A 72,089-nucleotide genomic window follows, 5' to 3' on the forward strand; every position below is an offset into this window, starting at 1 on the left:
CTTCTATTCTTAATTTAAAAATTTTTAAATAAAATAATACATAACATGCTACTGAAACCTCCTGCAGACCATTTGTCTACTTGTCAATAACATTTTGCTTCCTCCCCTTCTCTCAGAAACAGCAATTCACTTGAATTCAATCATCAAACCTTAACATAATTCAAACTATTACTTTGCGTGTACTTATTCACAATGAATATATCACCTTGTGCGTTTTCACAATTTTGTCATCATTCTACATGTGTCATTTTGTAACCTGTTTGTGTCATTTTCATTTTTTCTCATTTCAAAAAGTTGTATCTGCATTTCATGGCTATTAGGTCTTTATGTTTGTGAATAGCTAACATTGTTATTTTTAAAGTTATCTGTTTTTTTAATAAAATATATAGTAAATTCATGTTCTGATTTTTATTCTGACAGCTGGCTTTCTTCATGAGCCTTCTAAGCTTTGCATGCTGATATATTTGATTGTATTTTGAGTCTTATCTCTCGCTTCCTTCCTTTCTCTACCTGCACGTCCTTCTCACTCCCTTTCTTCTCTTTTAATTGCACTTTTCCTTTGGAGGATTTAGAAAATTGTTATTACTTTTACCTGGATCTTTGCTTCAGACTAGAGCCTACTAGTGTCTCATAAGAATGTTTCAGTCCACCTATGACACTGCAATGGTGCATCAGTTATTATTGCTTTCGGTTCTGTCTCAGAGTCAGTGGTAGAGAAAACACCAGTGGATCATACCAGCTGTGATGGTTCCATCAAATAAAGGTCTTTTTCTTTTTTCTCACAAAGGATACAAGCTATCCAAGATATCATAGATGTATAAGCTTCTTCCAAATCTCAGTTTCCCCGTTTTTACCATGTGATTTTCATCTTCAAACACTCCAGAGGGCTCTTGTACCTACATGCATTTGTGATTTTGATGATGAAAGGGAAGTGAAAAAAGAAAACACCTGTGTAGCATGTCAGCTATAATTATACCTTCTAAAATTTATGGAAATTACATTAAGTACTTTGCTTTTACCTTCTTGGCCACTGATATGTATGTGATTGTTTGACCTCCAAGGGAGTCTGAGAAAACAAGTAATTTTATTTTATATTTAAATTTTTGTTTAATATTAAATTTTAGAAGGCAAATAGTTTTAATTGTATATTTTTTAGCCAAAGGAAAAGTGGGAACATCTTGAAAAAAGGGGAGAAAGGATGAGAGGATCAGGAAAAGGAGGAGAGGAGAGATGGGAAATTAGAAGTGATATGACAGAGATACTGTGATTATTGCAGATTAATCCTCCAGGACAGGGGCAACTTGGCTTAGTATCTGGTCAAATGGCTGCATCTCCATCCTCTCACCTCATCTATGCTGACAATTTCTTATAAAACAGGATCAGAAACTACTGCTGGTAGGTCACTTTCAGCTTTGCATGACCTTTGAGCTAAAAATATATTTTTATAGTTTTAAAGACTTGTTCAAAAACAGAAGACCCACAAAGCCTCAGATATTTACTCTGTGACTCTTTGTAAAAAAGTCTGTGACATCTTTTAAAGATTCAGACTCAAGTTCCAGCATGCTTTCCCCTCATCTTTTTGTTAACTCTGGCTACCAGATATTGTGGAACATTTTAATTTTCTTGTAGTCCTATGGGAATTATGTTTCCTACTCTCACTTTCTGCTTTAGTTTGGGTATCCAGAATCCCTGCAGCTTCAACGCACTCATTACTTTGTGTTTATGTCTCATTTATGAAACATTTTGCACATATATTTTATGACTACATATATATTTGCACATCTACATGTTCATGACTATATGTATATGTCTACAAATATATGTTAATAACAGTGACACTGGCCACACATTTTCATTTTATTCTTTTCATGTTTCCTCTGTTCCTGTTGCTTTATTTTTCAAAGTTTCTGTCATGTAAAATGTCTTAATATAATGTAAAAGTCTGTGGTTATAATAAGTAAATCTCACTCATCTCTCTTTATTTTTTTGTTATTTCCCCTCTTTTGTTTATTTTTTGACTGACAGTTGTATTTTAGGGCTTCCCTTGCGGCTCAGATGGTAAAGAATCCAACTGCGGGAGACCCTTCTGTTCTTAAATATTAGAAAAAGTTCTAACTCCATTATTTTAATCATTGCTCCATTTCCAGCACTCTAATTATTGAAATTAATTATTATCTATTTATTTAACACTGTCATTTTTTTCATTCTTCCTATTCCTTCTTTTTTAGTGTTGTCGTTTCCACATTTATTTTTCATATTCTCTCCTTGGAAGAAAAGTTATGATCAACCTAGACAGCATATTAAAAAGCAGAGGCATTACTTTGCCAACAAAGGTCCATTTGGTCAAAGCTATGGTTTTTCCAGTAGTCATGTATGGATGTGAGAATTGAAGTATAAAGAAAGCTGAGCACTGAAGAATTGATGCTTTTGAATTGCGGTATTGGAGAAGGTTCTTGAGAGTCCCTCAGACAATAAGGAGATCAAATCAGTCAATCCTAAAGGAAACCAGTCCTGACTATTCATTGGAAGGACTGATGCTGAAGCTGAAACTTCAATACTTTGACCACCTGATGTGAAGAACTAACTCATTTGAAAAGACCCTGATGCTGGGAAAGATTGAAGGAGGGAAGAGAAGGGGATGACAGAGGATGAGATGGTTGGATGGCATCACCACTTGATGGACACGAGTTTGAACAGGCGTCAGGAGCTGGTGATGGTCAGGGAGGCCTGTAGTGCTGCAGTCCATGGGATCACAAAGAGTTGGATATGACTGAGCAATTGAAGCAAAGCAATATTTATATCATATAGTTCACCCTTTTATTTTTTATGTTAATTGAAGTAAAATTTGTTGGTCAATGTTATACCTCACCATTTCGCTTTTCAATTAATTAGAATAAATCATCTACCCCTAACACAGTGAATGACTCACAGATCCCAGCTCTGAGCCAATCATGCTCTGAGTCAATCACACATGGCAGTTTTCTGGCTACAGAAATCAGTTTAAGAGGTTCAGAAGCATGCATTGAAGCCTTTGCATTGGAAGTGCTTTTACCAGCTGGATATCAATGAGAGAAGTATAAACCTCAGATGTTTCTTACAAGACATCCCATAATTAAAGAGTGAAATCAGTCTTAGAACAAAACTGACATTGTGATGGCAGTGTAGAGAAAGAGAATAATAGATATACAGAGAACAACAACAGGGTAAACCAATCATGAATTCTCTGACTCTGGATTCAAGAGAATTGATTATGTTCTTATTGCTTAAATTTTGCTACTCAAAAAGTGATTCATGGACCAGCAGCATTAATATTGCCTGGAAGCTTGTTAGAAATGAAGAATCTTAGGTTCCATCCAAGACCAACTAAATCACAAGCTACACAGAATTCTCAAGAGATTGATGTAAGACATCAAAATTTAAGAGGCATCATCCATAGCAGTGCTTCTCAACATGGGGCTCATGGATGTCTGGGAGTTTCCAAGAATTTCCCTGAAGTTGGTGAGGTCACACCTATTTTTATAGTTGTAGCAAGACATTCTTTTCCCTATCTACTGCACCTGGAACCACAACAGTTTTCATATTCTTAGTGAGGAATAATGCTGAAGGCAGAGCATAGATTCATATGATTTGGACGTTTTCTCTTTTCTTACTCTATAACAGACTTGTGTTGTTTTGATTTTCAGCATCTTTTTCTCTTTTTCTTATACTGCTGACTTGACTATATTTGGAAGAGCTCACTCTCAATCTGGTTCAGACGTGATTGACATCTTACCCCTACTACTCTTTTTCCAGGCACACAGATATAACCGAAGTCTGGCCCTTTAACCATTTTATTCTCTTGGCCAGAGTGATTGATTCAGAGTTGCATACGACCCATGTTAGTGCATTCAGAAGAAATACTGACACTTGTTTTTCCTGGAACATACCGAAAATGAGAATCTCTCTTTAAACTGCTTTCTTTTTAAAAAGATGATATAAACTAGCACTGCTGGGAACTGCCTTTCGGGATGGCTTCACTGTTATAGCTAGGTATAGAGTTTAGGTCTAAAATAATTTTTCTCAGAATCTTAAAGCATATGCCATGTGACTGCAGGGTAAGTCTATTTTGTGGAACAGAGACAAAATATAACATTAACTAAATATTGAAAAATACCAATTCACATTCATTTCCTTCCAGAAACTAATAGATAATCGTATATAATTTTGAACTGAAGGTTCTAGTGATTCTTTCTAATTCACCTTTCAATCTCAGTACCTAGTATACTGCCCACTTCATAGTCATTACTGAAATGAATAAGGACTTTTGAATATAGGCGTTGTAACATTAAACCTTTTCTTCACTACACAGAACTAAACTGCTTTTAATTTTGTAAGGAGTTGAAAATATTTTTTCAAGGTTGACATCATATTATCTTTCAAGGCTCCTCAGTTATAATTTGGCTTCTAAAGGTTCAATGAATATTATGAAAAACTTCATAGGAAAGATTTTCCTTTAATTTATAACTGCTGTGTACTTAATATGCTTGGACTTACACTGGTTGAATAAGACACAATCCACACTGTCTATACTCAGAGAGATCCTATCTAGCAGATAAGATGGACAGAAGTACACTTTTATCTGTGTTGTAAGAGCAGCAGATGTAAAACATGGAGGGAGTGGAGTGATTAACTTTATCTGTGAAGATCAGAAAAGTGTACTTGAAGGGTATACAAGTGCAGGTGAAGGATATCATAAGCAAAGGAAAGGAATGTTTAAATACACCAGCATTTGATGCACCAATATTTGGGGGGAACTGTAGACAGTGTTGGGGCTTGCCAGGTGATGCTAGTAGTAAAGAACTTGCCTGCCAATGCAGGAGACATAAGAGACCCGGGTTTGATCTCTGGGTCAGGAAGACCCCCTGGAGGAGGGAATGCAACCCATTCCAGTATTCTTGCCTGAGAATCCCATGGATAGAGGAGCCTGGCCGGGGGGGTGGGGGGGGTGGGCTTCAGTCCATAGGGTCACAAAGAGTTGGACAAGACTAAAGTGACTTGATATGCACTTAGCACATATGTAGACCATGCTGGGCTTCCCAGGTAATTCAGTGGGTAAAGAATCCACCTGCAATGCAGGAGATGTAGGAGATGTGGGTTCAATCCCTGGGTCTGGAAGATCCCCTGGAGAAGGGCATGGCAACTCAATCCAATATTCTTCCTGGAGAATTCCATGGATAGAGGAGCCTAGTAAGCTATAGTCCATAGAGTTACAAAGAGTCGGACAGCACTGAAGTGACTGAGCAGGCATGCATGCAGACAGTTAACTATCCATTTCCAATATGGATAACAAGAGAAAAGACTAAAGAGAAATGTTGAGGGCATATCAAGGAGGACTTTGGGTGCCATATCAAGAACTTTGACTTTAGTCAGCTGACCAGTGTCATTAATTCTTAAATAAAATCTACTTGAGAAACATACAAATCCCTCCCTAAAACAGTTTTGAGGCTATAGTAGCTTGCATATTTATCCTTCAGTGAAAACCATTTCTATAGACAAAGTGGATCCTTTAAAACACTTTTCAGAGTACAGAGAAGCATTCTGGAAACAATGGGGAGGTGGACTGGATGATAGACACGAAAGATAGACTTAAGGTAGTGGCTGTGTAAATGTGCAGGTGGACAGATTTGAGCAACTTGAGGGATGGTAGGTAGGACCAACAGGAGTTCTTATATAAATCAGAGCTCTGATCCAATTTATTTCTTTATATTTAAGTCAGAATAAGATATACTTTAAATATAATATTTAAAAATAATTATCCTTTAGGATGAAAGGGATATAATCAGTGGAATTTAGATTTCATAATGTATATGTTTCAACTTTACAAACATAGAGGCTATTTATAACCCTTTTAGAGAATGATTATTTATAAACATATTTTAAAAAGGGAAAGGGGACATTGCTTCATAAACTGAAATAATTAATTTATAGCTTGAGACTTCTGACAAAAGAAGCTACTTATTCCTTCACTTTAGATTTGATGGCATAATCATGTATAGTTTTGTATTTTCTGAAATAGTTTAATATCTGTTGGTTCCAATTTTATGCAGATAAGATTAAATTAGTTTTGGTGCTCTAAAAGACGTTTAGAACTTGACAGTAACTACTTCCTAATTTTCTTCTGCTCTTATGATTTGCTTTTTTTAATATTTTGTAATATTTGCATTTTTATTTTGTAAATTGGTTGGATAGAGTAATACTTCCCAATTTCTTTTACATCATAGTATACCTAGAATAGAGTAATACTTCCCAATGTCTTTTACATCATGGTATACCTAGAAAATGAAATACGTATACAATACAAAAAAGGAGATATATGAGGTTGTTTCCTTTAGGAGATCACAAGCCAGGTACTCTAACCTGTCATATCCTTATCAGACTACTGTAAAGCTGGAGGGAACTACGGTCACCTCCCACTCCCTCAGCACATTCACACTGGTTGGAATGCTCTGAGTTAGTTCAAGGTGATGGAATGGACATGTGCATTGTTTAGTGAGTACTCACTCTGATAGCATCTGACATATAACAAAATGCCAGTTGGCTCAAGAAACAGTTGCTAGTGGTCACAAAAGAATTTTGCAACAGGACAACCTATAAATATTATGAAAAACATATGAAAACATGTGTTTTATTGATGAGGACTCAGGATAGGATATTATAAATACCCAATTCTTTCATTTAAAAATGAAAACACTTAAGACTAAAAAAAATTATGTGTCTTGACTAGGAAGTAAATGAATAGAAGTTAAATGACTGTATTGTAAGTTTTATGAGTTTGGGGACATTTTGTTCATTGCTACATCCCATTCCTTGGTACAGTGCATAGCACATGGGAGAAACTTCCTAAGATTTTGTTGAGTCAGTGAATGAATGAATGAACTGGCTAAGGTCAAAAGGTAATGACAGAGCCAATAGGAGAATTACAATCTTCCATTTTCCAGTTCAGTGATTCCCTGTGTATAAGACTTATGTGTCACACTGTTATCAGTGTTCTATGAATAATTCATCACATTGGCACAAGGCACAAAAGGTCATGGACACATTCCAAAATGGAATATTTTAAGGATTTACCTTTTCTTCTGTTTTGTAGCAGTTCCTGTCGATCATCTTCATAAGTCAACAGGAAATATCTGGGTTGCCATAAAGCTGATATTTATCTCAATATATCTCTGTAAATATAGATATTTTAAAAAACAACAGAAGTGGTCTTAAATGAGCTCTCACAATTTTTTTCTCTTTGGTAATTATAATATTTTGTCATTTTTTAAAATAATATAATATATTCAGGTTTGTCTCTATTTCCACTAATTAAATGATGACAGATGAAAGTTTAAATAAGTAATTACTGATATGTCTTATATGCAAGCATGAAAATCAGAGATAGCACCATCACTGAAAGGTTATGTCGCTCAAGAATTCATTAAACATTCATTAGCCTCACCTCAGTTAAGGTGTCCTTGTTTACATATTGGCAGATTTGCATACTCATGCCCTGAACAAGATTTCAAAAATGTTTATGATCCTATGACCATCTTAATTATAAATCATCAAATAGATAAATAATAAATAAATAAATCTTAATGAATATGGTCTTTTTTTTTTTTAACCTGGCCCTTCATGCAGTTCCAAGTACAAGATGACATGAAGATAAATGAAGATCCAGTTTGGGTGCTTCCTTCTCCCTCCTGTGAATCCTGATCCAAATCCAGAATGGGTTTGGGGTAGGCTTCTTGGTCATGGGGAAAGCTGTAGTGGTTGGCATAGAAGATGGGGAAAGAGAAGGTTTCCATGTCTGAATGACATTCTTATTCCCCAACCATTAACCATTTTTGTGTGTGTCATTCACAGAGAAACCACAGACTGGAACATATTTAAATTCTTTGATAATATTTTCATTAATTTTCAGCAGTAATCCTCCATTGTGATCCTGGGTAAGGTAACATTGAACTGGGTATGTTTAACCTGGGAACTGGCCTTTGGGTTTGGTCTAAGTCTTTATAAATTTCAGATACTACCAGATCTTTTCCAAAAATTTATCAAAATCCCAGTGATGGGCAGAGGTGGGTACAGTGGGACTTCTTATAGATGATATACAATATCTCAGTGGAGATCTGATCAGTCTTATTTCACTAACACACAGTTACAGAGGATATAAATTGCTTCTTTCCACCTCTTCAGTGAAGTAATGCCCTGTGGTATTGCTATGGTCACGTCAGCATTACGAACTTTGTACTCAGCTAGAATGCTCTTCGGAGAAGGCAATGGCAACCGACTCCAGTACTCTTGCCTGGAAAATCCCATGGGCGGAGTAGCCTGGTAGGCTGCAGTCCAAGGGCTCGGGAAGAGTCGGACACGACTGAGCAACTTCACGTTCACTTTTCACTTTCATGCATTGGAGAAGGAAATGGCAACCCACTCCAATGTTCTTGCCTGGAGAATCCCAGGGACGGCGGACCCTGGTGGGCTGCCGTCTGTGGGGTCGCACAGAGTCGGACACGACTGAAGCGACTTAGCAGCAGCAGCAGAATGCTCTTTACAGTTTCAGCACCCGGCTCACTCTGGCAGCAAGTGGCCTTCAGAGTAATGCTTCCTTTATCCGTTTTCTGAAAGCCAATACAAAAGCGTTTGCTGTTTAAGCCAATACCAAAGGCATCCAGCTCGTTTTCAATTATATTCTTAGGTCTCCAAGGTTTCAGAGCACCCAGAACAAGCAGGATCAAGTGACACATTCGGGCCACTGCAATGACTTGACGGCTTCTCTACCTTTCCCATCCTTGACACTTTCCATGATATCTGAGGGATCCGGGAGCTGGATCTTGGTTCCTTTGTGTCTAATGACACAGCGGTCAGCAGAGTGAATCCCAGCGGCCACCTCAGATCAGAATATACTTCAGCCAAGTTACTGAACTGCGTGGACTTCCCCACAGTTAGAAAGCCCACTAACTCAACTGGAGCATCACCTCTCTTGGCCACACCAAAACCTTCTGGCTCACCAGCACCACCACCTTTTGGGGAAACAAGTTTTCTGTGCAGCTTAATGGAGAGTGCCTTAAGCAGCTCTAAGCAGTGGTTTTGTACTTTTAGTCCGAGCCATCTCGGCTTCGATCCCAGAGGTGTCGGCTAAGATGCTGCTTATGGTGGCGATTTCCCTGGGGTGCAGTGGCCTCCACACAGACTGCTTCTGTCACACATCTGTCAGCGGACCTGCCACCGCCGGCAGGAGCTACTGCTGTGCGCAGGCGCGATATTTCCTACTTCTCGCGAAAGTTCAGTGTGACACTAATTTAACTCTCCACGACAACAGAGTGCGCCAGGGTGTAGACAAGCCTTCCGTTCCCCGTTTTTTGAAGAAGGTTTTCTCTCATTTCTTTTTTAGGGCATGGGCTGTGTCATTCAGTACGGACTTCTGGCTCTTATGTGTGCACAGGTATGTAGTGTCCAAAACCAAATTCTGGACACTGAATAAACCAAAACCGAAAGATGAGTTTATTTTCAAGGCTTAAGGCCTGGAAAACCGGGAAACTCAAGGCGACCGGCAATGTTTCCTGTTGCTTATTGACTGCAGTTTTTTGTTTTGTTTTTTAATCACTACATAATTATTTTTTAATACATAACCAAAATACAGACCACCATAGTAAATTGATGCCAATAAAACATGATATTTCATTTGTATCGCATGACAAATGGTTAACGTCCTTCGTCATAAATGAGTTCTTAGAAACCAGTAACAAAGACATTGATATTCCAAAGGAAATTTTAAAAAAGCCAGAAGAAAATAAAAGAACACAAGTGACTAGTAAGAACTAAAGGATATTTATGGAGTGAATGCAGAAGTTATTTGTCTTTTTCTTGGTGGCTTCTTCCTTTTTTGGGTGAGGGTAGCTGAGTCAGGATCAACCAAGTCCAAGGCAGTGTGAACACACTTGGCATTTGTGGATTGGCTGGTGTACTCTGCTAATTTCTGAGAAGAGCTGTCAGTTTCCTGCAACTAATGTTAGGTAAAGTTAAATTTCATTTTTCTTTCTTTCTTTTTTTTCCATTTATTTTTATTAGTTGGAGGCGAATTACTTTACAGTATTATAGTGGTTTTTGCCATACATTGACATGAATCAGCCATGGATTTACATGTGTTCCCCATCCCGATCCCCCCTCCTGCCTCCCTCTCCATCCCATCCCTCTGGGCCTTCCCAGTGCACCAGCCCCGAGCACTTGTCTCATGCATCCAACCTGGGTTGGTGATCTGCTTTACATGTTTCGATGCTGTTCTCTCGAAACATCCCACCCTCGCCTTCTCCCACAGAGTCCAAAAGTCTGTTCTGTACGTCTGTGTCTGTTTTTCTGTTTTGCATATAGGGTTATCATTACCATCTTTCTAAATTCCATATATATGTGTTAGTATACTGTATTGGTGTTTATCTTTCTGGCTTACTTCACTCTGTATAATGGGCTCCAGTTTCATCCATCTCATTAGAACTGATTCAAATGAATTCTTTTTAATGGCTGAGTAATATTCCATGGTGTATATGTACCACAGCTTCCTGTATACTGTAGAACCAAAACAAAATGGAGTCACTTATATTGAAGACAATTGTCTTCAATATAAGTGACTCCATTTTGTTTTGGTTCTACAGTATATATATATGTATACACACATCCACACAAGGTCAAAAGTCTAGTGGGCTGTGAGATCAAGTGCTTTTACAGGAAGGAATTAGAGATTGATTCCAGAAGATGGATGTCTTCTGAGAGTGAGGCTGTACTCTGGTCAAGTCAGATATGTCCAAAAGTGAGGTTGCCGTTGACAGCACAAGGGGTGGGAAGAATTGGGCTAGGAAAGTAGCTTGAGTGGACAGAGCAGCATTCATACCTGCCTCACCACCTTCACCACACTGGTGGCAGGTCCAGCCTAGCCTCAGAAGCAGGTATCAGACCTCGTTGGTGAGGAGGGGCATGAAAATCTGAAGTGCTCTTTGGGACCATTCTTTGGCCTTCTCGATGCCACTGCTGTGTATGTCAGAGTCTATGACTCTTCATCTTTCATAATAATTTATAGTGATCAAATGTTCCAGGGACAAATGATATATTGAATTATCTATTAACGTTCAGTGTGGAGCATTTCATAAACTGTGGGTCAAGAATCACTAGCATTTTAGTGGATTGATGTGGATTATGCTGTTTCCCCTTTCACCATTTATCCATCTAAGCTGTGGAGTTTACAAAGCAGATACTAAAGTGGAGATTTAGTAATTGCCACATTGCCTGTGATTTTTCAGATATAGTGGAAAAGGGAAAAGTCATAGAATATAAAGTAAGGAAAAGCTGTGACAATTTGATTTGTTAAAAGTTTTGTTCTGAAAATCATGGGTCATTAAGTTTGTAGTTAATACTAGAAAAGAGTCTGGCTTTCATCATGAAAGAGATAATTTATTCACATATAGAACAAGGTTCATTGATTAGATGTAGTATGTAGTGAGTTAGAATAAACTTTGCTTCCAAAACTAAGTTCAGTATTTGGCAAAATTTGATTGGTACAGGAGAAACAATGTATTATGTTGTAACCTAATCACTTAACAGTTTTTTAAGGCAAAATTAAGATGTGCAGACAAGATGATTCTAAAGATGAGTAAAGTTTTAGCTTTTTGTATTAATACCAAAGTAACAGGAGACGCCTACATAGAAGTTGCATAAGTAATTGAGACATTTCTGTGAAATTTATTAATGACTTAAGATGCAGAGGCATACATATAAAACTGATCAACATTTATCTGGCAGTACAAAATTAATTGCTAATATGATCTGGAGTAGAATCAGGATTCATAAAAATCTTTAGAGTCGAAATAATAGGCAGAATTCACTAAGAAAGTGTTTATATGAGATATCCAAAAGTGGCAAATTCATAGAGACTGAAAGTAAATTAGTGGTTACCAGGGCCTGGGAGAAGCAGGGGATGGGAGTGACTATTAGCAAATGAAGCAAATGATTTCCTTTTGGAGTGACAAAATGTTTTGGAATTGGATAATGGTAATGGTTGCATAATTTTGTGACTATACTAAAGTCCAGGTTTCCCGGGTGGTGCTAGTGGTGAAGAATCCACCTGCAATACAGGAGATGTGGGTTCGATCCCTGGGTCAGAAAGAATCCCCTGGAGTAGGAAAAGGCAACCCTCTCCAGTATTCTTTCTTGGACAATTCACAGGTAGAGGAGCCTGGTGGGCCATAATCTATGGGGCAGAAAAGAGTCAGACACAACTGAGCGACTGAGTACATACTAAAATCCACTAAATTTTACACTTTAAAAGGATGAATTTAATGGCAAATGAATTATATCTCAAAAACTTTAAAAAGGTACTTATGTTTAATAAACTGGGAATAGAAGAAAAACTTATGAAAAAAAGAAGGAAATTGAACATAGTAAAGAATTTTTATCTTGCACATGTAACCAGGTGAAAGTTTAGCTGCATTCTCATTAACACATGCATGAAAAAAATGGAAAAAAATAGAAGTATATTATCTCTATTATTATGAAGCCTTGTTCTAGATATTATAACAAAGATGTATATTGTAAATATTCTGACATGATATAGATCATATTTAAATGCTGTGAAAGAGAAGGCCATATTATATTCAATGAAATGGTTTGATTGTCTCATGAAAGTGTTAGTCTCTCAGTCATGCCTGACTCTTTGTGACCCTATGGACTGTATAGCCTACCAGTCTCCTCCATCCATGGAATTCTCCAGGCAAGAATGCTGGAGTGGGTAGTCATTCCCCTCTTCAAGGGGTCTTCCCCAACCAGGGATTGAACCTGGGTTTCCTGCACTGCAGCAGATTCTTTACCATCTGAGCCACCAGGGAAGCCTATATAGAACACAAAAATTATATGAAACAAATAAATTTGAAAGAATTAAAAAAAATTCTGGATGAAAAGAATTGTTTAACAAAGTCAACAGCTTTCTTATATGTTATCAGCAAATAAATATAACAAAATGAAACGGAAAAGAGAACTCAATCAAAGTAGCAGTCTAAAAAATAAAAATACTTAAATTCATGTGATATTGGCAAAGATGAAGACACCTTATATGGATGTCAGAGATAGGTAATTGTAGGAAATTGAATGAAAACAATTTTGTGTATGCATGTATGTACATTTCTCTAAGTAGAGAATCTAAACAGTCCATCAAATTCTCAAAAGAACTTAAGAAACAAAAAAGTTTATATATCATTGCCCATAAAGTAGCAGTATATAGAATAGTGTAGTAAGAATTCATTGATAAATGGGTAGTATAGTTTGATAGACAAATTGGAAATGACAGATCAATGGAATCATAAGGAAAATTAAAAAAAATATATATTTGGTGTATGATAAATAATACATAAGTAATTCATGATTAATTTTTAAACAGTATTTGAGAAAAGAGACAGATATTTAGGAAAAAATGTAGTCTTCTTTCCATACACCAAAATTTCAGATTTATTAAGGATTTTATATAAAAATTAAATCTTAAAATATTAGTAGAAAATACAGGTTAATTTTTATGTAGGTGTAGGTCTTTAAGAGAAGCTTCCCTGGTGGCTAAGTGGTAAAGAATCCGCTTGCCAAAGAAGACTCAGGTTTGATCTCTGGGTCAGGAAGAGATCCCCTGGAGAAGGGAATGGCAACCCACTCTAGTATTCTTGCCTGGAGAATCCCATGGACAGAGGAGCCTGATGGGCTACAGTCCATGGTGTCGCTAAAGAGTCGGCTACAGTCCATGGTGTTGCTAAAGAGTCGGACACAATTTAGCAACTAAGCAGCAACAACATAATTACTTTACAATGCCGTCTTAGTTTCTGCTGAACAATGAAGTGAATCAGCTATATGTATATATATAGCTGTATATATGTGTGTATATATATATGTATATATGTATGTATATGTATATGTATGTATATGTATATATATGTATATGTATGTATACACATATATGTATATACATATACATACATATGTATATATACATATACGTATGTATGCATATGTATATGTATGTATATGTATATATATAGCTGTATATATATGTATATATATAGCTATATGTATACATATAGCTGAGTATTCTTTTGCAAACAGGAAAACACAAGAACTTTACTTAGAGTGTAATAGGTAAATAACAAATCAGGAAAAGCATTGCAATATATTTGACAAGGTTTAATGTTAATACATAAAATTCTCTAACAAAAACTTCAAAGAGAGAGATCAAAAGAAAAGTGATCAAAGGGCAAGAAAAAAGAAATTTCTAAGAAGAAATACAAATAACCAGTAGACATATAAAGTGTTCAAATGTACTCAGAGAAACTCAAATTTAAATAACAATAATATAGAACTGGCTAATATTATGAAATTTGATAATTCCCAGGGTTTAAGCTAGAGTTAAGAGATGGGCTTTTCCTTTAATACACTAATGATTGAGGTCTAAAGTGTCATTCATGTTCCTGAATCGCATTTTGCCAATATCTATCAAAAGCCTTACAAAATGTGCTTAAATTTTGTAAACACTGGTTTCGGAATATCTTAGGGATATAATTGTGTAAATACTCACAGATGTCTATTTGAGAATTGTTTTGCAGCAGTTTTTGTGTTGGTGAAATTTTAAATAGTGTTAAGTAGGTTAAATGAGTTATGGCTGTGGATATACTGATTTTCAAAGATAGTCACAACAGTATTTTCAGTCCCACATGTTCTTCCTTAACCTTGTCACTCCCCAGTTACAGTTTTCCCTTCCCTTGAACCTAGCCAATACTTTATGGCTCCTTCACTGAGTAACAGATGATGAAAGTGAAACTGGATGACTTTTAAAGGCAGAAGACTTTCCACCTGATTCTCCCCTTCGGGATTTTTCTCCCTTGAAACTCAGCTTGGGATGAAGCCCAGACATCATGGCAAGGTCACCTGTAGGTGTTTCAGCAGAAAGCCCCAGGTAAGATTGCTGCCAACAGCCAGCATCTACTAATCATCTAAGTGAGTGAGATTTCAGATGATTTTAGCCTCCAGCCTTTGAGTCACTACAGCTGATTCTAACTAGAGCAGACAAATTGTTGAATGCTTCCAAACTGCAGACTTGTGGACAAAATGCATACTGTTGTTTTAAGTCACTACAATTTGAAGTGGTTTGTTATTATACGTAGCCATAGTACCTGGAACAATGTTACCTCCAAAACTGAAATATTGTGAAGGCATTTTTAAAGAAAAACGTAGGTGGAAAATATGTATCTTAAAAATTTTACAGGCATTTACAAAGTACAATTGAGAAAAAGGGTAGATCATAAAAGTATATATTATTATATTTAGCATATACAGTGATACTATAATACTCTTATTGGAGAGGGACATGGCAACCCACTCTAGTGTTCTTGCCTGGGAAATTTCATGGACAGAGGAGCCTGGCAGGCTACAGTCCATGGGTCACTAAAGAATCGAACACGACTGAGTGACTGAACAATAATAATACTATATATCATATAGTATACAATATATATAATAATTATATTTTATGTGTGTATACAGAAATTCACATAAATATCCAACAGTCAGCATGTGTACATATAGAAAAGGCACTTGGGAAAGTACTTAAAAAATGTAGACAGCAGTTTTCTTCAAATGTTTGGAGTCAAGCGATGCTTTATACTTAATTTATGTTCTTGCTCATCTTGATGATTTTCTAATTTTTCAACAAGTGGACGTTGATCACTTGTTCAATAAAGATTAAACAAATTTGAACTTAAATTAATAAACAACTGGTAGAGTACCAAATACAGAGAAACTTGGCTCAATAGCTGTTCATAAGAAAAAGACAGGTGTTTTAGCTGATTGCAAGTTCAAAATCAGCAAATGGTGTGTTGTAACTATCAAAATGTTAATGCAAACTTAGGTAGCAATTACAAAATTCTAGAATCCAGAGGACTGGAGACACACTGAACAGATTCCCCTTCGAGGTACCACAGTTTTAAGAAAAACAGCAACTGATCTTTTTCAGAAGAGACTGACCCAGATGGTGTAAGGTCTGAAGCAGGATTATGTGAGGGACAGTAGAAACAGCAGGGAATCCTGTTGTGTTAGAAAAGAGAAAACAGATATATGTATAAGAAATGGGGTTAGACTGCATCTGGATAATTTCAGAGAGCAAGAATTAAGCAATAAATGAAAACCCTAAAGAGACAGATGTAGCTCAATTGAAGACACTATTTTCAATTAAATTGAGCTATTCAAAAATTGCAAGGATAGCCAAAGAATGTAATGAGACCAAAACCTTGGTCTCTGGTTTTGAGGTTCCCAGGTGTCACGATGTTTATAGAACTCTGCTCTTCATGGAAAGGTCTGGTCGGGTATCATTTGAACAAAGACCTGTCCCTTTCCACATCTACGAGTTTCTGTCATAGGATCAGAAACCCGACAATATACTCTGTGGCCAATAGTCTATAGTCACTCTTTAGCATACCTTTTTCTAACAGCCTGATTTTCTGAATTCCCAGTCTTTGCTAATTAGCACAGCTGAACTGAGTTTGGCAGTGATTTTTCTCAAAATTAAAGACTCATGTTTTCGGAAGATGATGTGTGTCTTAATTAAGTCTCCTCATTAAAACTCCCTAGCTTTGATTGTTAGTGTCTGTCTCCACACAGCACAAAACAGACATTTGGCCATTTCTTATGTAATTTGATTGGTATAACAACTCGTCGTCTTATTCAGCCCCACAAAGCAAAGTTTTAGCTTTTTTTTTTCCGTCTAGATGGTCTATGTAGATATGCTTCTTGTCTACTTTTAACTGGAGATCCTAACACACCTGAACACTCTGCTTACCTACAGATTAAAGATTTTATCAAGTTGTTTAAAGATTATTTCCTTCTTTTTCTACAGCAATTACGAGGAACTAATTTAAACTGAGCATTTTAAAAGAAAGATAATGTCCTCTTAAAAGTTCGTTAAGACCGTGTAGTTTTCCGTCACCTTGGCCCTGCCATCTCACTCTGATTTTGCAGCATTGATGTATTTCAGTTCTTTGTTTACGGTAAAACATCACCCTTCCTTACTTTGCTAAAACATAGGTACAGGTCTCTACACATCTGATATTTGGGTCAAATGCTCTTATACCTCCCTTCATGCCTCTTCTTTGTTCTTAAAAATAGGAGATTGGAGGGCTTATAAAATTGAGAATATACTCCCAGAAAATATATGGTTTTATTCTTTTATTCACATCTAGATACAGTCAAATAATTGAACCCAACATGCAGCTCTGAGTCATAGGGGAATTTTATGATATCTGCAAAACATTTAAATTTTGATTTGTTAAATTGTACCTAAAATGAATCCAGGCAGTTCTTAATAATTCTTAATAATGATAGCACAGAAAATAAAGATACAATGTCCAGGAGAAAATAAAGATATGTGATAGATAAATGTAATATTAAATACACCATTTGGGTTTCCCAGGTGGTGCTAGTGGTAAAGAACCCACCTGCCAATGCAAGTAGATATAACAGATGTGGTTTCAATCCTTGAGTTGGGAAAATCCCCAGAAAGAGGGCACGGCAACCCACTCCAGTATTCTTGTCTGGAGAACCCCATGGCATGCTGCAGACCATAGGATTGCACAGAGGCAGTTCATAGGATTGCCCAGAGTCAGACAGGACTGAAGCGACTTAGCACGCATGCACATTCCATTTATTGGAAACAGTGTCTCTATGGAATACGTCTAATAAGACAAAGTATTTGCTGTGCAAATTTTCACAAGACAGACTGCCACTTGGAAGGTATAATAACAGAAGCAAAAAAGTAGAGTTAAATGAATGTATGATATATTTTAAAGTCTTTACTAATGATTTGAAAAGCTTTTCAGCAAAAATTTACAGTGCAAGCTATGTTCAAATGATCTGCACTGACTGTTTATTGCTAGGTGAGACATAAATCACTTTCAAACAAAACTATTCCTAAGAATAATCTATATATGGCTAATTTTTACTTGAGTAGTTGTGAAAATTCATGCCCTACTTGGCAAATTGGTGAAATGTCCTTTTTCTTGTAGGAAGATACATTCATATAGTGGTATGTGTTAGCACATGACTTGCATTGCTTTCTGTTTGCCCGTTTGTATGGAACCCATTCAACTGGATTTAACAAATAATTTTTACCAATGACTTTTGTTCACTTGGTGGGCAGCCCTTGAATGCCATTATTTTTTATTGATTAAGCACAAAATAAATTTTCATCTCACTGACAGTTATGGATATGGTAAAAGAAACAATACTCCCCATCAAAAAGGGAAAAACCCCCACATTTTAGCTTAATAATATTCTCAAGTGCAAAGGACTAGAAGATGAGCATAACAATAGAACATAATGGTCTGTTAATTTTCCTCTGGGAGTAGTTTATATTTACCTGAATTGTGGATTGGGAGAAGCTCAAGTTTGGAAGCCAGATTTGTAGTTATTTCTGAGTGTATATTGAGAAATCATGACCTTGTTTTCAGCTTTCTTGTCACTTCTCTGCTTTTGCTCTCCTCCTTCATCTCACTGTGTGGCAGGTTGAAGTAATGGGTGAATTTGGGGGTTTTGAAATAGGATGACTTGGTTTCATCCCAGCTCTATCACCAGCTGTGTGACTTGGATAAGTTACTTAACAGTCTTACATTATGGATTCTTTATCTCTGAAGGAGGGATAGTATTCCTATCTCATGATTTTGTGAGGATTCAATAGGCTAATGCCAGCACAGTGCTTAGTGAGAGGCATTGTGGAGGCTGTAGTGTAGGACTCAGTGCCTATAGCATTACTACTATTATTACTTTAACAATGTTTGGTGTACACCAAAGGAAGAAATGGCAAACCTTTGCGCTGATTCTGTTCTCCATTAGTTTAGATGTGATTGAGCAGAATTTTCTTTTCTGTGTGCTCTGTGGTTGTTATCGTTCATTTTTATACATTTCAGTGTTCTTTTCAGGAGAATACTGTGCCAGTCTTGAAGATTCACTCCATAAAAGTGGCATCTGCCAGCCATATCCCTAAGAAACTATTCTAATTTATAGGAACCAGGTGTCTGAAATTGGAGATATATTGTGCTTAGGACGGATTTCTTAGTGATGCAAAATTTTTTTTTTTCTAGTCAAAGTATTTCACAGAAATTGAAATAATATTTTGTCTTGTCTTAGAAAATAATTTATACATTATGATTTCTTTAGTTCCAAGAAAACACAGATGAGTAAGAGTAAGTGAGAATCTAGGTTCAACTATAAATTTGTCCATAACATCAATGGTTCTCAAACCTGGCAGCCCATCAAGATATTCTAGGAAGCTTTTCAAAATGAAGACTTCTGGGGACTTCCCTGACAGTCCAGTGATTAAGACTCTGGGTTTCTAATGCGGAATCTAATGGTTTGATCCCTGGTTGGGGAACTAAGATCCCACATACCACACAGCATGGCTGAAAATAAATAAGTAAATAAAAATTTTTGTAAAATCTTGGTCCACTGGGAGTTGACTTGCAGTAGGAGGTGGGGATCTGGTTACACTGTGGGCTAGTGGCCATAGGCACAAGATATGAGTACACCAGAAGAGGAGTAAAGCTAACAACATGTCAGGTTGTGAGACCTGCACTTCCTTCCTGTTGCTCTTAAGTTTTACCAAGAGTCATTTGAATTTCCTTAAATGATATGGCAAAGCTACAGGCAATTAATTGTCCAGTTGCAGTCACTACTTTTTCAGCTACAATTGAAACGTCTGCTCAAGGGTGAGAATCCTTGAGCTGTAAGAGTATTTTGCTTCAGAGGCAGTTTGAGTGACCAGGAGACATAGGAGCAGGATGAATGGGCAAGTATCTTCTATGTTTGACCTGTATTTTCAGAGGAGATTATATCTGATTTAAGTCTCTACTTTAAAGATGTCTATTTCATTCTGAGAAAATGGATGGTTTATGGAGGGTTTAAAGGATTATCCTAACATAGAACATCCATCTTGTACAACGTCCCAAACTGTCAACTTAAGAGTTGACGAGTGTGCAAAATGGCCACAATGTTTTACAGTAACAGTCACCTAAAGGTGGAGTCTGGCTCCCCACCCATTAAACCTGGGGCTTGCCTTGTGGCCTGCTTTGACACGCTGAATGTAGGACAAATGATGAAGTACCAGTCATAATGGGTTATGAGCCTAGACCTCAAGAGGCCTTGTAGCTTCAGCCTTTGTTGCTTGTAGAACCCTGTTATTACCATGTGGGTGAGTCAACCTGGTGGATAAGTAGAGACCAGTGGCACATTTGTGTCCATACCCCGGATGAAAAACAGCCAGATATGTGAGTCAAGAGTGATCCAGAGGCCATCTTAGGTCACTGGGCCACCAACTAGCCTTCTTCATTCTGCCTGAATCCAGAGGGAGTAAGCTAAGCAGACCCAGATCACAGAATGAGTCTGATTATAGAATCATGAGCTAAGTAAATGTTTCTTATATCTAATGGGTATAATGCTATGTAGCAAAAACCAATTAATATACCTGGAACAGTCCTAGTTTAGATCGGTTGTTATGGTGTAATTATTAATAAGGCCTTCTTTCATTCTCAGAACTATCCTTGTTGAAGTATAGCTTGTACAATTAATTTAAGTCAACAGTACGGCTGTTGATTTGCCAAACAAATTTTATATTTAAAAATGTATTTTAAAATTAGTTATTTTCTGCTTTAAACTTCTTAAATGAATTTCTGTTATATTTAGAATAAAATTATAATTCCTTTCCTGATATATAAAGTCTTAATAATATGGCCCCATTCTCTTTTCTGTTGACTTCTCCCTCTGGTTCCACAGTCCAGAAAACTGGCCTCCTTTTCTGTTACATAAACAGGTGAAATTATTTCTTTGAATCTTTGACTTTGTTTTTCCTTCTGTTTCTAATGTCTTTTCTTTTGCTCTATACAAGCAGCTTCTTCTGATCATTAGAGCCCAGCTCAGTGCCACAACCTCTGAGAAGGCTTTCAGAGGTCCCCCACTGAAAGAGGCCTCATTTCAGTCTTAACCGCAGCTCACTCTTCATTTCCATCATCTATTTTATCACAAAATATAACTTTAAAAATGTTAGTTAACTTGATGTCATTAATCTTTCCCATTAACAATTAAACTGCTTCAGATAATTGAATCCTAAGGTTTTATCAGAGTACTTAGCAGGAAGGAGTGAGGTAAATATCTGGTGAATAAATGCTGAATGCTCAACTTAGAATTGACTTAGAATTGACAGTCCTGGATTTGAGTTTTTCCTCTTCTGTTTCTAGGGTGTTTTATTTTGAGTAAGTCACTTACCCTTGTGGCACCTGTTTAACCATTTTGAACATATAGAAACTGGGATATTAAATGTGACAATGAATGTAGAGTGCAGGGTTGGTTGGAATGTGTTATTAAATGTCAGCCGTCATTGCTAGCCATTCTCTCTTCAAATGATATGATCCTTTTTACAGCAAATAGGTACTTATTTAAAATGTATTTTTTGATAGAGATTAAGTGTTTTCCTTAAGGTTCAAGGTCTTTGCTTACCTGTATTTATCTCAAAAGTGAAGAAAGCTCTGCCATCCCCATCCCATTCTATCCTGTGTCCTGTGAATTATAATTTTTTTTGTTGACTGATTGAGCTGAAGGCAAAATAAGAGTAGTGGCTCATCCTACTATCAGTCTTTTCTGTCATTTATTTCTTGTCTTTCAGATTACAGCTTTTTTTTTAAAGCTCATTTTGAAACAGACAAATAGTCTAGTTCTCCTTACAAGTGTTTTTCCTGACAACTGAAACAATATTTTAGACCGATATCTCATCATACCACCTCACCATAGCTTTGAGAATTATGAGATTTGTTACTGATTTGAAATTGAATGATTACAAGACTGGAATTGTGGGACTAACAAAGCCAGTGCTGTTTTCAAAGAAATGCTTCTGCATCTCAGAACATGTAGCTTGTGAAATCATTCTATTAATAAATAAAGTTACTAATGCATGGATATATTACATATATTTCACAATAACCTTTTAAAATGAATTAAACATAAAACAATTCAAATAAGGATAAACAAGATGCATTTGTATTATATTTTTTCCCTAAAGATTTATTTTTATCATATATAAAATGCATATTTTTTGCATCTATAGAGTACCCTAAATACTTTCTGTGAAACAGGACAGACCATGAGAAAGACATTGACAATTTAGGCCTTGTCTTTCTTCCTTCATTTGACATCCCTTGCCAAATGGAGTGTAAATAACTCAAATTGAAGATATGTAGTATTTTCCCTCTTTTTATTTTTAAACTGAAAGTGTAAAATATGCACATGGCAAATCTTTCAGATTGTACAAATGTGTTTGTGGTAAAACATCAATTCTCCTCTCACTGTAGATCCTTATTCCTCCAGTGCCCCCTGAAAGTAACCTCTGCTGAGTTTCTTCTGCATGTCTGTTCTGTGCATACGATTTTACATACATGTAGATGATGTTTACCTTAAGCATCTAGAAGAATCTCTGCACTCCCAAATGGTCCTTTGCTTTGGACAACATCCTTAACCTTTGTTATCTCAGATGCATCACCAGTATAATTAACCCTCCTTCAGAGAGCTAATTTGGGATAAATGGGTTATTTTTGATGAAACCCTTGGAAGAGTATCTCGTACAAGGGAAGTATTCTGTGTTAGTTATTATTGTCTTCACATTTTTGCCCAAGATCTTGCATTACTGATTGACATAATTGCATTTAAAAAAAAGGTATGGTATTTAAATGTATTCCAAAGAGTTTCAACTGAAAACGATCCCATGGTACAGACTGTAAAAATCTCACACAGAAACATATTTTTACCAGATTCAAAGGAGAATTTAAAAATCCTGTAAGCATGAACTTAGAGCATACAGCTTATTTACTTCAGAGCACAGTCTGCCTTTCCTTAGATGCCTTTGCTCAAATGGTAAATGCTGGAAGAAAACGAAATAATAGAGATAGGGACTTTCTGTATTTCTTTGCATTACTCATTTGCTCATTTATTAATTTAAAATGTATTTATTTTGCACTTAATTCTATATCAGATACAAACTTAGGTAAAAAAGAAGCAAGTAAAATAATCACAGTCACTGTTATCATGGACTTCATAAGATGATGGAGAAAAATTTGTTAGTGATGTAATTATATGCCCGATATTAAAACAAAAGGTAAATTTATCTAAGAATTTTATTTCCTGTCAATTTGTCATGAAGTTCTGAAGGCAACCAAGAGTTACTTTCTGTTATTGAAAGCATCATAAAGTACACCATTCCTATATTCTAAAACACATTGTCGGATGGAGGATCCCAGTAGAGTCTCCTTCTCAATCTCTCCTTTTGCTGACAGATCCCTCATTATTCCTGTCCATACAGAAATCTGCAAAGTCAATTGGAATGCTTAGATAAATCTTTATTTACTTTATTTTGTTTCTTACTTTATAGGGCTTATATTAATTTGTGCTACTGTGCTTTTCATTTTAGGGTATATTAATAATCATTTAAATTTTATACATAATAAGATACATTATAGGTGTTAGGATGGTGGTATATCTATGAAAATAAAAGCTATCCTTATAGTCCTCATGCCATAATTTATTTGATGTGTCTTGTGTTGATGTATGGGCTTGACATATATTTTGATATTACAAGGGTAAGCTTTTGCTATGAGACAGTATGCTTATAAGACAAAATGTATGTACATCTGTATCATTTTTCTACCTGTGCAAGCATATCTGAAAAATATGTCATATGTTGGATTGTGGTGTCAAAGATCTCTGTAATTTTGATAGTTATTGCCAAATTTTTGTTCATAAGAATTGCACCAACATGTATTCCAGTCAGCGATATATGAAGATGTCTGTTTCCTCATAGTCTGTTATTTCAAATTTTCAGTTTTTGCAAATATGATAAGATCAGGTAACTTTTCAAGGTAAATTTATTTTTTACATTATAGATGAGTTTGAAATCTATTTACATGTTTAGCAGCTGCTTGCATTTTCTTTTCTTCTCACAACCTTTGCTATTTTTCATTTTTGTAATTTAGTTTTTGTAACATACATTCTAGCAAGAGTTGTTTTTCATCTGTTTTAGAATCACAGATATTTTCTTAGGTTGCCTTTTGAATTCATTTATGACATTTCTTGACATGCAGTTTTTTTTTTTTTTTTGGTAGTGAAAGTTATCAACCTTTTCTTTGAGAACCCTGGATTTTGAGTGATGGTATGAATATCCTTTCCAACTTTAAGTTTATATGCGGATTCTCCATAGTTTCCTCCATTGCTTCTATGGTTTCTTTAAATTGTAAAAAAAGAAAGTTGCAATTAAATTTTTGCTTATAATGATTACTTGTGAGGTATGTCAGGAAAGAAACCACTCTAATTTTATTCCATATTTCTGTGGGAGCAGAGCTGGAGTCTAAGGCCTGTGCAGGAAATTGAAGTCTGGTGGGTGCCAATGTCCTTGCAAAGGATTCTCAACAGGCTACAGCCTTAGAAGAAGGGATAATTGGAAATAGAAAGGCTGTCATAGAGACTGATGTCAGCTCTGGAACATTTTAGTTTCCAGGAGTGGATAAAGACAATCCCGTGTTTATATTGCCCCTCATTTCAGCTCAGTCACTCAGTTGTGTCCAACTCTTTGCGACCCCATGGCCTGCAGCACGCCAGGCTTCCCTGTCCATCACCAACTCTTGGAGCTTGCTCAAACTCCTGTCCACTGAGTTGGTGATGCCATCCAACCATCTCATCCTCTGTCATCCCCTTCTCCTCCCTAGCAGAAAGTAAAGATAAATCACCTCTGGCGAAACCTCACATCATTTTAAGCCTCAAATAAAATTATTTATACAATAAATTTTGCAAATACAATGTCTGGTAACATAAAAAATATTCAGGATATCATGGCACACGAGGAGAAGAGACAGGATAAAAAAAACCCAGCAGAGATGAGCAATGGAAAAGACCCATGGGTCTTCAGATAGTGAAGCCATCAGAGAGCACCCCCTGCCCCCGAATAAGTTAAAGGAAATAAAATAGTAAAAATTTTGTAGAGAACTGGACACCATAAGAAAGAAATTGTTTTAAGGCCAACAAATGTAATAACAAGATTTAGAAATTATCAGTAAAGATTTCTCAATATATTAGATATAGATGAGGACAGCATTTGTGAACTAATAGATAGGTCAGAAGAACATGTCCAGAAAGAACATGGACAAGTCAAAACTGAAAATAAGCAAGAGAATGTAAAGTACACAAGTGAGTCATTCTAATTTAAGTAGGATTGTTGAGAGAAGGATTAGATAGGGAATATAATATTTAAAAAGATGTAAGAAAATGCCAAGTGCAGCTGAATTAAAAAAAAAAAAGATTATCTTGAAAGCAACAGTGATCACTGGCAGGTAATTTCTTGCTAGAAAAAAGAATTGTGCTCTTAAAGGTAATGGAATAGCAACTTCAAAGTGCCAATCGGAAAACCTCTATTGAGTGAAAGAATTCACTGAGAATGAAAGTGAAATTATTAATAAATTTTTGGATGAACAAAAACTGTCAGTATCTGTCATTAGTAACATGGCACAAAGAAGATGCTAAAGGGTTTTATTCAGGCAGCAGGGAAACTTCCAGATGGAAACTCAAAGATGCAGGAGGAGATAAAGAGCAATGAAAATAGAAATTGTGTGGTCAAGTCACTTTAATCTCCATTTTTATTTTAGTCTCAATTCTATCAATATAATTAGTTGATCTCAGAAAAGCAATCTAACTTTTTGAAAAAGTGATTTCTCTTAACAGTTTTCTAAGTAGATCCTTAAGAATGTTCATGGAAATAATATTTCTATAATTATTGTACCTTTGTCTGTATAATAAACACTAGGCTTTTCTTTCTTTGATGGCATTTTGGATATTTTTTCACTCTATTCTGTTGTTATCTGTTGCTGCAGAGAAATTTGAAACTTGTTTTGTCCTCTCCCTTTCCCCACTTTCTCCTGCTTGTTTCTGTATTGTTAAGGTTTCATAACTTGACTGGGGTATAGCTTATTATTGGTCATTCTGACTCACTTCTACTGCTATGATACACTGCTAGTTTCAGAAAATGAGAGTTTTATGGAATTAAATATTTAAATATAGATTTTTGTCTTTTTTTCTCTTTGGAGACTCCAGTTGTTCTATATTGGCTTGGTTTGCCTGTTTTCTTTTTAAATATAGTCTCTGATTCTTCTCAATTTTTGTTAACTCCATTTCTTTTAAGTTTGACACAAATTTATATTCACTCTTTCAATCACTATATTTTCATCAGTTTCTGTTCTTTGTGTTCCTTCAGAACTTCTATCACTTTCTTTTATTTGTTTTCCTTTGTTTCTGTGATTGTTTTTATCCTTCCAACTTCTTTCCCAAGTTCTATCAGCTCACACATCATTTCCTCTTTTGTCTCACCATCTTTGTTCTGATTTCTAAAATTTCTGGTTTGTGACTTCCTTAACAGAAGAGATGGTTTTATTAGGTATATCTCAAATTGTGACAAAGTAACTTGTACAGCTTTTAACTTGCATATGGAATTACTTTCTACTGAATGTTCCTTCTTTGTAAGTTTTGCTGTTATTTCCAACTTTTTTTTTTTTTTTGTTAACCACTACTCCTCCCCAATTTCTGCTGCTTTTGTTGACTTGTTCTTGTTTTTTATAGTGCTGTCCAAAATTCATATATATGTCCTGAGTCCAAGCTTCACTATGTGAGTTTTTGTGTATGCTCTATTTTAGCTTAACTATTGTTTCCATCCAGGTATTTTCAGTGTTGTCATTGTGGTGTCAGGCTTTGCACTGAACTTTGGGGAAGTAACAGTGAAGAGTAAAGGCAGGTCTTCTGCTTTCATAGATCTTATGAGATTAGCACAGGGAGAAAAATAAGTGAATTCAATACAGTGCATGCTAAGTATGTTCTATGAGAGGAGAAATATAGTATACTATGGAAACATATTAAGAACATTAAACATTTAGATTCTTCTAAATGTTCTAGCATGGGCTTCCATGGTGGCTCAGATGTTAAAGAATATGCCTGCCATGTGGGAGACCCAGATTCAATCCATGGGATGGGAAGATCCCCCTAGGGAAGGAAATGGTAACCCACTCCAGTGTTCTTGCCTGGAGAAGTCCACGGGCAGAGGGGCTTGGTGGGCTACAGTTCATGGCGTCACAAAGAGTTGGACACGACTGAGTAAATAACATGTTCACTTTCAATGTGTCCTAGCACAAGTCCTATAGTTTGGGAAGTGTTAAGGATTCTGTCTAGTATTTGGAAGAATCATGAGAAGATTCCTAGAAGGAGGAACATCTAAATTGACATTCAGCTCAAACTAAGTGTGTTCTAATTCCAAACTGAAGTAACTGTTCATGATAGTATACACAGGCAAAAGAAAGTGCAAAAGAACATAGTATTGGTGGAGGAATGAGCTTTGTTGCTCTGTTACGGTTTTGTGAATCCATCAGCCGAGTGAATCTATGAAGCTATTCATTTTAGAAGCACTGTTTAGATTTTTGTTAACCCCTTGTAGAACTGACTTCAGAAGCAAGAAAAAGTGGGAAATGCCTTTAAAAATTATTCTCTCTGTGAAAAAGGGTGGATCAAATAGATCAAATTTAGAGTTAGAGGGTAAAATATAATACTTTGGCTGATGTTCCATCAGAATTTGGAAAATTGTTTCTTTGGAAAACCCTTTTTGGTTAATATTCCTGCTCTTATTCTTAGTAACTATCCTGCTGTGATCATTTCTGAACAGGATCCTTCCAGTCTTTGTCTTCCCAGCACCTGCCTCAGTTGAACTTTGTAAGTTTAAAATGACTCTAGGCTAATGTGAAAGCTGCTGCTGAGGCCCTTCAGTGTTATTCCTTTGAAAGCAGTATTTTAGGCCTTCTTTTGAAAATTCTTGCGGTTTCACAAGATAGGCTGCTCTTAATATTTCTTTTAACAGTTATCACTTCCATAAGACTATCTTAATTTTCCCAATATTTCTCCTTTGCATTAAAAAAATCCCATAAGGAAAGACAAAATTTTTGTCCAAGAGGTGCTAGCTAATTGCAACAATTATAGTATCCATGTGGCACGTTTCCAGCTTGTCAACTGCCATACAGCATTCAAGCCAGCTTGCTAGATTCTTTAATTTGTTTCTGTGTTTAAAGAAAGTACACAAACATTAACTAACCTATCATATTTATGCCACAAATGTCAAGTCTTGTTATAATTAAATCCTCTGAGTATTTCCTTTTATGTAAGAAAAGGAAAACATATTTGGGCAACTCTAAATGTGTGTTTTTATTTTTAGAGTAGAAACTACAGCTTGTTTACTTAATTGGTTTGGCAAGAAAAAAGCTGTTAGTAGGAAAGCAACAACTAAGGTCTCTTCTTTTTTATCCTGTGTTTCCAAATATGAGCATTTGATCCTTTGTGTAACAGAGGATACACACCTGCAGAGACTAGAAATTTGCAAATTATAATGAACTAAAAGAAATGGTGTGAATCCTTCTTACAGTAAAGTCAGAATAAGAGAATAATCTGAAAAATATGAGTTAAGCTGATTTTTTTTGAAACTGTGATGCTTTCTTTATTTTTTTAAGTATTTTAAGTGAATAAAGGAAAGTGAAAGAAGGTAATATTTTATTCCTGGAACTAGAAGTTCCAAACACCTCTAGGGTCAAACTAGGGAAAGACAGAAGGATTGGGGGGTGGGGGACACTGTCAAATAAATGTACTTACTTGATTCTGCCAGGTTAACTTTCTGTTTCTGAGCTGATAGGTATTTAAAGCTCTTTCTTTCATGTGCTCTTTCATAGGTTTCTGTGATGTAGAGGTGTAATTTTCTCTGGATTCAACCTTTCCTCTTACCACCTCCTAGTTTTCAGGAGATGTACTTTACCTAGACTTTTTTTTGTTTATGTTGCAAAGTGTGATGCTAAAGAAGGTCTTGAACTTGGCTGTCTGAGTTCAAATACTGGTTCTACCACTTACTAGTCATGTGACTTTGGGCAGTTTACTTAATATCTCTTGCTTCAGTTTTGTCATCTGGAAGAGGTATGATAATAAATAGAACCAACATCATAGAGCTCCTGAGAGGAAATTACATCTATATACCTACCTATTTGCCTGCCTATCTAGCCCTCTATTTATTCATCTACTAATCCCATGGTAAACCTAATATAGTGTTTTTATTATTGTTTTCAATGTGAGAAAATTTACAGTGGCTTAGTCTACTTTCTTTCACATGTTCCTCTGTTGATCCACGAAAAAAACTTATGCCTTCTTACCAGGAGCAAACTCTAGAGATGTAAGTGATGTCTAACATGATGGTAACTTCTACGATGCTCATTTTACTCATTTGACACAGCCCTCTGATCTCTCTGCCTTTTAGACTTTCTGGTCAACTATGCCACCTCTAACCTCAGGAGACACATACTGTTTTCTGGGTAGTCCTGTAGAAGACCCAATAACTAGGTTTAAGATTAGAAAATGGAAGCTAGTGGACAGTGCCATAAGTTGCAAATATTAGAAATGAAAAAGAGAAATATATTATTTGCAAATGGCATGCTTTTATACATAAAATCCAGAACAAAATGTTGAATTGGGAAGTATATTTACTATTTGTTGCCTTATTCTACTGCCTTATAGACCATCCAGTGCTACGTTGAATAGATATAATGATCATGAACACTCTTGTTCCATGTTATGTTTCCACCTAAGGCTTTTTTAAAAAAATTTTTAAATTATGAATTCATCTACTTTAACAGGTGGAAAGCCTATTAATATTTTAAAAGTTGAGTTTTGAAACAAATTCGTCCAGTTATTTCCTCTAAATTTTTTAATTTATTGACATAAAGTTGTTTTTTCTATTTTTTCAATGTTTATGGGGTACGTAATGTTGCCCGTTTTCTTTTCTTTTTTTTTTTTTTTGAAAATCTACATTTTATTTACTGACTTTTTTTTTTTTTTTTTTTTTTTAACATGAATCAGCCATAGAGTTACACGTATTCCCCATCCCGATCCCCCCTCCCACCTCCCTCTCCACCCGACTCCTCTGGGTCCTCCCAGTGCACCAGGCCCGAGCACTTGTCTCATCATCCCACCTGGGCTGGTGATGTGTTTCACCATAGATAATATACATGCTGTTCTTTCGAAATATCCCACCCTCACCTTCTCCCACAGAGTTCAAAATTCTGTTCTGTACTTCTGTGTCTCTTTTTCTGTTTTGCCTATAGGGTTATGGTTACCATCTTTCTAAATTCCATATGTATGTGTTAGTATGCTGTAATGTTCTTTATCTTTCTGGCTTACTTCACTCTGTATAATGGGCTCCAACTTTATCCATCTCATTAGAACCGATTCAAATGAATTCTTTTTAACAGCTGAGTAATATTCCATGGTGTATATGTACCACAGCTTCCTTATCCATTCATCTGCTGATGGGCATCTAGGTTGTTTCCATGTCCTGGCTATTATAAACTGGAGAGGGTGTGGAGAAAAGGGAACCCTCTTACACTGTTGGTGGGAATGCAAACTAGTACAGCCACTATGGAAAACAGTGTGGCGATTTCTTAAAAAACTGGAAATAGAACTGCCATATGACCCAGCAATACCACTTCTGGGTATACACACTGAGGAAACCAGATCTGAAAGAGACACGTGCACCCCAATGTTGCCCGTTTTCTTTTGCGATGTTGTTGTTCTGTGTATTCCTTGTTTTTTTTTCCCCTTGAGTAGTGTTTCTGAAGGTTCATCATTTTGTTAGTCTTTTTAAAGAACAGTTTTAATGTTCTTGACTTACTGTGTTATGTGTTTATTTTCTATTTAATTGATTTCTTTTTCAGTTTTATTTAGTTTTTATTGGCAAATTTTAGTATGTCATTCCTTTCCTTGGTACTTGATGTAAACTAGAAAAGTACTACTATTCAATTCAGCCTTTCTTCTTTTCTAATACTTAAAAGTAAGGCTACATAATTCCTCCTAAGCACTGCCTTCTGTATTTCCCACATGTTTTGGTATTCCATGTTTAAAATACTTTCTAATTACCGTTCTGACTAATTCTCTGGTTTTGCAGGTGTTTAGAAATGTGGTACTTAAGTATCTGAAATTTGGTAATTTTTGTTATATATTTTTTTGATCATTTCTGACTAACTCCACTGTAATCAAAGAACATATTCTGTATGTTATATGGTAAGTCCCCTACCAATGAACCTTTAGGTTGGGAAACTTTTAAAGATGTAAACGTGCAGTACATGTCCAATCACATAAGTTGGTTCATGTATCTGGCATACATTGTCTTGTCCATGCATTCTCTATAGTTGTGATTTTGTGTACTTTACTTTACAATACTGTATAGTACAGTTGTACAGTATATTTATTTCAAGCCCCAAATGTCCAGAAGCAAGTGTGAGAGTAGTGGCCTTGAAGCTGGTACTGCTAAGAAGCACCAGGTGATAATGATGAAAGCAAGAGTAAAAATGATTGAGTCGAGTGATGGGAATAGCTGGTAGATGTCACGCATAAAATGAGTTGTTCAACCATCAGCATGATTCTAAAGAACAAGACAAAATCATTGAACGTGTAAAGTGTGCTGTGCCAGTGATGTCCACAATAATATAGAAGGAGCATGGGAAAATGATGGAGAAGATAGAGAAGTTTCTCAGTGTGTGGACGCAGAATCAGCATCAGTGTTGAGTCCTGCTCAACTTAATGCTGACTTAAGAGAAGGATAAAAGCCTGTGTGAAGACTTGAAAAAGAAACACAGTGAAGAATCAGAGGGTACATCTTTTAATGTCAGCCATGACTGGTTTCATTAGTTCAAAGCTAGAGTCAAACTTACAGCATAAAAGTAAGTAGTGAGACAGTGAGTGCAGATATGGTAGACGCCTGGGAATTTCCTGAAAGTCTTTGAGAAAGTATTGATGAAGGCATGTATTTACCCGAACAGCTTTTTAATGTGGACTATGCTGGAAGAGGATGCCAGACCAAAGTTATATCAGTGAGGAGGAAAAGTTGATGACAGACTATAAGGCAGCAAAGGATAAGCTAACTCTGTTGTTTGGTGGCAGAGCTTCCAGCAATATGAAGCTGAAGCCTCTGTTAGCTTATCACTTAGAGAACCCAAGAACATAGAAAAGGGCTCACTTCCTATTATGTGGAAGAGTAACCCCAAATCCTGGGTCACACAGGTCATTTTCCGAGACTTGTTTTTCCACCACTTTATCTCAGAGGTAGAGAAACATTGCTTGGAGGAGGGCATCCCATTCAACATTCTTTTGCTGCTTGTCAGTGCTCCAGGCCAACCCCCATCTATGGACAGCTTTCATCCCATCGTCAGAGTAGTTCATCTTCCACCATATACTGCATCACTCATCAAACCTACAGACCAGGAAGTTATAACAACTTTCAAGAAATATTATTTGCATCACACTTTTCATCAGGCAGTAAAGGTGAGTGACAAATCAGGAAGAACCTTGTTGCAATTTTGGAAGGACTATAATAGCGAGAAGGCCATAAAAGCCATTGACCTTGCTTAGCATGAGGTTCCAGCCATTACCCTGAAAAAAAGTCTTCAGTAACTTTGTGACCCTCAGCGAGAAACTGGAGCTAGAACTGCAAGAAGATGGCTTCACTGAACTCCTTGCTGTGCAACAGGAAGAGCTTACCAATGCAGACCTGATGGAGTTGAGAAAGAGAAAGAATGAAGAGAGACAAGAGGAAGAAGAAGTAATGGAAGAGCCAAAGGGATTCAGGATGCAGGAAATGGCAAGAGGAATTTTTTTTTTTATCTGAGGAGGCAATGTTAGTTTTTGAGGAACAGGACCTGAACGCAGAATGGTACACAAAGGTTGCAACAACACTTCAGAAGGCAATCCAGTGCTACCATATCATCCATGATGAGAAGAAAAACAACAACAACAGCAACAACAACAACAACAAAGAGCTACTATCCAGACATCTCTGGATCGCTTTTCCAAAGGGTAGATAGAATTGAATCCAGCAAGTAACCAGAACCTGTGCCATCAGTGTCAGGCATGAGTGAAATTGCAGATTGGCCTCCTTCTCCTATTGCTGATGATTCTTCAGTTCTACCATTTCCCACCTTCTCTCCTTCCCTCTGGACTTCTCTGGTGGCTCAGACAGTAAAGCATCTGCCTACAATGCAGGAGACCTGGGTTGGGAAGATCTCCTGGAGAAGGAAATGGCAACCCACTCCAGTATTCTTGCCTGGAAAATCCCATGGACAGAGGAGCCTGGTGGGCTACAGTCCGTGGGGTCGCAAAGAGTCAGACCCGACCGGGCAGCTTCCCCTTCCTTTCTTTCTTTTCTCCCTCCTGCAGTCAGTAACTCTCCTTGCCTGTTCACTCGATGCAGCGTCCGTATGCCCGCAGTTGTACTGTACTACTGTGCTTTTCAAGGTGCTATACTGTAAGACTAAAAATGTTTTCTTTATTTTGTGTGTTTGCTTTTTATGTTTTTTGATGTGAAAAATACTATAAAACCTATTACAGTATCGTACTATATAGCCAATTGTGTTAGTCGGGTGCCTAGCCTAACTTTGTTGGACTTACAGACACATTGGACCTATGAATGTGCTCTTAGAACGGAATTTGTTCATATGTAGGGGACTGACTTGTGTGTTAGTTTCATCATTATAAATCTGTAGAGACTGGTTTTGTGACCCATAGATGGCCTTTTATATAAAATATTTCTAGTAGGTAGAAATAGAGTGTACTGTTTTATTGTTAGGGACAGTGTTCCACATCTGTTAGTTATGTTTTTTGTCAATTATGTTTTTGTGTTGGTTGTTTGATTTTCTTCTCTATTAATTGCAAGAAGAATTTATGTTAATGTTTTTCAGTATTTTTGAAATTTGTCTATTTTTCTTTTCAATTCTGTAAGACTTTTCTTCATCTCTTTTGGTGCTGTAGTGTTAAGTCCATATAAATTTAAGATTGCTATATATTTCAATTAAATTTACCTTTTTTTTGTTGTTGTGATAATTAATTTTACATATTAACCTAACTAGGCGATGGGTACCCAGTTATTTGGTCCAATAATCTGGGTGTGTCTGTGAGAATGTCTTTGGATGAGATTAACATTTGAATTGGTAGACTGAGTAAAGCAGATTGCTCTCCTCAGTGTGGGTGAATCTCAGCCGATTGGCTAAAGGTCTCAATGGAACGGAAAGTCTGACTCTTCCCAGAGTAATAGAGAACTCCTTCTGCCTAGTCGCCTTGCAGGTGTAGGGATTTATTATCCTCAGTAATTGCATGAACCAAGTCTCTTTCTATTTCTGTGGTGGTGGTGGTTTAGTCACTAAGTTGTGTCTGACTCTTGTGACCCCATGAACTGTAGCCTGCCAGGCTCCTCTGTTCTTGGGATTCTCCAAGCAAGAATGGTGGAGTAAGTTGCCATTTCCTTCTCCGGGGGATCTTCCTGACCCAGCGATTGAACCCAAGTCTTCTGCATTGCAGGCAGATTCTTTACCCACTGAGCTATGACGAAGCTCTATTTCTGTATATCTCTATATCATCTCCTGTTGGTTGTTTCTCTGGAGAACCCGAATACAATTATTACAAGATATTTCTCTCTATGTATAGTTTTTCATGGCATGTTTCTTCATCCCTTTTCTTTCAAACTTCCTGTCTTTAATATTTAAGGCATATCCATTGTAAGCAGAGTATCATTTGATTTTTTTGTATTCAGTCTGACAATTTTTAAAAAATTTGGAGTAGTTAATCCATTTAAATTTCATATAATAAATATAGGTAATGATACATGTGGAGTTTAAATTTATTATCTTTATATTTTCAGTTTTTTTGTTTTTGTTTATTTTCCCCCTCCACTCTTATTTTCTTTTAGAATAATTGTGTAATTTTAAAGTATTTTCTGTATTCTCTTAGCTTTTTAATTGTATACATGTATTTATTATTTAAGTGATATCCATAGAGCAGGGATCCCCAGCCTTTGGGATCTGATACCTGGTGATCTCAAGTGGAGCTGATACAATAATAACAGAAATAAAGTACATGATGAATGTAATATGCTTGAATCATCCTAAAATCATTCCCTTCTCTCCAGTTCATGGAAAAATTGTCTTCAGAAAACTGGTCCCTGGTGGCAAAAATGTTGGGGATTGCTGTACCAGAGGTTTCAACAGCCTACTTTTTATTAATATTTTTATCAATTCCTGGACTTTACACATTTTAAGTTCATTTGCCTACCTCCTAAACTTTTCTGTTGTTATATATATTAATGATATATATAAACAAGTACAGATACATATATGTGTGTTTGTATACATATATGCATACAAGTACATATATGTGTATACACACACACATACACACACATTTCAAACTCCACTAGATATTATTATTTAGAACAGTCAATATTCATTGGGATTTACCCTCAGGTCAATACTTTCAAAACCTACCCATCCTTTGCTTTACTATGCTTCTGCTTTGTGAAGTTCTGCTTCCTAAAGAACAATTTTGTTATATATTTTAGTGCAGTTGCCCTTGAAATGACTTTTCTCATATGTTATTTATCAGAGAATTTCTTCATCTCACCACCTTTCTAAGGATGTATTCACTGATGGAAGGCGTCTAGGTTGGCATTTATTTTTTTCAGTACTTTAAACTGTCATTTCATTGTCTTCTGACTTGCAGCATGTCTGCTCAGTAAGCTGTCAGTCTTATTGTCTGTCACTCCTTTGAAGGTAAGGTGTCCTTTTCTGCCCTCTATCTTCTTTTAAGTTGTTTTTTTCCTTTCCCTTTTCAGTGACTATACAGCTCTGGTGCCTATCCTCTTTGATCTCAGAGCTTTTTGATATATTTTATGCTTGATGTTTCCAGCTAGATTTTATCCATTTTGGAATATTCTCTGTCCAATATATGTGCAAATATTCTTTCATTCCATTGATTCTTGTACTCCAATTTCAGGCATGTTAGATAATTTTAGTATTCCCATATGACTTTCCTTCTCTTTTATATATTTTCAATTCTTTTTCTAACTTTATTTTTCTGTTCCTCTGTTTTCTAGTTAATAATCTTCTTTTCTGCAGTATCTTATCATCCTGTAAGCTTATCTATTAAATTCATAATTTAACTTATTGTAAGTTTATTTTTATAGAATTTCCACTTAACTATTTTTAATGGGTTTCATTTTCCTAGTAAATTTTTTTTATCTTATTTGTTTTCTTGGATACATTAATGATTGTTACTTTAAAGTCCCTGTTTGATTGCTATAATGTATAAATGGTCTACCTGTGGATATTTTTCTGTCATATGGATTTTGGTCTTGCTGTTTTGGTCATTTAGTGAATACCACAGATCCGTACGAAAAGTTATAGAGAAAAGTTATAGAGTTATAGAAGGACTATATGATATTTCTTTCTCCAGAGAGAATTTAATATCCTTTTGTTAGCAAAGAAACCACCTTTAGCCATGCATGTATTTAAACTGTTTCCAAATTTTTGAATCCTGTTCTATTTCCAGTTTGCCTTTACACTACTGTGAAGACCTTTGGGAACCTCAGCAGAAAGCCTTAAGTATTTTTCCTATCCCTCCTCTTTGAAGGAGCTTACCTGAGAGCTGCATAATCACACTTTTAATAGAAACAATGTCATAAAAGCCTGTTCAAATTGCATTTTAGGTTCAATGCTCTACATAGTTTAGAGTGAAGCTTTTCCACTCTGGAATGGATATAGTTCAAAAGTCTAGAAAGTTTACACAAAGTTGAGTCACATGATTTAAGAACTGATTTAAATTTATGACCCAATAAATACTATTGATATGTGACCACTTGAGAACAAAATATTTGAAAAGTGATCAACATCACAAATTTATTAAAAAATTTTTTTTAAAGCTGCTCTTACCTTCTCTAATGTAATGATGGATTTATTAGGTAAGAGAATACTAGAGATCAATGTGTTATATATTATGGATTCAGTGTGTTTTTGATGAAATGCCATTTATCATAGTTCTGAAAACATCAATTTTAGAATACTAGGATTTATATGGTATTTATTTAAAAGGCAAGCAAGTTTAGAAGAAAGAGTGTTTAGATGTAAAAGTTACTCTACATTGTTAGGCAGATATTACTCCCATCTTCTGTGCTTTTTGTCACATTACATGCACCTTTATTATGATATCAGTATAGTGAATTATAGTTATTTGTCACTTTGCCTCTTTCACTAGACTGCAGGATCTGTCATGTCAGAGAGCCATATATTTTCATTTCTAGATCCTCAGGGTCTAACAAAATACCTGACATACATTAGGAATTCTTTCTCCTATTGGTTAGAAGTGGTATTTTTCATAATTAGTAAAATATTTTAAATTTTAAACTGAGTCAAAAGTCCTTAAAATTTTCCAAGGTGTGTAAGTTCCCAAGTGTGAAAGGTGGGAAACATTTTTTTTCATCTGAGGAAATAAACATTGTGTATGAAAAGATCTGGTTTCAAAAAATGTTTTTCCTCAGCTAAAGGGAATTAATAGAACAGAAGTCACTGTGGACAAGAAGGGGTCTTCACTTTCCTCATTTGTAAAATAGGTGATGGTCAAGTCAGTGCTTCTAAAGTGTTTTATTTTGCTTTGAAAATACTTCCTTAAGATTGCCTTTCCCTGCTGTGGAGTTTTAGGTAGGACTCAGGAACCAGGGGTGTAGAGCTGGAGTCCTCACCAATCTGTCTGCCCTGCTCATTTTGAGGGCTCTTTGCTAAGATTAGAAGATTGGAAAGGTAAGGGCTTACCTAGGAGTTGTGCCATTGTAAATCTAACCATAGGAAATGTCTGATTACTTGCTTAAAAGAAAAATATTCATTTGAAACAAGATATCATTGGCTTCTTAGTATAGGAATTCTTAAAGTTAAAAGTTCTGTTATACAGCAATTAATTGAGCCAGAGGATTTATATTGAATAATTTACATAATAAGACCTGTCAATGTAATTTGGTTTTAATTGCCAAGTTACTTCAAATATTATAGCTTCAGTTTTGTAACTAACTTGACTGCCAGCTGATAACTAGTGTGTATTTTAGAAAATAGTAGCACCCCTTCTGAGAATATAAATATGAAGAAAGTAGAGCAGGAAGCATTAGCTAAGGTGAAAGTGAATGAAGTCGCTCAGTTGTGTCTGACTCTTTGCGACCCTGTGGACTGTAGCCCACCAGGATCATCCCTCCATGGGATTCTCCAGGCAAGAATACTGGAGTGGGTTGCCATTTCCTTCTCCAGGGGATCTTCCCAACCCAGGGATCAAACCCAGGTCTCCTGCATTACAGGCAGACGCTTTAACCTCTGAGCCACCAGGGAAGCCCTATCTAAGGTGAATGTATAATAAAACCTTGTTATGGGAGAATCCTATAAAGAACTAATATAAAGAAAACTTTTTCTAAAAGTAAATATGTTGTGCTGAGAAATTAATCACACAAAAACAGCTGTAGGGATGTTACTAGTCATTATGCATCAGAAAAGTGAATTTGAGGCGTTCCAATATTTTGTTGACTTGTTAAAATGGTTTCCTAAAACTAATTATTAAAGTTCTGCCTGTCTTGAAACAGTAAAGATAAAACAGAAAGTACAGGTGTTGCTTCTTTTCAGTTTTTTATAACTATGTATTTTCACTGATCAGTACTGATTTTTTTTCTACCTTCTTAGTACAAACTAGGAAGATGCACAAAATAGCAGTTAAAATATGGAAAAATAAAGTGTGGCTATTTATTTATCAAATTAAAAGTTGTCCAAAACCAACATAAGAAGTCACAATAAAAATTCAGTGTGAAATTGAGATTAAATATTTGCAGATACGTTTCCAGTATGGTGGAGGGGGAGAGAGATCCTTATCAAACTACTGCTTGAGGATTGTCACCAAAAAGCTACTAACTTGTACCTAGGATCCTGGTTACTATAGAAGAATCAAAGTGGAAACTTTAGAAAAATTAATTCGGGGACCAGAAATAACAAACAAGAATTTTTGTTCGTCTCAGTTAATTTTACACAGGCACTGACACTTGTCTAGAATTTCGCAAAACATTGAATCAAAGTTAGCTGTTTTAAATCGGAATAGGAAAACTTAGGTGAGTGACAGTTTTAAGAGAAGCATATTTTGGTTTTTCCCATTACAGAGATGAGAATGAAACAGCCATTGGAGTCTCTTTTCTGCATCTTTGATTTTCATCCAAAGATTGAGGTGAAGGGCCAAAGGAATTAGAAAGGCTTCTTCTAAGCGCTAGTTAACAAAGCCACAACTATACAAGAATAGGGACTCTGAAGCTGAGTTAGGAAGTAAAAGTGAGAAAAGTGGGAGGGAAAGATGAACAAATTGTTACAAAGTGTAAGTATTAATTAAGAGTATTTTGAAACATGTGTATGTTAATAAGTAGCTTTATGCCCATTTGAGAAATATAAAATACTTATGATTAAATTATTAAATTGTGTTTGTTACTAAATATATCTTAGATGTCCCCCGAAGTGTCCCCTGGGAAGGAAGTGGCAGTCCACTCCAGTATTATTGCCTGGAGAATTCCATGGACAGAGGAGCTTGCGGGGCTACACTTCACAGGGTCGCAAAAAGTTGGACACAGCTGAGCTACTACCCTTATTACTTACTTAGGTGTCCCCCAGAATTTTAGGATATTTATTTTCTTTTCAACCTCAGCCACCACTGCTGTGTCTTCTCTCACCCACTGCTAGAGTTCCAAATGTCACAACGTAGGGCATCCTTAAAGAAATCAACACACTTGACTGTTTACAAAGCATGTGTCTGTGGGAGGCTAATGTATACTGGTACCCATTAAATACCAGATACTTACGTTATTTTAATTCTTACGTTTTGCAGCTAAAGAAATCAAGTCTGAAAAGGTAATCCAAGTTCAACTCCAACTCTGAGGTTTATGATATTTCTATTGCTGTCTATTCTGATGTTTACTTAATAGCTAATTATAAATGGATAATATTTAAAGACAAGAAATAAAAAGCAGTCATTTGAAATTTTGCTCAGGTGGTTGATAAAGTAAAGGGTACAATAATAGGAGAGGATAAACAGAGGATGCTTCAGGTTATACAAGAAGTGATGATTGGATATTCTTGAAACAGGATTGGCAATGATGGTTGTATTGAGCTGAATGTAGAAGTGTTCTTAGAAGCACTCTACAAATGATAATAGGACACAGTTATGGTGTATTTACCTGTTTAAACAGTTCCTGATCTTGGCCTCAGTTGGACATTCTAAGAATCAAAGAACATTGTGCCTCTTCCAGTTTTGCCTTTACATTGTAGAAAATAAAGTAATATTAAGTAATAGTTATTAAATCAGTATTTTCTTAATTAAACTCATAACTGTAGCAACTGTATTCCTCTGAATATAATGATTCTGCATATTCTAATTCTGCAATAACAAAGAACTATTTAAATATGGTGTCTCAAACCCTTTTAACGAATTAACTAGTAATTTCAGTAATCTTTTTTAAAATGAATGAAGCAGGTGATGTTAGTTTGAATTCCATCTTAGTTTACTTTCTTCATGTTCAGAGGTTCTACATTATTTTGTCAAACATAAAAAGTGAATTTTTCACATTTTAACATCTCTGAAATCACGATGTAACTTTAAGTTGATATGATAAAAAATCATTATCACTGTCATGATTAACTGGCATTTTTTCAGTAGTACATAGAAAATTGGTGCATTTTCCAATTAATGGTGTCTTAGATTTACTGAAATTAGATATAAGGTGTAACACTCATAAAGACAGTGTCTACCTATAAAATGTCTAAATGTTCAATAATATTTTAGGTGAAAATCTTTAGACATTATTCCTCTTAGGGGAACACATATATTTAATAAGTTTCTAAAATGAAACAACAGCAAAAAAATCAAATCAAGTAAAATAACTTAAGAACTCCAAATAATGATTTTCTGAAAGTAGACTTTCAATCACAGTGGTAGGTAGTGGCAGATGCAGTTATGGTCAGGCTCTGTTTCTGACACTATTGATATCTGTTCTGCTTGTTCTCGTCTAAAATGTTATACTCACTAGTTATGTAACCAAAACCGAAGATTTTAGTCTCAGTTTCTTCATTGTGAAGTGGAGATATATAATCCACCTCATGAAACTATAGAGGGAACCACATGAGTTGGAAAACAGAAGTAGCACAGTTCCTCGGGCATAAATGTTAATTATTCCTTAGTTCAGTTCAGTTCAGTTCAGTCCCTCAGTCGTGTTCAACTCTTTGCGACCACATGGACTGCAGCATGCCAGGCTTCCTTTCCCATCACCATCTCCCAGGGCTTGCTCAAACTCATGTCCATCGAGTCAGTGAAGCCATCCAACTATCTCATCCTCTGTCATCCCCTTCTCCTTCTGCCTTCAATCTTTCCCAGAATCAGGGTCTTTTCCAATGACACAGTTCTTTTCATCAGGCGGTCAAAGTATTTAAATTTCAGCTTCAGCATCAGTCCCTCCAATGAATATTCAGGACTGATTTCCTTTAGGATGGACTGGTTGGATCTCCTTGCAGAACAAGGGACTCTCAAGAGTCTTCTCCAAACACCACAGTTCAAAAGCATCAATTTTCGATGCTCAGCTTTCTTTACAGTCCAACTCTCACATCTATACATGACTACTGGAAAAACCATAGCTTTGACTAGATGGACCTTTGTCAGCAAAGTAATGACTCTGCTTTTTAATATGCTGTACAGGTTGGTTGTAGCTTTTTTTCCAAGGAGCAAGCGTCTTTAATTTCATGGCTGCAGTCACCATCTGCAGTGATTTTGGAGCCCCCCGAAATAAAGTCTCTCACGGTTTCCATTGTTTCTCAATCTATTTGTCATGAAGTGATGGAACTGGATGCCATGATCTTAGTTTTCTGAATGTTGAGCTTTAAGCCAACTTTTTCACTCTCCTCTTTCACTTTCATCATGAGGTTCTTTAGTTCTTCACTTTCTGCCATAAGGGTGGTGTCAACTGTATATCTGAGGTTATTGATATTTCTCCTGGCAGTCTTGATTCCAGCTTGTGCTTCATCCAGCCCAGCATTTCACATGATGTATTCTGCATATAAGTTAAATAAGCAGGGTGACAACATACAGCCTTGACGTACTCCTTTCCCCATTTGGAACCAGTCTGTTGTTCCTTGTCCAGCTCTAACTGTTGCTTCTTGACCTGCATACAGATTTTTCAGCAGGGAGGTAAGGTGGTCTGGCATTCCCATCTCTTTAAAAATTTTCCACAGTTTGTTTGTGATCCATACAGTCAAAGGCTATGGCATAGTTAAATAATGCAGAAGTAGATGTTTTTCTGGAACTCTATTGCTTTGTCGATGATCCAACAGATGTTTGCAATTTGATCTCTGGTTCCTCTGCCTTTTCTAAATCCAGCTTGAACATCTGGAAGTTCACGAACTGCTGAAGCCTAACTTGGGGAATTTTAAGCATTACTTTGCTAGCATGTGAGATGAGTACAATTGTGTGGTAGTTTGAACATTCTTTGGCATTGTCTTTCTTTGGGATTGGAATGAAACACCTTTTCCAGTCCTGTGGCCACTGCTGTTTTTCAAATTTGCTGGCATATTGAGTGCAGCACTTTCATAGCATCATCTTTTAGGATTTGAAAGAGCTCAAATGGAATTCCATCACCTCCACTAGCTTTGTTCATAGTGATGCTTCCTAAGCCCACTTGCCTTCGAATTCCAGGATGTTGGCTCTAGGTGAGTGATCACGCCTTCATGGTTATTTGAGTCATGAAGATCTTTTTTATATAGTTCTTCTGTGTATTCTTGCCACCTCTTCTTAATATCTTCTGCTTCTGTTGGATCCATACCATTTCTGTCCTTTCTTGTGCACATCTTTGCATGAAATATTCCCTTGGTATCTCTAATTTTCTTGAAGAGATCTCTAGTTCTTCTCATTCTATTGTTTTTGTCTATTTCTTTGCATTGATCAGTGAGGGAGGCTTTCTTATCTCTCCTTGGTATTCTTTGGAACTCTGCATTCAAATAGGTATATCTTTCCTTTTCTCCTTTGCCTTTAGCTTCTCTATTCCTTAGAGAGTGGTCTTAAATTAACTGCATTTAGAACACTGAAATTTGTCGCATATAATAGAAAGTATTCCTGATTATTGGTTTACCCTGACAGCAGACTAGATTGATGAAGTGCATTTGAAATAGAGGCTGTTAAAACTGATACTTGAGGATGGATGTCCTCTGCTCATTTTAGTACATGATTAGGAGGACACAGCAGGATGAAGGATGGAAAAAAAAAAAAAAAACAACTCCTTTAATGAAATGATGACATTCATCAATCAAAGGCCCATGCCTAAGTCTCCAAAACGGAAGGTATGGGTGTCATATTGGGAGCACCTCACCATGAGATGGACAATACAGTTAAATACCAAAATGCTTTCACAACATTTGACACCAGGGGACTGCAGTATCATCCCTGCATAGGCATACAGGTAACTGCTTACAAATTCAATCCCATCATTTCCTCAAGCTGTTTGTCTCAGAGTTTGAAATACCGACCATTAAACTCACTTAAGTTTAAACACATGGTCTCTAAAAGGACACTGCACAAATGCACAACTGTCACTCAGAAGGGGGCAGATATTTTATTGATTCATTAGCATATATTAGTGTGTCATAATAATAATCAGATCTGATAATATTAACCAGATAAAAATATTTACTTCCTTGTTGGGTAGACAAGGAAGTAAAGATTGAGCCAAATAAGTTGATTGGAGATGAGTGAAGCTTAGATTTTCTCAGGAGAAGGGCAGACTCTAACAGCAGGAAAACAAAGAAATAATCTGTCCAGATGGAGGGCTCTAGGAGCTTTGTTATTGTGAAAAGAATAATATACAATTACAGTTCTGAAAAACAAGGAGTATGCTGATATTTCATTGCTGTGCCTCCAGTTACTCACAGAATGTTGTACAGAATAAGCCCTTGATAAATATTTCTTGAGTGAAAAAATGAATGAACAAGACATTTTAAAATGAAAATTTTTTTAATGTCTATATATTGTTGAAATGCCATAGACTGTAAAGTGAATTTCATCTTTACATGCTCATGTAAGGCAAGAGCATTGCTGAACTCTGATGAATCATGTTGTATCAGACTTTGGTTAGTATTCAAGAAATGTAAGCTGATCTATAATGCATCTAAAGCTATGCAGTAAAGGAAAGACTTAAGATGTCAGGCTTCTAAGTGTGTGGACTGTGCCTCTTTGCATCTTGGTAGTTCCAGTGGTTATAGTGCATGAAATATGATAGGTGTTCAATGAATGTTGGCTAAATTAATAGGATTCTATTATACACAGTTAATCATCCAAAAGCTTTTGTGCATATTTTGTCTAATAATCCAGAAAATTGACTGTATAGTTACCATGCAGACAGAGTCAATGGCACCCCTCTCTCATCTATTGATGGGGTGTAATTTGGCCCACTTAATTGTGTTTATGTTTTACTGTGTTGTATTTTCTTTGTGAGAATATTTGTTCTTCTGCCAAATTTTTGTTTAGCCACATTTACATGTGTACTGAAAAATTAATATATTTCAGTGGCCTTATGTTTCTGTTGAACAGCCATGAGATGTTTTATTTGCAGCATCTGTGTATTTTAAAACATCATTCTGCCTAAGAGATGCCAATTTTTCATGTAAATGAAGATGTAATATGATATTAAAACATTGGTAAAATAGAAGTGAAATTGTAGTTTTCTCAAAATAGGGACTCCAGTCCCTTTCTGAAAATTCTTACTTGGTTTTACAGTGAGAGAGGACCTGATAGGTAAGTTAGAATGCGTTAGCTTCCCTTGTGGCTCAGCTGGTAAAGAATCCACCTGCAATGCAGGAGACCTGGATTCGATCCCTGGGTTGGGAAGATCCCCTGGAGAAGGGAATGGCTACCCACTCCACTATTATGGCCTGGAGATTTCCATGGACTGTATAGTCCATGGGGTCGCAAAGAGTCAGACATGACTGGGCAACTTTAACTTTCAGATGATTGCAGTCTTTGAACTTACACATACATTACGTTACTTCCACTTCTGCTTTGAGACTGTGACTCCTACGAGGGTGGGGCTAACTGAAATTGGGCAAAAGTACTCACGCTTCAGAAAAACTCCCCAGCACCACACCACATTGCTTTAACCTGTGAACTTCCACTTACCTGTCAGAGTTTTTGCAGAAATTCCTGGGTGATTGTGATGATCCTCTTGTGGGTGAGCAGAAGAGGGAAGATGTGTGTATGATGATGTATTATTCCAGTTTTCCCAAATTACAAATGCACCACCCACAACCCTGTTCTGATTGTAAAGATATCATTCTGAAAGAATGCTTCTCTAAAAGTTAATTTTTATTGGACTATATTTACTTTACAGTGTTGTGTGTGATTCTTGCTGCACAGCAGAGTGAATCAGCTGTACGTATATATATATATCTCCACTCTTTTTTAGATCTCCTTCCTTCCCATGTAGTTCACCACAGAACATTGAGTAGAGTTCTCTGTGCTGTTGAGTAGATTCTCTTTAGTTATCTGTTATACATAGCAGTTGTATATGTCAGTCCCAAGTGAAAAGATGTTTTAGAAAGGAAAAAAAAAAAATCCTGTTGGTTCAGAAATAACACTGCTCATTTCCTGCTCCATCTGGGGACTACTGCTCAAATATTGTTCCTAGTTTGTAAGACTTCAGGAAGATTCTCTGTAGGTGATTTAGCATGTGATAATTTGGGGATATGTCTCCATTACTTAAATGTTGAGAAAGACTCTAACCAGTTAGTGTGATGATTTTCTAGCTCGTATTCAGATAAACAGAAAAAACAAAAGCAAGTTTATGACTCTTGGGAAGGAAATAACATGAAATGATTTCATCCTAAATTGTATAAACATCTTGGGTATAGTATGTATAACAGATATAATCTTAATTACCATGGGATGTGACAATAAATCAATGAGAGGTTTTATTGTTTGGTTTTCAGAGGTTTATTTATTTATTTATTTTCTTCTTTATGCTATCTCTGTTGCTCTGGATACTTAGGGGTATGAAATAACTTTACCCTGTCCTTAAGAGTTTTCAATGCATGCATATCTGAGAAATCTTACAGAAACACCACTTTCACTTTACGGATGAGGAAACTGAGGCTCAGAGCTCTTTCATGCTCTAATTCCCATTTCAAGTTGTTTATACTAGAGTCTGACATTGTCTATCATTTTCACTTTGCACTTAATGTGCCCAGGCATGAATAGCTATATCTTTAATAAAACAGAGTGATTTGGCTCCTTTTTTCTTTACTTGCCACATTTAAATTTTCAGTTCAGCTCAGTCTCTCAGTCATGTCTGACTCTTTGCAGCTCCACGGACTGTCCCACCAGGTTCCTCTGTCCATGAGATTTCCCACCCAAGAGTACTGGAGTGGGTTGCCATGTCCTTCTCTAGGGGATCTTCATGGCCCAGGGGTCAAGCCTGCATCTCCTGCATTGGCAGGCAAATTCTTTACCTCTGAGCTACCAGGAAGGCCCCATTTGCTAAGTAGGTCAACCAGTTATGAGCAAATTAATGATTTGATGCCATAAGTTTCCATCTTGTTTACTTTTATGATAGTCTTAAGATAAAATATATAGATGTTGCAGAATTTTTAATTTACAGATACTTCCTTGTCACTGAAACTATTTAACTATGCAAATGCTCTTTCATTTAACACGTATTTCCTAAGTGTTCATTCCATCCTTAACCTCAGACCAGGTATTGCTAGATTAACAAGGACAGCCTGTGAAGCCTGTTATTTTCTTCACTGCCTCCAAGTGAAATCTATAATAAAGCCAAAGCCATACTTGAGTTATTTCAGAGAAAAAACTTTCAGAAAGACAGTCCCATATTTTTAGGCAACTTAGCAGGTCAGATGCCTTTGGGTTCTTTGCATGACTGAGTTAAAGCCCTAGAATGTATATAAAAGCTTAGTGAATTGTGTTTGCAATTTCAGTGAACAGCCACAGGTAAAACCAGACTTTGTTCAGGTTTCAAGTGTAACCACTGAAGTGGTCGCTTTGTGATGAAATTGCAACTCTGTTGAAATGTATCATTGAAGATGAGGAGTTGCTGGTATGGCATTTGCAGGTTACAGTTTGGTTGTGATGTTTGTCCACATGAAGACTGTCCCTGTATGTATATTGCACTCAAATGGAAAATTAATCTAGGAAATAAGATTGAATTGTTTTGAAGCAGAAACTAACCGCCAATAAACAAAACTTCTATGATAAAACAAATCCCAAGCCATTCTTTATTGTTAGAAAATTTCCCTTAAAAAACCAAAGCTTATAAGTGTATTATACTGATAACTAACTCTGTTTAAAAGGTCAATAAGAAACTTTTAAAAAAATTAGCCACTGAAAAGTATTAAATGTCAATAAAAGTGAAAAAAATTTAAGGCATAAATTCCTTAATTACTGCTGAAATCCAAATTAATATGAAATTATTTAAGTCTGAGTAACATTTGCTGATGTATCATCTGGGACACATTTTCCCCTGGCCATTTTTCCTACTACTACTAGATGAATAGTCAATGATTATTATTCAGTATCACACATTTCATAGAAAGTGTCAGAACATGCAATTAGTCAGGAATGATAAAATGGCAGTAAAAGAGTTAGGAATAATGAATTGGCAATATACGTCATCACTGTGTGACACATACATTTCTTAAAATGTATCATAGCCTGCTGGTTATTACATGTAATCATGACTGAGCAGATGACTTCTGATTTAGGGACCAAAATGTTTAACTTTTCCCTTGAAAGTGAACCACATTTCTTTGATAATCGTGGCCTACACTGTACCATAAACCACTATAGAATTCTCTGTTAGGAAATCTGTTCTAGATCTGGGACCATTGTCTGAAGGCATTTATTACAGAAAGTTGTACAAATGCTTCAGCTCTAATATGATTTTGCAGTGTGAATCCCATGAACAGTAAGTCTCCAGAGAAGAAGTAAAATGTTTTCAGCAGCTGAGCTCTAAGGTTAGAGTTTAAGACACAATTGATTACAAAACTTTAACTTTTGATATAACTTTTAACCTTTCAGCACACAATTTAAGTGGTCAAAGAATGCTAAATATAAAACCTTATTTTTTTAGTTTCTTCAAATAAACAGGAGTAGCAACAAAAAGATGACCTTAAATATCCCTGTTATCACCAGCATACCTTTTCATATTTTTCCATTTTGTGAAGTCATGCATGTATAGATATATAGCTGTAATTTAGACTATGCTTCTCCTAAAAATAGCTCACTCCAATTCTTATTTTGAAAAATGCTCAAGCTTATCAGGCATAGCAATTTAAATCATTAATTAGTTAGAAGTGATGATCTGCTATGCTCCATTTCGCCTCTGAATATTGAAATCACACTTGAGAGGTAACTACAATATAGTGATGGATGAAGTATTTGGGAAATTTCTGTGATCCAGAGCTTCTGGGGTGCAAAAGAATATTTTATAGGTGTGTAGCCAAAGAAGAGTGGTTTAACATATCTCAAGCTATAGTTCATATTACATTGACTAGAGGAGGAGAATTGCTCATTTATAAATTTTTGAAGATGCTGACATCTGACGTAGATCTGAAATGGGAGACTGAATTTAATATCCATAATTGAGTGTCAACATTCATGCTTCTTTCTTGTGCTTAGCAATATTGTACTGACATTACAGAAGAGTGGCACAGAACTTGCTGTTATGTGGTAGATTTTTAAATGAGCATATTTCAAAGCTCCCTATGAAATAATAAATTAGAAATTGGCTTTGGATTTGACTTGGTTGGCAGCTATTATTTGGCACATAGATCTCATGAGACAGTAGAATGCTGTTAGACAAGGGCTGCTCAGAATTCTTTGTCGTATTACATGGTCATATTAAAGATAATTCTTAGGTTTTCCATCTGAATCAAAATTTTTTTGAGGGTTTGCTTTCACATTTAAGATATAAGGCCAGAGCCTCACAGTACTGCTGTGGAGAATGTAGAATTTAGTATAAAGTAGATGTGTTTTTGACCCTATCTGAGGGGATTTATTACTGGAAATACCAAAAGGATCTCACTGTACCAAGGCTTCATTTATAATAGAGTCCCATGGCAGGCATCCTGTGGATAACATTACAGTATAGTTCTGGATCTCTAGGACAAAGAAAAGCAATTATGCATAAAAGAAAAACACCTTTTTAAAACACAGATGCTTGATTATTTGTAGTAACATCATAGGAATGTTGATAGAGTTAAGATATCCTAAGCATTGTATTTGATAAATATCTGTCACATTTTAACAACTTTGATTCTGTTACACATTCAAAATTCTGTTTCTGAGAGAGACAGGGCAGTGGTGTTATAAAGCTTCCCAATTATTTGCCATGCTTCGATCTCAAAGGGTTAGCCTTCTGCTCCAAAAATCTTCATGATATATATTCAATATTCACTGCACAGCTGTAGTCATGAATTCGAGTTCTCCTTGAATTTTTATTCACTTATATTTAATTTTAGTTTTAGACTCTGATACCTCTCATCTTCATCCACTGGGGTATGAGTGATAATTTCTTTTATATCACCTGGCACTATTTCATTCACTCATTATGGGATAATCCTCAAATTCTTTGAGCCCGAGTTTCTTTATTTGAAATATCAGAATAATAATAACCAGTTTTGTTCTCAAAATAGAATGCATTATGGCAAATACAATTTCTTAGTACATAGTAGGTGCTGTTTTGTTCCAGAATCAGTTACCTCGGTATCATTCTCATTCTTTTATAGAATTCAGTTATGTTCCCTTTCAAATTTACTTTTTATGTGATCATTGATTCCCACTTCATTATATGAAAATTTTCACATATTCTTGATTTTAACTACCTTCTTCTGCTCTCTTCAAAGTTTATATTGTCTTTCTTCAGGCACGGCACCAGAACTCTACCCAAGAGTTCAGACTTTTGATAAACTCTTGTAATTAGCTTCCATGTTTAAGTATCCCAGAGGGAAAGTGAAATCTTGTTGAAATTGGAAGGGATGAAGAGTTACTCATTAGTTGCTTATGGCTCCTCTTGCCATGTAAGTCTTGGAGTCTGGTGAGAACAATGTCTGTGAGAGTTCATGAATATTACCTTCTTAATCATTAGCCCGGTGTTGTGGCAAGATAAGCAGAAAGGGGTGACAAAAGGTGCATTGGACCAAATAACTCAGTGGACTTAGGCAGGCATTCTTCATGAACTTAGTGTCAGTTTGATTTAACAACACAGTATTAGCATTATTTTTATTAATGTGATAAAAATTTTATTTAAAAACATGGTGCATATTTTTAAATTCCTTTATAGTGCTTCTTGAATCGTTCCTTTCCCCCCATCTCCATTGCTATTACCTTATGGCATTATACCTGAATTATAAAAATATTTTTTTAACTAGCTTCCATTTCTTTATTCTTACCCTTCTTTACTGATTCTGTATACACTAGGGCTTCCCTTGTGCCTCAGCTGGTAAAGAATCCACCTGCAATGCAAGAGACCTGGGTTTGATCCCTGGGTTGGGAAGATCCCCTGGAGAAGGGAAAGGTTACCCACTCCAGTATTATGGCCTGGAGAATTCCATGGACTTTATTAGACAATGGGGTCACAAAGAGTCAGACACAACTGAGCGGCTTTCACTTTCACTTTTCACACTAATATTTATATAATATATGCTATTTCATTATTCTGTCCTTATGCTCAAACTTCCTTGAGTTGCAGCAGAGTTCTCAAGAATTTCTGCCCAAATGGTAGATGGGAGAAGACTGGAAGAACCTGGGGGCAAAAATTTAATCAATTCTCCTCCAATCTTGCCTTGTAGTTTTAATATGCAAATTAATTTTTCATTCTTAATCACATACTATTGATACCAACCAGAGTTCTTGGCCTTCCCCAAGTAATAGGAATTGACTAGAGGCCAGACAAGAATTTCAGGCAAGGCTTTATTGGGGCTCCTGTGCTGGCTGCAGGAGGGAGTGAAAACCAGCAACTTGTTCCTTTGCTCACAGCTCCCCCTACACCCTCCTGTTCCATTCTGTGTATGAAGTGAGGGCAGAGCAGGGGTACATCCTGGGGTGGGGCAGAGGAGTGGCTTGGGTGGTTTGCCCACCCCTCTGCGGTGTTGGAAGCAGGCAGGCTTGCACAGTACTCTGCTTTTGCCACCCGCTTTTCTCTTGTTATTGGCGCTGCAGAAATGGCAGTTGAGTTTTTTGGTGTTGCTGCCTTTGTGTCTTTTGGTCCAGAATTTGCCCAGCTGTGCACGTGCACAGTTACTTTTAGTCCCATGGTTCCTTTGTAGTTCGTTGCTCTAGGAGAGGTATGCCTAGGTGCAAGTTTTGCAGCACTGCTTCAAAGGGTCCCAGGTCCCAGGCCCGTCTCACTATCAACATTTGTTTTAATGCTATTAAAAATACTTCCTGGTTAAATAGCCTAGTATTTCATCCCAAATCTTGAGGTAATTGTGATGTCCAGGAAGATTTGCCACATGGCTCCAAGTTTCCCTGACTGTACCACATTTTCATGGAGGTAGGAGTACTCTGATTTGAAAAGTCAGACTGAGTTCAGGCGCTTTTGCTAGAATTTCATGATACTCCACGTATAGCTTTAATAGACTTTTATAAACTATCTTCCATTAATTCTCTATGTAAATCCTACATTCCATCCGGACTGCTGAACTTATTCTCATACAGGCTCATCTCTCTTTTCCAGCTTTCTTGTCTTTGTTCATGACTTAGCAGTGGCTTCCTTCCTGCTTTCATGTCTACCTGTAAAATGCTGATTAATTTTCAATATCAAATTTATACTCATCTTTTCTTTAAGTATCTTTAAGCTGGAGTTATTTCCCATGACTGATTTCTTAAAAGCCTTTAGTGAGTCGCACTATGATATTTAAATTCTTATCCTTTGTTTTGCGCAGAACTCTGTTCTCATACCTTTCTTCCTCTTTCAAAAATTTGATTTTAGTGGTAACAAAGACTCTCTCCTTGACCAAACTTTAGTCAGGGTCCTCAGAGCCCACTTTTTGACTAGTCCTTGTCCTTGGGCGCTGTGTGTAGCCTGCCTAGTTCAGTTGTAGCAAGAATCCTGCTAAGTCTGCTTATTAAGAGTCTTTCCACCCTTGATATCTGACCACCCTGGCCTGCCTTCATCAAGTACCCTGTTAAGGGAGTTTAACAAGAATTCCCCACCCTTGATGTCTTCTCTTTGTAACTTTCATCCAATAACCACTCATTCTGCTCATCAACTATACATTTCCAGTTGTCTTTTCTGTATTAGGAGTTTCGGCTTATCTCTCTTATTATGATAGTCTTGATGTTGTTATTGTTTAGTCACTAAGTCATGTCTGACTCTTTGTGACACCATGAACTGTAGCCTGCCAGGCCTGTCTGTCCATGGATTTCTCAGGCAAGAAAACTGGAGTGGGTTGCCATTTCCTTCTCCAGGGGATCCTCCTGACCCAGGGATAGAACCTGGGTCTCCTGCTTTGGCAGGCAGATTCTTTTGGCAGGCTGAGCCATCAGGGACCCTAGATAGTCTTGATATCTTGATATTTATCACAATAGTCCCAAAAGAAAAGTCTAATTTACTATTTTAGCAAGTGTCAAATATTATTTTTTAGCAGTGGAGAGCACCAATCATGTTAACTTATACCCTGGGCTGTAGGGTGTGGGTACAACACGAGCTCAAATAGTCAAAATTTTTCAACTGTAGTCTTTTTAATTGGAGTTATGTGGGTATGAGTCCTAAGTTGCTCTGGACCATCCCCTGCTTCCACCATATGGAAAACCTGACATTAGAAAATGAAGATGTCACATGGACAGAAACAGAGCCCAGATCTGTCAGCTTCTACATCCTTCTTTTCAGTCATCTTTAAGATCAGCTTCACTTTTGCTCCGCCCAGTTGTGTAAGCAAATAATTTTCCCCCACCCCTGCCCATATTTTTTTGTTTGTTTTTCGTTTAAGCATATTCAACAAGGTTGCATTCAGTTTCTTGAAGTCTTAAAGTCAAAATATCCTGACTGATGTATTCACTCATACAGTACTTTTCATCTACCCTGCTATGTTACTGATTTGTAACTTAGTTCCACAGTTGTACTATGTACACTTTATACTTAGTGTAACTACACAAAATACAGGTTCCTAACAACTGTTTATTGACTTATGGCATTTTATATGTGCTTGAAAATTAAAGAATTTTAGCAATTATAATTTTAAAATGTTCTGTTGTTCTAAATAAGTTACTATTTAGAATACAGAAAATAGGGATTAATATAAAGATAAATATACATGTAATTTTAATATCCAGAGATGACCTGTAACTGATGTACGCCATTCAATGTTTTCCATGAATCATATACATATTACTTTGTTCATTTTATTTATTTTTTTTTCTAAGCAATATGTTGTGAACATCAGTCAATAGTATCTTTCTATCATGTAAAGGCATTGCAGTTAATATAAATAATCCTCTTAACATGTCTAGTTTGTTTCTAAATATTCCCAGTGTATAACACAAACAAACAAAATGAAACTAAATATTTTTGTGTGTGTGTTTTTGTTTTGACTGCTCTGCACACAAGAATGAGCTTAGTTCCCTGATCAGGGATTGAACCATTGGCCCCTGCAAGGGAAGCATGGAGTCCTCACCACTGGACTGACAGGAAATTCCCAAAACTAAAAGTTTTGAATTTTCTTTTTAACATGTTTCTCACACATTTGCTTATTTTCCAAGGTTATATACATTAAAATGAACTTCTGGTGCATATTGACAAATAACTTCAGAAATATGGTATGCATTTATACTCCTAAAATTATGAATTTGCAGTTTTAATTTTTTATCAAATTTTAGTTAGTTAAAAACATTTTTTAGCTTACAATTCATTGTATATGAGGATAAAATATTTTTTGGTTTATTTATTAAGCTTATTCTTTGTTGAGTTTCTATTTCCTCACTTATAAAATTTTATTAATCTCATTTTTCTGTGTTGTCACTGCCTTTTTAAAAGTTTCTCATTGTAATTATAACATTTTAAGGAGGTTAACATTTGTCATTGATAATAATTAAAATGATTATATTTTAGAGTTATTGGCCCTTTTTATTTCATACATGCTAAGAGTTTTGTTCAATTTTATGTTTGTATTTAAACTTTTAATTTTTGTTAAGGTATATTTAGACAAGCAGTCCATTTTTGATGCATTGCATTTCTATTAATGCGCTGGATCCTATGTTTTGGATCTCATATGTGTAGAATTGTGTGTGTGTATATGTATATGCATTTATTATATTCCATTGTGCAGTAGAATACATAATTCTAATTTTAGATTATCCAAGTACATTTTGATTTTTATAGTACATATAAAATAAATTTATAAAGTTACACGTTATGTATAAAAGACACTCATATATAACTTCATCTTACAGTTTGTATTGATTTTATGCCATGTATAGCAATTTGACAATAACTTTAAACTTCTTGGAAAAGGTTAAAAGTCAAGGTTAACAAGTAGCAAGTAAGTATAACACTAAAATGTTAAGAAAGCCCTAGTAGAATGCAATTCTAGACATTTGTTACAATGGATCAATTTTTCATTAAATTCTTTAAATGATTTCAATACTATTTTGGTGTGAAACCAACTACCTTTATAATACTTACCAGAAGATGGCGCTATATCAATAAACAAATCTTTTGTGATTTTATGGAATGTAGATAAATATCCAAGTATTTAAAAACAATTCCTAGGGTTTGGCAAATAACTCTCTAATGATATGCTCACCTTATCTTTAATGCCTATATAGTAAAATAAGTTTGCTATGCATCTGGGTGGGAAAGGCTTAAAAATGTTTTACACAGTACAACATTTTTTTTTTCTTGCTTTCTCTCTTCTTGCTTTTCACATTATAAAAGCATCTTGAGTATGAAACTTCTAATTAGTGGATTTTTAAACTAAATATATATAACATATCTTGAATCATTTGAAAATTATGTGCTGACAACACACACACGCGCACACACACACACACACACACACACACACACACACACTCTAGTGTGCTGAGACTGAAAAAACAGAATTAAAAAAACCAAAGGCAAAGTTTAAAACTGTGATAATTGCCTGAGACTAACCACAAAATAATAGCTTCTGTGCTTAAATTACGTACATTTAGCAGGAGTCCAGTAAAATTCAAGTTGGGGCCATGTTTATGTTGCATTTTATTTATAGCAAGGCAAAATCGTTCATCAGACGTTTTAACAGAGCAAGGATCCGTTCAACCACTGCTTTCATTTAATGTCATTAAATATGGGTGTATTTTTAAAAGGTAGCTAATGTAGTATAAACTGAAATGCTGCAATGTGTGCTAGTAGCAGAAATTTTATTCAGCATAAAAAATGAACCTTAATAAACCCCTTTCTTTTGTATTGCTCCTGGCTCCAGAATTTTCTAATGAGTAGCAACAGGAGCTCAGCAACCACTAAGAGGTTTCTTAACCTGACAATAATTTTGTCTAATAAGTAGAGAGACCAGAGTTTTCAGCAAAAGTTGCATTGAGATATCCAGAATTACCTTATTAATTCTTACTAATGACTGGGAAACAAATTGTATGCCTTGGAACTGTCCACAAGGCACTGGTGCAGGAGAAAGAACCTTGGAGATTATATAAAACTTTACTAATGAGCAGAAATAGTATTGGTACATGTTTTGTTTTTGGTATGATTCCTGTAGTGCCTTCTGAGTCCATATAAAAACATGATTCGCGACATCTCACTCTTTTGTTTGGAATGTGTAGCTCAATAGTTATCTACCTTGTTTAATGAGTTCCTTCTTTGGGCAGAGAGAGGGTCTTCACAGTATTCAGGAATGAAGGGTACATTAAAGAAATAGAAAGCCATGCTTTTTGGAAATAGTTGTTTAATTAGGGGGATGAAATAAACATACACTTGCAGAAAAATAGCAGCAAGGTAACTTTATGCATTAAGTCATATAGTATAAAATGATGTTAGGTTTGCTTCGTGCTTATTTGATTCTGTATCAGTGCTTTTAGTGGAATGTGGGTAAAAAAGCCTGAATACGTTGTTTAACATTCATCACAGTCTTACCATGGAGATATTATTATCTTCTCTTTTTGATGAATGAGGAAACTAAGTTTTGCAGAGGTTGACTAATTTAGCCACTCACTCAGCTAATAGGCCATGGGACAGGATGTGGTCTCATCTGTTCTATCTCAAAGACTGAACTCTTTCTAACATGCCAGGCAGAGCTCTGAAACCTTTTCTGTGCACACCTGGACCAGTTTAGGCTCACACTCATTTTGTCTGCCTCCTAATGTTAATCTTAGGTTGCCTGTCTTTAAACTCTTTTCAAATAAAAATCCCTGCAGAAGATTTTTCATAGTCAGAGTTGAGATTGACTTCTGTGATTCATTTGTCACTGTGAAAAGAGATTATAGCTGAAAGAAAAGTGACTCATGTGATGGCTCATGTTCACTGCTGAATGACAGGCAGCTTCTAGAACATAAAAGCTGGTTGGTTTTTCCTTTCCTTTGAGGACTAAGCAGCGTGAGGCCATTTCACTCAGTAAAACTGATGACACTTTTTCTTTAAGTTGGATACCCGAATTCTTCCAGGTTCAGTCTACAGTGATATATCCATGTTCATAAAATTTCAAAATCATTTCTTCCAAAGGGGAGTGCATTTTCTTTTTTCAACAATTTACATTGTTTGTGTCTCTTCTAATGATTTCCACAAAATCATCTTATGCGTGGGAGACCCGGGTTCAATCCCTGGGTCAGGAAGATCTCCTGGAGAAGGAAATGGCAACCCACTCCAGTATTCTTGCCTGGAAAATCCCATGGATGGAGGAATCTGGTAGGCTACAGTCCATGTGGTTGCAAAGAGTCGGACATGACTGAGCGACTTTGCTTATTTACTTTCATTTATATTTTAGACCTTTAGAAAAGAGAAGTTTCTCTCTGAAAACAGAGAAATTAAATATTCCTTCACTTGATTTGTCCTAGTCTGTGTAAATCTATTGACTAGATTAGTTCTTAGTTATCCACAGATTGTATATGTGCTTTGAATTTCTTTAGAATTTATTATTTTGCTAACTATAGAAAGGATGTATTTGATTAAATAATGTGTTTACTAGAAAGTGTTTTGCCTTGTTTGCACTTGTCTGGATTACTGATTTTGATTCTCCCCTTCTGTTAAATGGAGCCAAAAAATGTTTAGAATAAGAATTCATTGTTACCATTGAAATTACATTTATAAGTCACTGATAAAACTATGTATTAATCAAGTTCTACTCAATGAATGCAGAGGCTTTGTGAGTTATGAATAAATCTCTACTGGAAGACAATATCACAAGAGCATTGATATACACTTTGGAGTCAGACAAACCTGAGCAGAAATCATAGTGAAAGCTTAGATGAATTACTTAAATTCTTTCAGCTTTGATTTCTTCTGATAAGTTTCTTCAAAAGTTTCTCATAAGAATTAAATGAAATTACATATGTGTAGGTACATACTTAGTATATATTTATATGTACACATAAAATTTAGCACACTGTCTGGCAGTTAGTAAGTGCTCCAGTGGTAACTAAATTGCTATGCTTTGCTTTTTTCTTTTCCTATGTTTATTTTTAAGTCTTTATTCACAAAGCAAACATTTTTTCATCAAAGATATGTTCAATTTCTTCTATATGCAGAGAATTACCAAGAATCTACTGCCCAATAAGGCCTGATAACAAACAAGTAAAATCCTCAGTGATATACAACATGCACATTTATTTTTGCTTATAAGTTCATGGTTTGCTGTTTCTGCAGATCTGGACCAGACTGGGCCAATCTCTACTGTGTCTGTGGAGTGGGAGAAGGTAATATCCCCCCCAAGATCACCTCTTCCCTTTGTAGTTCTTTTATCTGGTCAAATAATTAAAATGACATGAGATAGATTGACAGGAGAAAATAAAATTTTTTATATGCCTGTGGGGAATTCACATAAGCATGAAGGATGCCAAAGACAGACAATTTTGGATTAAGTAGAATGAGTTAGGGGTTTGAGACTTCAAAAAGGAATAAGGAAATTCACAGGAAGATGAAAAAAGTTAATGTTTGATAAACAAGTGTTTGCTTGGTCACCAAGAGACACTGGGACCCAGAAAAGGCTTTGACTGTGGGGGCTTTGCTAGATTCCTCCTTGTCTACCGAACCTGCTGCTGCTGCTAAGTCGCTTCAGTCGTGTCCGACTCTGTGCGACCCCATAGGCGGCAGCCCACCAGGCTCCTCTGTCCCTGGGATTCTCCAGGCAAGAACACTGGAGTGGGCTGTCATTTCCTTCTCCAATGCATGAAGGTGAAAAGTGAAAGTGAAATGGCTCAGTCGTTTCCGACTCTTCGTGACCCCATGGACTGTAGCCTACCAGGCTCCTCCGTCCATGGGATTTTCTGGGCAAGCATACTAGAGTGGGTTTCCGTTTCTTTACTGCAGTTATCTGTGGTGATAACTCCTTGGAACACACCTTTCATCTTGAATTCTTTTAGTCAATCGGGGGAAGTTCAAGGGTTCTTCCTGAGTCTTTTGGGCCTTACTTGTTTTCGGCTTGAAACAATCTGAACACCAGAGTGACACCTCTTAGGGCAGCCTGCCCTGAACCCCTTCAGTGGACAGCTGTAAATCAACTGGGGGTTGGCTCATCTGTGACCTCAGCTGGCCATCTGCTCTCTGGTCCCCATGATCCTCATCCTCCAGCAGACAAGCCAAGACTGGTTCCTTTCCAGGAAGCAGCATGAGGAAGTGTTCAAGGTTATTGAGTCCCCCACATGGAACTGGCACTTTGTCACTTCTGTTTTATTCTTGTGGCCAAAGTCTATACCTTCTGAAGGAAGGAGCTGTGCAGTCATGAGGAAAAGGATGTGGATGTAGGAAAAGGTGGTGAATTGGGACCTTTTTACAATTAATCATCAGTAAATGTGGGCTAAGAAAAGGAGACTTCAAAAAAGATGCTAATCTGTTTCTGACCATTTTTGTATCTGCTTCTTTCAGGCTCTCATGATTTTTTCCTTCATAGCTAATATCAGTGCACATGACTATTTATAAATAGTAGTAATAGCTAATCATTATTAACTATATACTATGTGCTAGACCCATTGTTACTGTACATCCCTTTTCTTATTTAAATTTTATAATTACCCTTCAAAGTAGACATTGTTATTATCATCATCATCTCTATTTTAGAAAATAATGAGTCTTAGAGAAATAAGTAATTTATTCATGGTCAGGATGCTGATTAGCAGCAGAGCCAGAATTTGAATCCAAGATAGTTGGAATTCAGAATCTGTTATGCGGTACTGCCTTTCTACTCTCTTCCATTAATATTGTTTACTGATTCTTGCATGTGTCAGCCAAAATAAAGACAGGAAGGAAGAAAAGAAAAAAGGAAGCAAGGAAGGGAGAAAGGATAGGAGGGAGGTAGTAGAGGAGGAAGAGAAGAAAGAGGGAAGGAGGAAGGGAAGGAAGGATGCTAATATTTTTAGGAGATTTTTACTTAATACAAATGAACAATTTAATACAGATTAAATACAAATAAATTAATTCATGCCTGAAACTATGGTTTTGAGACATAATTACTTTATATATATTTATTGTAAGAAGTAAGCTAGGGAGTCCATTTTCTACCTGTGGTGTAGCTAAACTTAGACTTTCAGAGCCTATAGTCTAATTGGTAGCCATGCTTCCATAGCAGAACCAATTAACTTTCTATTCAGCTTGTTGCTCAAATGTCAGGACTAAAATACTAGTCCTTTAAAGGCATACTATAATAAATGGGGTCCATTTAAACAAGACACTCTAGGCTGTATTCCTAATTAGAAGAGTGAAATGATTGTTGTCCACAAAATCATAACATGTTCTCAGTATTTTCCTCATTTTATTAGATGTTCTGATGTCTAATATCACCTGAATCACTGAGACATTTTTTTGGGAAGGATTTTCTAGTATGTGAAATAACCTTCACACAGAATAAAGATAATTGGCTTGGATGTATATGAAATATATAAATTGACAGGGTAAATGTTAACCTAGGTCCTTTAAGAAACCTCAGAATCATCCTTGGTTTTTTTCTTACTTTTACTTCCATCACTCCCACCTCTGCCCACTCCCTCTGTGCCAATTTCTCAGTATGTGATTGCTAATCTAAGTATGAAATTCCTTTCTTTTCACCTGTTTTACATGATCCTTGCCAGTGTTTTGATCTTGACTCATTTCCTTTTAGAATGAGACACAACCTTCTAACAGATTTTCTTGTTATTTAGCGCCTCGACATGGAACAACAGACTGATTCCAAATTGGGAAAGGAGTACCTCAAGGCTGTGTATTTTCACCCTGCTTATTTAACTTATATACAGAGTACTTCATGGCAAATAAATGGGGAAACAATGGAAACAATGACAGACTTTATTTCCTTGGTCTCCAAAATCACTGCTGGAATTGGGCTTTCCTGGTGGCTCAGACGGTAAAGAACTTGCCTGCAATGTGGGAGATCTGGGTTTGATCTCTGGGTTGAGAAGATCCCCTGGAAAAGGGAACAGCTACTCACTTCAGTTTCTGGCCTGGAGAATTCCGTGGACAGAGGATCCTGGCAGGCTGCAGTCCATGGGGTAGCAAAGAGTCAGGCACGACTGAGTGACTTTCACTTTCCCTTTGGAAATCACTGCAGATGGTGACTGCAGCTGTGAAATTAAAAGACGCTTACTCCTTGGAAGAAAAGCTATGACAAACCTTGACAGTGTATTAAAAAGTGGAGACATTACTTTGCTGACAAAGGTCCGTTATTCAAAGCTATGGTTTTTCCAGTAGTCATGTATAGATGTGACAGTTGGACCATAAAGCTGGCTGAGCACCAAAGAATTGATGCTTTTGAACTGTGGTGTTGGAGAAGACTCTTGAGAGTCCCCTGGACTGCAAGGTGATCGAACCAGTCAGTCCTAAAGGAAATCAGTCCTGAATATTCACTGGAAGGGCTGATGCTGAAGCTGAAGCTCCAATACTTTGGCCACCTAATATGAAGAGCTGACTCATTGGAAAATACCCTGTTGCTGGGTAAGATTGAAGGCCGGAGGAGATGGAGACGACAGAGGACGAGCTAGTTGAATGGCATCACCATCTCAATCAATATGAGTTGCGCAAGCTCCAGAAGATAGTGAAGGACAAGGAAGTCTGGCATGCTGCAGTCCATGGGGTGGCAGAGAGCTGGACATGACTGAGCGACTAAACAACAAAGGTTAAATATGAAGCAACGTGGAGTTTGTTAAACAAATACTCCTACAAAAATAGAATGAACAATCATTCAGACATGCTTAGAATATTTAATGGCATGGGGGAAATAATCATAACATGATGAATATAATAGAACAAATTCAAGAACTTTAAACAACTGTGTTTTTGTAAAACTTCACTTATATATATACAAGATGTTGAATCCTGGAAGCCTATATACAAACATTTTCTTAGCATTTATCTTTGAGGGTGAGATTATTACGGATATTTATTTCCCTCTTTGTGTTTTAGTATTTTAAAATAGTTTTAATATTTAAGAAAGCCATGTCCATTTTATTAAAATTTAGACTGATATTTTATATTTGCTCTTATTAATGAATAGGAAAATTTTTCCTCTCATTTGTGCTTATCTAGGGATGATTTTTATGGAGGATTGTATTATTTTAAATATATATGTGTGTATGTTACTACTGATTATTTATACATTGAAGTACAAGCATTTATTTACATAGTAGCATTAGGATGGAGGTTCTCCACAGAGGACAGCAAGGATATTCCATGAGGAAAGAAATGTTACAAAGCAAGTTCTAATCAGGCTGCTGAGGGCTTCTTAGCTAACCTCCCACGTCTCCCATCAATATCTGAAAAATCGATCTTACTCTCAGATTTCTTCCCAGTCTTCAAGTTAAGACTAGCTTTAAACTGGATGAGTTTAGAGGTTTTAGGAGATTACCTTATCAGGATACATTTATCCAAGTGGTGATATCTGAAAGTTTACGGAAGTATGCCAGTAAATTTACAACTGTAAAACTCAGTAGAAATACTTGATATTTATTAACTTCATGGCAGAGAGGTTCTTTAATTACTGTGCTTATGCTGTTAATATGTATGCACAGGTAAAATTTCCAGGACAACTCGAGTCATTCCCAGTACTTTCTATGCAACAGCATCTTCCATGCCTCCAGGGAAGTTGTCTAAGTTTGTCAGGTTATGATTGTAGTTTCATCTATAGATGTATCAGGCTTTAAAACAAGCTCCAGTCTGATCTTGCAGGGATGCACACTCATAGCACTGCTTTGGTGGTTTATAGGAGGAATCTGGAGCTCACAATGTGAGACTTGGAGACAGCAAGAGAGAGCACTGCTGGTGGGCATATTGCTCAGCATTATTGACTTTTCAAGAGACAATTAAAGTTTTTAGATAGCTATCAGATATGCAAAGTCATGGAAGCTGCAGCTATTAATGATGCCTTGATATTAAAATGTTTTCAAATAGATTTGAGAGTCAAGCCTGCATTTCTTTGAAAGTCTATCTGATTTAAGTTACTCTTTTGAGCAAGATTTTCTAAAAATATGGAAATTGAATTAACAGAAGCAAACTTTTAAGCAAATTAAACCCACGTATAATTGAACTCATGTTCATTATCATCACTGAAGTCGAAATTGTAATTTGTTGCTTTTCTTAAGTAACTATTAATTTCTAGTATCATATCATCCCTGGTTAGCTTGCCACAACAAAGCAATCATACATACAGTTATGCTAAACACACAGGGCGTTGGGTTGGTTCACTTCATTTTTTAAAAAATTTTAAATGCTAAAACATAAGAAGGAAAAAAAATACATTACATTCTAAATATATCAAGGAACATAGTCTTGTTTTTCTGTAACTTTTTTTGTTTAAACTCATCATTGAACTCATTAAATAGGAAAATAATTATGGGTATTTAGTTTAAAAACAGATTTTGGGCTTCCCAGTTTGCACAGTGGTAAAGAACCTACCTGACAGTGCAGGAGATACAGGAGACACAGGTTCGATCCCATGGAGGTACAAATGGCAACCCACTCTAATTTCTTTCTGGGAAAATCCTATGGACAGAGGAGGCTAGTGGGCTATAGTCTGTGGGGCTGCAAAGAGTTGGACATGATTGAAGTGACTTAGCATGCATGAAAAACAGATTTTACAGTAAAAAAAGTTTTAAAATATAGACCTGTAAAAATTATAATGAACTTGTGTGTGTGTGTGTTCCATCATGTCCAACTTGTTGCCATTTCCAGGGAATCTTCCTGACCTACGGATCGAACCCATGTCTCTTGTATTGGCAGGCAGATTCTTTGCCACCTGGGAAGCCCTGTAATAGCTCTCTAGATAATCTGACCCACCAAAGACCTAACACTATGGAATTTAAATCAGTGCTTACTGTTTCAGTATTAGAAAACTAATCAAAAGAAAACAACATCAATTCTTATGCAGACCACAAGGTGAGATTTGGCAATCTTTCCAAAACTTCTCAAGACTGGCTATTCTATTGCTTGTAAAAAGAAATCTTCAACTTTCAGTTTCCTCTGTCTCTGGATGAGTGGCTATTTAATGGAATTAAAAATTGTGGAGGATTCTAATCAAATAATACAAATTGCTAAGAATTTTAAAATGGGAATCAAAAGTCTTATCATATCCATTTTCCTTTTTAAGTTATTATATTAGTCTTTAATACTCAGCATCCTCCTAGCAACAAGAACAAATATCTTGTTGAATCAACATCTAGTAGAGTGGGGCTTAAAAAGTCCTCTAAGGCAGGGAGCCCTCTCAGTTATTTCAGAGTTCTCTCCACCAGATTAGATGGTCGGTGTTCTCCTTTACTGCTCGTGCTTGCTGCACAGAGCTCTCAGCTCAGGCCACATTTCAATATGCTTTAAAAGGCCCAGTCCTACTCTTTCACCTGTCATTCAATTAAAATTTAAGCTAATGAGCTAGCCATATCTACAGGGACCTAATAAGTTGCCCATATAAAAAGGAAAAAGCTTCTAGACAATATTTCTCATTTATCTGGGAACAATTGGGCAAAATTCTTATTTCATTTATATAATAATCAATGATTATAACTTTGGAAATTTCAGTTCAAGTGGTAGACCAAGAGGAAAGATATTTTCATACATTTGTTCACTTAATACATATATGCATATATAAGATATACATATATAGATTTTGTACCTGTTGGATGTCAGGCATGTTGTTACACATTGTTTCTGTGTAAAAACACACTACTGCCTGTAGGAAGCTCACTCTTTGGGGTGAGAGAGGCATTCATTAAATAACATAATAATGAATATATAATATACAGCTGAGATAAGTTCAATAAAGGGGAGCTTAGTGGTGCTATGAAAGGAGAGTAACTTAATTAGGGGCTATGATGCCCAAACTGGCTGAGAAAAAGAATGTATAGATGTTAATTAGGCAAAGAAAGAGGCAGGGGAATATGCTTTAGGCAAAGGCAACAGAAAGGGCAAGGCTTTCTTGAGGATTTTATGTCTTCACAAGTCACCTCCACTTACTGCTTTCTGAGAGCTGAAGGCAGGGGCTAAGTGATGTTCCCTTCCCTTTGCATCACAGGGCACCAGCTCTCAGCTTGGTCCCTGAGTCTATGCCATAAGACTGTGGGCCATGATGGATATAACAAAATAAAGCAGTTGAACAAAATCAGCCAAATTGTTTATTAAGTATAGAAATAAAAGTTCAACTTGCTAGTTTCTTTAGGTAAAGATCTTAAAAATTTAAATCCCTGTAATGTGATGCTGATTATTTCTAATGATTTAGCAATAAACCAATTGCGTATTGCACTATAAAAGACTTAAACTTCTGAAGCAAAGATCCATTTAACCTGTATGGAATTTAGATTTTTGTCAATATTTATCATGATTGGCATAAAATTTGGATGCTTAATATTGCTTTGACATTTTCACATATCAATTTCTCTGAATAAACAAACACATTTTGTATAGAGAGCATAAACAAAAAAGTTATAGGTTTTATGGCCACAGTAGTTAATTCTCTGGCAATGTGATTTGCTTTATCTGTCAAATATAATAACTTTTTGCTTCTGAAATGCTGTTACAATCCAGACAAATAGTAGATCTTTATAGTAGTTATTCTGTCCTGTCATATCTACAGTACAACTCTGTGTCACAACTGCAGTAAGATTCCTCCGGAGTCCAGGTAAGGAAGTAGAGTATTTTAGAGTTTGCAGAATGGGTAGGTTTTGGAAAAAGAGGAATCAGTACTGATTTTTTTAGGCAAGTTAAGAAGGATAAGGGAAAGGAGTGAAAAATAATGTATGTACTGTGGGAATCACTCTAGTGGACAGGTAGATGAATATATGTGGATATATATAGACATATACATATATATATATGTATATCTCCACTGTCCACTACAGTGATATGCATATATATATACACACATATATATAATATGTATATAGCTTTATATATGTATATAATTATAGTGACAAATAACATAGAAGATTGACACTACGTATGCTCTCACTTCTTAAGATGAACTCATTATCAAGGTCTAAAGATAAATGTGATAACCACAGATTTTTGTACCCCGATATATAGTATTTCTCTAAGAATATGAGAATATCTGTTCCTTTTAGGAGAATCCTCATACCTGACTTGGTGTATAGTTTAGTTGTGTGGTCCTAATAAGATAGTCACATAAAAGTCCAGATCAAACAATTAAAAAAAATTATCTAGTTTTTTTAGCTTTATTGAAATATAATTGACATACACTACTGTATAAGTGAAAGGTATACAGCATAATGACTTGATTTACATAACATCATGAAATGATTAGCAGAATAAGTGTGGTGAATATTCATCATTTTGTATAGACAAAACATTAAAGAAATTGGAAAAAAGTATTTTCTCCTTGTGATGAGCACTGTTAGGATTTACTCTCTTAATGACTTTCATATATAATATATAACAATGTTAATTTTGTTAAATCATGTACATTATATCCTTAGTACTTACCTATCTTATAGCTGGAAGTTTGTATTTTTTAACTGCCTTCATCCATTTCTCCCTGCTGAAATATATTCTTCTGTTCAGTAGGTGTTTTTTTCATTTTGCTGATAGTTTTCTTCACTGTGCAAAAGCCTTTTGTTTGATATAGTTCCATTTATTTATTTTGCTTTGTTTCCCTTGCCTGAGGAGACATATCCAAAATAAAAATATTGTTGAGGCCAATGTCAAAGACTGTATTAGTTATGTTTTCTTCTAGAAGTTTTATGGTTTCAAGTGTTATATTTAAGTCTTTAATCCATTTTGAATCTATTTTTGTACATAATATGAGGAAGTAGTGTAGTTTTGGGCTTCTTAGGTGGCGCTAGTGGTAAAGAATCCCCCTGCCAGTGCAGGAGATGCAAGAGATGTGGGTTCAATCCCTGGGTCAGGAAGATGCCCTGGAGGAGGGCACAGTAACCCACTCTAATACTCTTGCCAGGAGAATCCAGTGGACAGAGGAGCCTGGCAGGCTGCAGTCCTTAGGGTCACAAAGAGTCAGACATGACTGAAGTGATTTAGTATGCAGTCTAGTTTTATTCTTTTGCCTGTATCTGGCAGAAGTTTTCTCAACACCATTTGCTAAAGAGATTGTCTTTCCCTTATTGTATATCTTTGCCTCCTTTGTCATAGGTTAATTGCCCAGGTTAATATGGGTTTATTTCTGGGCTCTCTATTCTGTTCAGTTGATCTATGTGTCTTTTCTGTGCCAGTACCATATTGTTTTGATTATAGTAGCTTTATAGTATAGTTTGCAAGCAGGGAATGTGATGCCTCTAGTTTTGTTTTTCTCTCAAAATTGTTTTGGCTATTCAGGGTCTTTTGCATTTCCATACAAATTTTAGAATTATTCTCGTGCTATGAAAAACACCACTGGTATTTTGACCAAGATTGCATGAAATTTGTAGATTGCCTTGAGTAGTATGATCATTTTAACAGTATTAATCCTTCCAACTCATGAGTATGGTATATCTTTCCATTTGTTTGTGTCATCTTTAGTTTCTTTCAATAGCATCTTGTTACAGGTACAAGTCTTTAACCTCCTTAGTTAGAATTATTCCTAGATATTTTATTTTTCCTGCACATATAAAAGAGATTGTTTTCTGAGTTACTCTTTCTAATAGTTTGTTTTCTGGTCAAACAGCTTTAAAGAACACCATGTATGTTAATCACATCCAAGACCAAATGGTGATTGACAAGCTTAGTTCAATTCTTTTTGATATCTACTCATTAAGAGTTAAAAAAAAGTCTTAGGATTAGAGTAAATTGTTTTTGGCAGTGAGTCATGCATTTAGATGTCTTTAGAGGCTTGGCAAATAACATAAAGTGCAGAAGTAGTACAGGGCAGTAGTTGTCAAAATGCAGACATGAGACCAATGGCATTAGCAACACAAGGGAAATTTTAAATAATGCATATTGTATGGCCCCACTGAAGACACAGTTCAGAGACTTGGGATGAGACCATCAATATGTGTTTTAACAAGCTCTACAGGTGATTGTAATTTATGCTCAAATTTGTGAACAGCCAGTGTAGAATAATGGGAAACTATGAACTTCAGTGAACTAGAGTATAAGTCCTAAAGCATTCAAATTCAAGGTCAACAAACTGAGCTGACCAAAACAAAACATAAACATCACATGTGAGGGAAGAACTTAACCCATGGTAAATCAGTTATGTCTTCAGATTCAGAGGAATTTTAACACTTTCATTTCTAGAATGCTCAAAATTTTAATTGGTCATAATTGAACTATTTAGAAACCATTTCTCTGTGGTTATCCGTTTTGCTGTCCCTGACTGTATATCCTCTAAACAGCAGTCTTTAGAGTCAATGGGACCTTCTTATAAAATGAGAATGGTGGACCATGGTGCACCAATGATACATCTTTCTCGAATACAGAAATCTGTCTCCATTGGTTTTATTTTTTAACTGAAAATATGTAAAGCTCATAAAAAGGCTTTCTGAATGTCTAATCCAGTCTGGTAATTTTGTAGGTAACAAAATAAGGTTGAGAGGCTGAGCAATGTGCTGAAGATCGAACAGTGAATAAATTTAGTAGTGGTTATATTGTGATAGTGTTTATGAGAATGAGTCAAGTGCATGTATACCACATATTTTAAAAGATGTATTCTTTTTGAAATAAACATATTTATAAATTCTAAATAATATGTAGGAAACAAAAAAAATTAATAAGAATTTATCTGTGAAATTATAATCCAGGTCAGTGTGAAAATGATTCAGTATTCACTTCATGATGATTTCTAAGGATTCCTATTTTAATTAACACATTTAAATAATTGTAGCATGCAATACAACAAAATAACTCAATTTTGTTTACTCTGATTCTTTTTTTCATGGACCAGAGGCAAGAGTGTCATATATATTTGGAACTCCATTCACTAAGTGAAAGATTTATAACAGAAAGGTTCTTGTTTGCCAAGTTCCTATTGTATTCTACCTTCTAGAATTCTTGGCACACTTTCAGTACTCAATAAATATTTGTTGAATAGATGAAAGTGAAGACAAGTTATTTAATTTTCCTGCCTATTCATATCCCCTTTTCTTAAATACTCCCATAGCTGTAACTATGTACAGTGGTACCTGTATTGATTGCCACCCTTTCACCATGGCTAATGGGATGTGTAACTGATGGGTCCAGGGTAAATTTGTCCAAGTATTTTTTTGCCCTAGATATACAGATTGGGGACATGGAGATAAAACACGGAGACTTCATGAAACTGTGCTCACCATTTGAACTGGGTGATATTATGTGGGCTATTTTCTATAAATTTTTCAATGGGTAAGTAATGGCTATCCACTATTTACTATCTTGTAGGTGAGAGGAATGCTTCAGTCAAAAATCATGCTTTAATGCTTACACTTATGGGGATGTGCAGATTATTAAAATAATTACATAAGTAATAGTTATGAAGTTAGTGTTAAGGAGAAAAATAAAGCAGGGCAAAATGATAGATAGTAAGTGAAAGTGAAAGTCACTCAATCCTGTCTAACTCTTTCTAACCCCATAGACTATAGCCTGCCAGGCTTCTCTGTCCATGGGGATTCTCCAGGCCAGAATACTAGCGGGGTTAGTCATTCCCTTCTCCAGGGGATCTTCCTAACCCAGGGATCCAACTCAGGTCTCCCACAATACAGGCAGGTTCTTTACCAGCTGAACCACCAGGGAAAACCGATATATAGCAGACAGAGGTATTATTTTAAATAAGGTAGTAAGAGACTAACTCTCTGAGTTGATTATATTTGAAAAGAGATCTGTATAATGTGAGGAAAAAATTTTGTGAATCACTTGGAGAATAATGATCCAGGCAAAGAAAACATCAAGCATAAAAGCTCAAAAGCAAGAGATCAGTTTGGCTAGAGTACAATGAGTGAGGTAGGTGATGATAGGAGATGTGACTGGAAATACAGTTACAAGCCAAATTCTTTGGAATTGGAGGGCCAAGATAAGGACAGAATTTTTTCAAATGGTGCTGTTAAACCTTTTAAAGAGTTTAAGAGAGTGAGATATATATATATATATATATATATATATATATATATATATATATATATATATATATAAATTGTCAAAATAACATTATGGGTGACAAAAAGTGGAGACCGAGAAACAAATTAAAATGTTATACTGGTCAAGGAGTAAGGTAGCAGTGGTGGGTGTACTGATGCTTATATGTATATATTCAAGATATGTATATATATATATATACTTTTTATGTATGTATTTATTGGCTGTGCTGGGTCTTCATTGCTGTGCAGGCTTATCTCTAGTTGGCAGTGAGTGAGGGCTCCTCTCTAGTTGCATTGTATGGGCTTCTCATTGCAGTGGCTTCTCTTGTGGGGCATGGGCTCTAGGGCATGTGGCCTTCACTAGTTGCAGCTCCACGGTTCTAGAGTTCATGTTAAGTAGTTGTGGTCTGCAGGCTTAGTTGCCTCACAGCATGTGGGATCTTCCCAGACCAAGGATCAGGCCTGTGTCTCCTGCATCGGCAAGCAGATTCTTTACCATTGAGGCACCAGGGAAGCCCCAGATTCAAGATATATTTTGAAAGTAGAGCTGAGAGGATTTGCTGTTGGTTTGGATGAGTGCACTTAGTCGCTCAGTCATGTCCGACTCTCTGTGACCCCATGGACTGGAGCCACCAAGCTCCTCTGTCCATGGGGATTCTCTAGGCAAGAATACTGGAGTGGGTTGCTATGCCCTCCCCCAGGGGATCTTCCTGACCCAGGGATTGAACCCAGGTCTCCTGCATTGCAGACAGATTCTTTACCATCTGAGCCACCAGGAAAACCCATGAATATTGGAGTGGCTAGCCTGTCTCTTCTCCAGGGGATCTTCCTGAACCAAAAATTGAACCAGGGTTTCCTGCATTACAGGCAGATTCTTTTCAAGCTGAGATACTGGGGAAGCCTGTATGTGAGGTATTATATAAGAGTGGGTTTACCGGGTACATCCACTGGGAGAATCTACTAGATGAATGTGGTGTTGTTTATGGAAAGGCTGACACGGGGAGAAGCATGCTCAGTTCAGTTCAGTCGCTCAGTCCAGTCCTACTCTGCGACCCCATGAACCGCAGCACGCCAGGCCTCCCTATCCATCACCAACTCCCAGAGTTTACCCAAACTCATGTCCGTTGAGTCAGTGATGCCATCTAACCATCTCATCCTCTGTCGTCCCCTTCTCCTCCCACATTCAATCTTTTGCAACATCAGGGTCTTTTCAAATGAGTTGGATCTTCCCATCAGGTGGCCAAAATATTGGTGTTCCAGCTTCAACATCAGTCCTTCCAATGAATACCCAGGACTAATCTCCTTTGGGAGGGGCTGGTTGGATCTCCTTGTGGTCCAAGGGACTCTCAAAAGTCTTGTCCAACACCACAGTTCAAAAGCATCAATTCTGCGGCGCTCAGCTTTCTTTATAGTCCGACTCTCACATCCATACATGACCACTGGAAAAACCATAGCCTTGACTAGACAGACCTTTGTTGGCGAAGTAATGTCTCTGCTTTTTAATATGCTATCCAGGTTGGTCATAACTTTCCTTCAAAGGAGTAAGCGTCTTTTAATTTCATGACTGCAATCACCATCTTCAGTGATTTTGGAACCCCCCCAAAAATAAGTGTGTCACTTTTTCCACTGCTTCCCCATCTATTTGCCATGAAGTGATGGGACCAGATGCCATGATCTTAGTTTTCTGAATGTTGAGCTTTAAGCCAACTTTTTCACTCTCCTCTTTCACTTTCATCAAGAGATTCTTTAGTTTCTCTTCACTTTCTGCCATAAGGATGGTGTCATCTGCATATCTGAGGTTATTGATATTTCTCCCGGCAAACTTGATTCTAGCTTGTGTTTCATCCAGCCCAGCATTTCTCATGATGTACTCTGCATATAAGTTAAATAAGCAGGGTGACAATATACAGCCTTGACGTACTCCTTTTCCTATTTGGAATCAGTCTGTTGTTCCATGTCCAGTTCTAACTGTTGCTTCCTTACCTGCATATAGGTTTCTCAAGAGGCAGGTCAGGTGGTCTTGTATTCCCATCTCTTTCAGAATTTTCCACAGTTTATTGTGATCCACACAGTCAAAGGCTTTGGCATAGTCAATACAGCAGAAAGAAATGCTTTTCTGGAACTCTCTTGTGAAGCATGCTAGTTTGGGGTTAAAGTGGCAGCAGAATGAAGTGTCTGATTTTGGGTGTTAAATACAGGATGCCTATTAGATGTGGAAGTCAGTACATTGAATAGATGTCAGTATACATATCTAGAGTTCCTATGATTGACTAGGGCAGTTTTATTGGATTAGGGAGGACAAAAGGACATATGAATTCAGTTGAAGAGAACATAAGAAATAAGTAAAGACAAATGTCACAACGAGTTTT

At 36.3% G+C, this 72,089-nt stretch overlaps 1 pseudogene; it reads right to left on the reverse strand.

Annotated features, from left to right (window-relative positions):
• Positions 1 to 7,993: 7,993 nt before the first annotated feature.
• LOC136170332 (developmentally-regulated GTP-binding protein 1 pseudogene) lies at positions 7,994 to 51,364 on the reverse strand (annotated as a pseudogene).
• Between the last annotated feature and the right edge of the window lie 20,725 nt (positions 51,365 to 72,089).

Source organism: Muntiacus reevesi, chromosome 6 (assembly GCF_963930625.1).
Source record: "Muntiacus reevesi chromosome 6, mMunRee1.1, whole genome shotgun sequence".
NCBI classification, from domain to species: Eukaryota; Metazoa; Chordata; class Mammalia; order Artiodactyla; family Cervidae; genus Muntiacus; species Muntiacus reevesi.